The sequence below is a fragment of the Vigna angularis genome, chromosome 4, assembly GCF_016808095.1.
Source record: "Vigna angularis cultivar LongXiaoDou No.4 chromosome 4, ASM1680809v1, whole genome shotgun sequence".
Taxonomy (NCBI): domain Eukaryota; kingdom Viridiplantae; phylum Streptophyta; class Magnoliopsida; order Fabales; family Fabaceae; genus Vigna; species Vigna angularis.
The window spans coordinates 12,070,244-12,142,332 of NC_068973.1; the positions used below are offsets into that span (position 1 = coordinate 12,070,244).

The 72,089-nt window shown below is 34.0% G+C and overlaps 3 protein-coding genes across 15 annotated transcripts in view; 2 read left to right on the forward strand and 1 right to left on the reverse strand.

Moving 5' to 3' along the window:
• Nucleotides 1-3,215: 3,215 nt before the first annotated feature.
• Nucleotides 3,216-15,329, reverse strand: LOC108330235 (uncharacterized). Its single transcript, XM_017564733.1, has 2 exons — nt 14,923-15,329; nt 3,216-4,005 (listed from the first exon to the last, which is right to left on the reverse strand). Exons 1-2 carry the CDS (start codon nt 15,327-15,329, stop codon nt 3,216-3,218), a joined length of 1,197 nt encoding a protein of 398 aa, XP_017420222.1.
• Nucleotides 15,330-29,203: 13,874 nt separating this feature from the next.
• On the forward strand, nt 29,204-45,846 carry LOC108331674 (serine/threonine protein phosphatase 2A 55 kDa regulatory subunit B beta isoform). Of its 11 annotated transcripts, none has more exons than XR_008248323.1 (17): nt 29,207-29,473; nt 29,557-29,663; nt 29,758-29,853; nt 30,726-30,845; nt 31,002-31,187; nt 31,305-31,396; nt 31,541-31,659; nt 33,223-33,346; nt 33,459-33,582; nt 34,030-34,098; nt 35,970-36,061; nt 36,179-36,256; nt 38,837-38,916; nt 40,207-40,257; nt 40,673-41,057; nt 41,167-41,256; nt 45,519-45,846. XR_008248323.1 is itself a non-coding variant. In XM_052876136.1 (15 exons), the coding sequence occupies exons 1-15, from the start codon at nt 29,380-29,382 to the stop codon at nt 45,617-45,619; spliced, it is 1,533 nt and encodes a 510-aa protein (XP_052732096.1). In that variant the 5' UTR covers nt 29,209-29,379; the 3' UTR covers nt 45,620-45,846. The 11 variants fall into 11 exon arrangements, 5 of the variants coding, with proteins under 5 accessions (XP_052732096.1, XP_052732097.1, XP_017422029.1 ...); XR_008248324.1 differs by having other exon boundaries at nt 45,528-45,846; XR_001832414.2 differs by lacking the exon at nt 45,519-45,846 and adding an exon at nt 42,934-43,247.
• Nucleotides 45,847-56,403: 10,557 nt separating this feature from the next.
• Nucleotides 56,404-72,089, forward strand: part of LOC108331624 (protein MICRORCHIDIA 6) — a 21,517-nt gene continuing 5,831 nt past the window's right edge. Inside the window, exons 1-17 of one of the 3 annotated variants that reach the window (XM_017566434.1) lie at nt 56,404-56,509; nt 57,406-57,735; nt 57,920-57,994; nt 58,103-58,137; nt 58,396-58,474; nt 58,621-58,710; nt 58,787-58,862; nt 59,338-59,416; nt 59,549-59,677; nt 60,563-60,661; nt 60,758-60,859; nt 60,941-61,087; nt 68,881-68,979; nt 70,916-70,967; nt 71,077-71,188; nt 71,750-71,937; nt 72,015-72,089. The exon at nt 72,015-72,089 is cut by the window's right edge and continues 35 nt beyond it. In XM_017566434.1, coding sequence (XP_017421923.1) covers nt 57,414-57,735; nt 57,920-57,994; nt 58,103-58,137; nt 58,396-58,474; nt 58,621-58,710; nt 58,787-58,862; nt 59,338-59,416; nt 59,549-59,677; nt 60,563-60,661; nt 60,758-60,859; nt 60,941-61,087; nt 68,881-68,979; nt 70,916-70,967; nt 71,077-71,188; nt 71,750-71,937; nt 72,015-72,089 — 1,759 coding nt within the window. In that variant the 5' untranslated portion in view covers nt 56,404-56,509; nt 57,406-57,413. Of the gene's footprint in view, nt 56,629-57,405; nt 57,736-57,919; nt 57,995-58,102; nt 58,138-58,395; nt 58,475-58,620; nt 58,711-58,786; nt 58,863-59,337; nt 59,417-59,548; nt 59,678-60,562; nt 60,662-60,757; nt 60,860-60,940; nt 61,088-68,880; nt 68,980-70,915; nt 70,968-71,076; nt 71,189-71,749; nt 71,938-72,014 lie in introns of all 3 variants that reach the window. The other 2 variants (XM_017566435.2, XM_017566433.2) reach the window with 2 other exon arrangements.

Below are 72,089 nucleotides of genomic sequence, written 5' to 3' on the forward strand. Positions count from 1 at the left end.
AGGGAGAATATTCCTTGAAGTTTAGATTTTCAACCGATAGTTGTATTATCTAATGTAAAAATGTAATATGTTGTGGTTTTTCTACCATCCAGATCTCCTCCCAAGTTTGCATCATAAAAACCTTGTAAAGTGAGATTACTTCTTCTAAAAGACAAATGCATCTTTGAAATGCCCTTCAAATATCTTAATATCCACTTCACACCTTCCCAATGCTCATTTCTAGGATTTGATAGAAACCTACTCACAAATCTCACTACATGTGCTATGTCAAGTCTAGTGTAAACCATAACATACATCAAACTCCTTACTATAGATGCATATGAAACTTTAGACATGCATGTAACTTTCTTCTTCATTTATGTTAAAAGATTTCCCTTTTGAAAACTTTAAGAGTTGCCAAAGGTGTATTCCTAGTTTTAGCATTTCCAACATTAAATCTGCTAAGAAATTTTTCTATATATTTCTCTTGAGATAAGTTTAGAATACATTCAGATCTATCCCTAGAGATTCTCATACCAAGAATTTGTTTGGTGGACCAAGGTCCTTTATTTCAAAATTTTATGACAATTATTTTTCAACCTGTTAATTTCTGCCATATTAGCTCTTACAATCAACATGCCATCAACATACAAAGAAAGAATGATATAGTTGTCAACATATTTCTTCACGTAACAATAATGAACTTTTTCACATATGTGAAATCACGAGTTTCTTAGAAACTCATTAAACATCTTATACCATTGTCTTAGTGATTGTTTCAATCCATACAAGCTTTTATGAAGCTTGTATACAAGATTATTTTTACCTTGTGCTTCAAAACCTTTTGGTTGCGCCATAAAGATTTTCTCCTTAAGATCTCTATGTAGGAATGTAGTTTTGACATCTAACCACTCTAGATGAAGATTTTTTGCAGCTACTATACTCAAGATAACTTTGACGGTAGTCATCTTGACAATTGCAAAGAAAATTTTTGTGAAGTCAATTCCCTGTTTTTTTTGGAACCCTTTTACCACGAGTCTAGCCTTATATATTTTATTGCCATCTGGTTATTCTTTTAACCTATCGACCCATCTGTTTTGCAAAACCTTCTTTCTTTCGGATAGTTTGGTTAAAGATCATGTTTTATTCTTTTGAAGAGACTTTATCTCATCTTTCATTGCTAGATCACACTTAATATATTCATCTCCCTGCATAGCCTTAGCAAAATGCTCTAGCTCACCAACATCAATCAACAACAAGTAGTGTAATGAAGAAGAATTCCTTTGTGGTCCTACAATTGTTCTACTAGACCACCTAATCATGACTTTAGGACTTTCTGACTCTATTATGTGTTAAGGTTCTAACTCAGGCGTTACCTCTATATTATGCATTTTGTTGACTAAATCACTTATTGAAATTTCTTCTAATCATACTTGTTTTAGCTATTTATTTTCATTTACGAATTCTATAATCATGTCTTTATTGAACATGTTTTCATTAAAAGTAACATTTCTACTTTTGATAATTTTCTTGTTTGGTCATCCCAAAACCTATAGTCATACATGTTAGATTAATAAGCAATGAAATAACGTTGTTTTGCCTTAGGGTCTAGTTTATCTCAACCATTATTAGAGTCTAATAAAATATATGAAGCACAATCAAATATTTTCAAGTGTGAAAGATTTACCTCATTTTTAGACCATATTTCTTCAAGAAATTGATAATATAAAGGGACTAATGGTCCTATATTTATAAGATAGGCTATTGTGTTTGTTGCATCTGCCTAAAATACCTTAGGTAGTCCTGACTAGATTCTCATACATCTTGCTTTCTCATTTAAGTTTTTATTCATTCTTTCTGTCTGGATTCTTTAAGAGTAGGTGACTTTGGCACTATGTAAAAAAAGTTTTTTATACTTGTTTAAAAGGCTTTTTATACCAAATCTCGAGTAGGTGTAGAAGTGGAGGTATAGAAAGTTTACGTTATTTACACCGATTCTAAAATAGGTATAAAAAGTTTATCCTTTTACACTTGTTCCGTCTTTAACAGGTATAAAAGAATAAAATTTATACCTGATAGTATAGCATCAGGTATAAAAAAGGCGTTTATCTTATTTAAAAAACTCATTTTTTAATACCTATTGCCACCAGAACATGTATAAAAAAAGCTCACTTTTATACCCGATGTTGTTATAACCGATGTGAAAAAACAAGACCTTTTATACCTGATCTGGTTTTAACCGGTGTAAAAAGTGACATTTTTTTTTGAAAATATTGGATTTGTATGTGCTATTATCCATATCCATACTTGCATAAAATTCAATCCCAGAATACAGTTTAAATAATCAATAACATGTAAAATAATCAATATTATTTCTATTAACACATCAAAATGTAATATTTACCTAACAAAGTTTCTAAATATATTTACCTAACATAGTTACTTAACATAGTTACACATAAAATAGTTCCTAAACTCAAAATGTAATATTGAAACATCTAATCATTTACAAATGTTTAAAAAAAATGCAGCCCACTACTCCCGAAAATCCTTTATGATATGTTGCTCCATTGGAGATGTGTCATCAAATATCTACATAATGAATAGTTTGAGTCAAGTTATAATATTAATGACTTAAGATCTTAGTTATAAAATGTTCACGTTACCAAATTCCATGAGTCAATTACATTTGCGGATATAATTTTCTGCATGTGCCTCATGACATAATATTCGCACTCAAAGCTTCCCAGTTGATGTGAGCACTACAAGTTAAATTTATAAAGTATCATAAAATTTATAATTGTATTTATAGTTTGAAAGATTAACTACTTACAATTGGTGCAATGAACTGCAACTTCTTTCTAGAGACGATATGTGTTCCCTACAATCTTGAATATGTCTCAACAACTCTATAAAGTTAAATGTACATTGAAATGAGTCCTAAGGAACTTACTAAAATTAGTTATGTGTACACAACAAATAAATTATTAAAAAACTTACGATATTAGTGTACTTTTAATTGCCAAAGTGTGAGGTTTTTTGTGCAATGAACATAAGAGAACTACAAGAAACTGTTGAGGAAGAATTAGTAACAATTACCAGTGACCCTTGCAGATTCAAACAATAATAGTGTTAAATAAAATTTACATAAATAGAATTTTATTAATAAAAATTATATACTTACTATTGCAAATAAGGTGCTAAGTACACTTGCTTTTTTCCATTTACAAAAACCTCTAAGAGGTACTTTTGGACCTCTTCGCCTTTATTCCCAACTCAAACATATCAACACCTTCCTCCCATAACATTTTCAAATCTTCAACTAATGGGGCTAAATAAACATCAATATTGTTTCCTGGTTGTCTTGAACCCGAGATCATCAAGAATAACATCACATATTTGTGTTTCATGCACAACCACGAAGGTAAATTGTAAATCACTAACATCACAGGCCACGAGCTATGTTTACTGCTCAAGTTGCCATATGGATTCATTCCATATGTAGCAAGTCCAAACCTAATGTTCCTTGAATCTTTACAGAAATTAGGGAACATGGAATCAATATGCTTCCACTGTATTGCATCTACTGGATGCCTTAAATTTCTGTCTCTTATACGTCCATCTGCATGCCATCTCATGAGTTTTGCATCGTTTGGGTTACTGAATAAGCATTTCAACCGTGGAACAATAGGAAGATACCATAAGACTTTTGTAGGAGGACTCTTACTGTCACATTCAGACTCACCCTCTTTTTGTTTGTATCGTGATACTCCACATTGTGGACATTGGTGTAACTTGGCAAACTCGCTCTTGTACAATATACAATCGTTTGGGCATGCATGAATTTTTTTATACTCCATACCCATGGGACACAATATCTTCTTCGCATCATAATTACGTGTTGGCAATGTGTTACCTTCTAGAAGCATATCACTCAACAACTCAAGCAACTCTGTGAAGCTTTTATCAGTCCACCTATTTCTTGCCTTCACATTGAAGAATTTTAACACAACTGACAATTGTTGGCTGCAAAACCAACGGCAAGTGCACTGGTCGCAACGTAGCAAATGATAAATATCGTTCTCTCCCAAGGGACTTGTGCAACACATGACAATTCTACCTTTTATAACTCAATTAGACATCAAAGTGTACAAAAAAACACAAGAAACTCTTTTTGGTATTTTATCAAACAGTTGGTATGCAAGAAATTTAACATAGAGTATTTACAATTTGTTAAGACTAGAATTCATCCATTTCATTCTCATGCATTCACAAACATCTCAATTCCATCCAATAGGTGTTCAATTTCAGTTCTAGGTTCAATTCATATTTCTCAATACATCAAGAACCAAAATTCATGCATGGGTGATCAATCCAAAGCAAGCATTAAGCATAGAAATTGAATACTAACATGAATTGGAACAACATATATCATTAACATCACAAAATACATAAGAATTCCATCATAATTACGTGTTGGCAATGTGTTACCTTCTAGAAGCATATCACTCAACAACTCAAGCAACTCTGTGAAGCTTTTATCAGTCCACCTATTTCTTGCCTTCACATTGAAGAATTTTAACACAACTGACAATTGTTGGCTGCAAAACCAACGGCAAGTGCACTGGTCGCAACGTAGCAAATGATAAATATCATTCTCTCCCAAGGGACTTGTCCAACACATGACAATTCTTCCTTTTATAACTCAATTAGACATCAAAGTGTACAAAAAAACACAAGAAACTTTTTTTGGTATTTTATCAAACAGTTGGTATGCAAGAAATTTAACATAGAGTATTTACAATTTGTTAAGACTAGAATTCATCCATTTCATTCTCATGCATTCACAAACATCTCAATTCCATCCAATAGGTGTTCAATTTCAGTTCTAGGTTCAATTCATATTTCTCAATACATCAAGAACCAAAATTCATGCATGGGTGATCAATCCAAAGCAAGCATTAAGCATAGAAATTGAATACTAACATGAATTGGAACAACATATATCATTAACATCACAAAATACATAAGAATTCCATGTTTTACAACTAATCTCAACAAATAGGAAAAGCCCTCCATGGTGGAGAACTTAGGGTTCTACAAAATTGAAGAGATAAGGAAGAAATTGAAACCATAGAAGTGTGCATAGCCTTTCCCAAGGTTCTTTGCAGCTGCTCCATGTTCCAATTGCGCTTTCCCTTCGCATCTCCATCTCCAATTCGTGACTCATCTTCTTCCTCAACCCAAAAGGGGCAAAATCACCATTGATGAAGCTTGAAGACCCAAGGAGGAGTGGGAGAGCTTCCCAACACCCCAAACACCCTCCAAGGGCCTCTCCCAATCTCTCTAGGTGAAGAATGAAGTATAGGAGGAGAATAATACCTCAAAATCGCGAGACCCATGTTTAAATAACCTCAAAATCTCTCTAGATACATCTTTCACTTAATTGATACTTGGTTTGAAATTCTTGTTTTTCTTTGTGTGGGAAAACGATTATGATGTTTGACAGGCTGAATCAATTGTGACAAAAATACCCTGTGTGAGAATTGAGCCACTTTATGATTTTTTCTTGTGTGATATGACTCTTGATCGCTTGTACATATGGTTTGTCTTGACTCTTAATAATTCTTGATTAATATGCATGTTTGAAAATGATAAGGCATTTTTTTTTTCTTAAGCCTCTTTAGCCATATAAGCCTACCTTGTTTTTAATCCTTTGATACCCACTTTTGAGCCTACACTTTCCTAATTTCTTCATTTTTAAGCCATACACTGTCCCTAAGTGAAAAACCATAATTACCTTAACCTTGGGGAATTTTGGAGCTAAAGAAATGTTTTCGAACAAGTGTGGTCTTCCTAGGGTTTCTGAAAATTGGCTAAAAAGAAGGTTTTACAATTTATATCTTGTCTCTTACACTTGTGTACTGAAAAGAAAGAAAAGAAAAGAGACACGATGAAAAAAAAATGAAAAAAAAATTTTAAATAAAAAATGGAGTCAAGAAGAGGACTGAAATAGAAGTTTGGGTGTAATCTGACTGTGTTTTCACTTGTTCCTTGCTCCTCTATTTCTTTTGAACTACTTATCCATATTTATCCTCCCCTGTCCTTGGCCCCATTACAACCCTAAAAAGACCTTCTGATTTAAACATGCATATTTCTGAGAATTAATTTTAGAGGCTTGCCAAGTCTAATTGTATTTGTTTTCTTGAGATCATCGAGATGACATTTCTTACCCCATACACTTGAGAGAAACACTGACAAGTGCATCTGTGAGGTTCTGTCATTTTTCGATTCACCTCTTTAATCTGATTAATCATTTTACCATGTTTTGAATTACTGGAATAATTTTGTGAGTATCAGTTTTCTTTGATTCTGTGTTAGATAGTGTCTACTACTTTTATTTGTCCAGATTTCTTGTGAACTGTATAATTTGGTTTGTTTCTTTGTGAGATTTTGTTTTCTGCGTGTTGAGTTTGTGTCATTTCCTTGGTGTCCTTTGAACTATTTCTTGATCAATGTCTTGATTTTGCCCAGGAGTGCAAAAGACTAAGTGTGGTCTATTTTGATGAGTCAATGTTTTATTGATTTCACTTAGTTTATTGTACCGGATTTAATCAAGGAATTGTGCTTGAATGTACAATATTATCCTATTTTTCCTAATTGTGCTAAATTTGATTGGAAATTCATATTTTAACTAATTTGAATTATCTGAGCTAATTATTTTACAAGGAAAATTTGGAGATACAATTTGGGACATTTGAAGGTTAAATGAGAAATGGCAATTAAGCCCAATGCATCTCAGTCATTTCAATTTTCGCACAGTGCTGCGTGAATTTTGTGTCAACTTGTTTGTTTTCGTTCGAGTTCAATTCTTATCTGTTTTCCATGCAATTTTTTTTCATAGTTTCGTCTGGATGTCTATTTTTACGTATAGTTTTTACTTTGTTCAAATTCATTATGGGTTGTTCCCAGTATTTTGTTTACTCTCCTATGTCAGTCTAGTGTTTACTGTTTGAGTAATTTCTAATCTTTTTGCATTGTTTGATTGTTGTTTGGTATTTGTGGTGGCTGGAATTTATCATTGGACAATGCATCTCATGGCCACAAAATTAATTGGGATTTAATCCTTTTCATTCGTTGCAAGGAGGTGTATTTTTCGGTAAAGGCAACATTCCTTCACATGAAAGAAGAATCAAATCATTTCTTTGTTGAAATTTTAGAGAAGCACATATTGGCTTGGCATCTTACGGCCATAATGTTACATCCAAGACTACAAAGAAAGGAAGCATCACCTCATGGAAAAGGGTGAGTACGTGAATGAGTGGAAGAATTAAGTGAAAGTCTATGAGTAGTAGACATGTGGGCAACCTTGTCTCCTTTACTTTAATGTTGGTGCATGATGACATGGACCACACAATTGTGAAATTGCTCTGGAAATTCACGTGGCTGAAATGAAAGTGGGGAACAAGTCTTTTCATTCAATTTTAAGAAGCACAATTTGACTTGGAAACAATGCATACGGCCATGACAAGAAAATAAGTGTGCACATGATGATCAGTGGACAACACTTTGTTTGGTATGACATGACTTTCACCAAGCAAAAATACAATGCTCTCTCTCATGTCTGAAACAAGAAAAGTGGAGGGCCCCAAACATCTCACACAACTCACGGCAACCAGCACACACAGGGAGTAATCTCATTTCAACTTGGAAGTGGAGACAATAAAAGAAATAGCACCTCACGGTTTTCTTTTCCAGCTGCACCGAAAATAATTTTCTTTCTTTCCAAGCTTCAAGTAAAGACACTAAGTACAGCCATGAAAGACCAAGACAAGGAGCTCACGGCTGCTGCCAAAATCAAGTTCAGCAGTAGAGGATTCATACATTCCAATAGCTGTACCACTCTTCACACACACGGTCCAGCAAGGAAGCTTCATCCAGCAACAACTTCTTCAGGGCTTGAACCACCAAGAGGACAACAATCATCATCACCTTTCAAGTAGGTGGACAGAAAAAAAAAAAGAAAAAAAAAAGGGGACGGCCAGAGAGTTTGAAGGGAGGAGTTCAGTTTTTGGGAGTTTGAAATTTTAAGTTTCGGTTTTTGGGTTCCTTGGGGGTTTCTCTTTTTGGTTTTTGTGATTTTCTTTGTACTGAGTTTGTATGTGAGGAAGAGAGGAGAGTTTGGAGAGGGGTGAGGCCGAGAGTTCCTATCTTGTAGGGAGGAGGCCGTGAGCAACTTTAAGGAAGGAAGAAACTGCCACTGCTCGAAGGAATGGAGGATGATCTAGCTTGAGTTTTTGCTGACTTCCAATCTGGTTTTGTTCATCTTTTTCTTAAGTTTTTGTTACTGTTTTTACACTCTTGAATGTATTTTATAAATTGTAATTTGGACTTTGTTTGTTTAAGTAATCTCATTATGGAAATAATTTCTTTGTTTTGATTTGTGTTGTGAAAACTCACGGTCGTTTAAAGTCTAGTTTACTTTCTTTCATTTAGTTTTGTTTGTTGAAGCTTTTAAATTTTGTTTGTGTTTTACTTGTCACGGTTATTTAAGGTAAGGAATAATTGTTCCATAAGTTTGTTTTCATAATTTTAAGATTAAAAGGAAGTAAGAAAAGGATGATTAAAATTTGGTGGGAGGAGAAGAAATTGAACATGTTTTGGATGTGTAACAAGTGAAGTTTCGGTTGAATCATTTCATTTCCAACATCAATGTTTTTAATTTTTCTTGTTCCTTAGATGACCATTAATTGTTGAAAACAGTAGGTGTGTCACGTGAAAAACCTTTTTCTTGTAAGAAATTCAAACATCTTTCTTCTTAATTTTCATTAGCATTTAGTCCATCATGTTGGTCATCTTCTGGTATTAATTTGGTCTTTCAAAGATTGGGTTAAGAAAGAGTACCGTGGCTGGAATTGTGTTCATGTGTGAATTTATTTTACTTTTCTAATGGGTAGGAGTACGTAGGAGTGCAAGCATGATTTTTTCATTGTAAAACAAAGTTGGTGTGTTTTTCATTGTAAACACTATGAAGATTTGGTTGGATGATGGATGCTCACAGTTTTGATGTCTCGGTTTTTATTTTTCTTTTCAATCAAAGCAAAGTAAAAAAGTCATGGCACATGAGATGATTTTTAGAAGCAATTTCACTTTCAAATTTAATTTTTGTGATTCTATGTTTTCTGTGCGTATATTGTTTTTGTATTTTAATTCAAATCTTGGTAAAGTTATATTGTTTTTTTTTATTTTAATTCAAATCTTGGTAAAGTGTGTATTCTGTAGTGTTTTGCTGTTGTTAAAATTTTACCGTGTAACTCTGTATGAATTTTTATCTATCACAGTAATCAGTTTACCACGGTATGATATTTACTGTTTTGTATTTAATTTTCACTGTGATTTTGGTTGTTACTGTTTAATTTCGTTTTTACTATTCACTATGTCATTTTTACTGTTTGTGAATTTACGGCTTATATCATTTAATCTTTCTGCATATAAAAAAAAACAATCAAACCCCCCCCCCCCCCCCCCCCCCCCCAATTCGTAATTGACTGAAAACCCGAACCAACAGTTTGGTCCTTGAGAGACGACCTAGGAGTCAAATCCTAGTCTATACTGCATTCTTATCTGCAATCGAATTTGTACGCGGTGCGACCCGCGTAACAATATGCTTGCTCCAAAGGCGTCCAACATGGGTATTTGCTTCAAATTGATCTTTTATTGTCCTAAAACATGTTCCTTGATTTATTGATTGTCTTCCTCCACTAGAATTGCTTCCTATTCATTTATTTCACACACTCAAACAAAGAGATTAGAGGTAAAAACAAACATATACTAAATAAAACATAAGAAACTAGAAAACACACTAAACTTGAGGATAACACAAGATAAAAGCTATGAAGGGGTTGATTTATTCACAAAATATATACATAAAAATACATAAAATGAACCGTTATCACTCCCTCACACTTAAAACCTTGCTTGTCCTCAAGCAAAAGGTAACTTGACCTAGCAAACAATTCAACTTCAAGGATCTAGCAATCCAAGAAACAATTTAAATCAAATAAACAAAATCAATCATGCTTGCTCAACTTGAAAATTACATTCAAGAGATAGTATGGCCTTAGCAAGCTAAACTTCAACCATGGTGCTCACAAATTAAAAGTCACAAGATAGATGCAAATGATAGATCAACAAACATGGCAAGTTGTTTTCATTGAGTGCATGGAACCAATCCTCACCAAAGAAAGTGTTTCACTCAAGCACAATGGTGTATAAGGATGTGTGTCTAACTCTCAAGTATCACAATGTTGCACAAATCAACTTTGCCTTTCGTTTCAACAATATCAAACACATTAACAAGCAAGTTACATCACAAGGACTTTTTGAAGCTTGTATTGTGGCTGGGCTAAGAAAAATTGTTTTTTCTAGACAACAAAGCACCTTGAGATAAGAGACCAAACAATTTAATTCATGATGTAGCATAGTCTCTCTTTTGCTCCAAAATTGAATAAACCACTTCTCAACCTATTTCCCAACTCTTTTTCATTGAATTCATGTTTTTGTTTTTCTTCTTCTTTCTTCTTTTTCTTTCTTTTTACTCAACTTATTGTTTTTCTCAATGCTCCCTTATGACAAGAACTCCCCCAAACTTAAACCATTCTCCTCATTCTAACATATATGTTCATCTCAACTCAAGGTAAGAAGGTTAATGATTTTTCAATAAGCTTAAGGTTTTGGGAATGAGAAAGTTTTCTTTTTAAGGTTCAAAGGTTTAGCATTGGCTTTTAGGCTCAAAAATGTAGAAGAGGTTGAAAAACAAGATGACCTTGATCATTTGTAACATGCAAGTAACTAGTTCAAATAGAGAAACGTAGGCAAAATCAACTGTGATTCCAAAGTAATAGCATTCAACAATAAACTTTGAGGCACAACATCTCACAGGTTTACTCAGGGTTCTAGAATTTGATAAACATCATGCCAAGAATATTGATCACAATTAAAACCAAGCATCTATCTAAACAGATACAAGCAACCACAATCTCTGTTCAACAAGCTCAACCACATAATCTCAATCAGATTTTCAAAACAATTCACTTGGATAAAGAGCAAGCACAAGAGATTTGCATTCAATTCAAGCTCAACATATGATTCACTCAAATCACCAGACCAATTGCGCAAGAACTATCCACTAGGCAAGTCAAAAAGAAATCCAAATTTAAAAACTAAAAGCAAATAAAACTTGAAATTAAAACTGAAAAACCGATTTAGGTGGACTCTTTGCAGTTTCACAACTATAGAACACTAGCTTCACTTCCATCTGAAACATCTTCTTCCTCCCAGTATTTTATGCTCTGCAACTGCTCCACCTCTCCCTTTAGTAGGGGCCTGGCCCCAGGACATGCTACACGAGCAACAAAATCTTTAAGTCATATAATGCTCTGCTCAAGCCTGGCTCAAAGGTTGGCCAGTGGTGGTTTCGAACTTGTTAAGTCCTAAGGAAGATCTTATACTGTAAAAAGAAAGCTCAAAGTAAAATTAATATCTCATAGTCAACAATTGAAGAGAAAGGTCCAAAAACATACTAAAAGAAATGTGCAAAAGAAAGCAAAGAAACAAAACAATGAAAGCCAAAACAAACAAAGACAAAAGTACATGAACATAGAGGGAAGTCTTAGAATTAAACTTCCCAAAGGTACAACAATACAAAAAGGTTTAAAAACACATCAAAAGGAGTGTGTGAAAGAGTGCAAAAGAATGGAAAACTCATAATCAATAAAGAAAAACACATGTGCAGAACCAGTATTGTGGTGCTGGGCGCCCCTTGTGCAGAGGCGTTGAGCGCCACTCAGTCAATTTTGTGTAGGAGGGCCACTGGTCAACTCGCGTCGGGCGCCCCTCAATAGAGGACGCCGGGCGCCAGATCAGTTTTCAGCATAATGCAGATTTCTACGAAATTGGCCACTCATCATGTGATTTTTGGTTCCAGACCTTCATTCAATGCACTCACACACCAAACAAGCTACAACTAACCTAATACACTTATACAAACCATAAAAAAAATATTACAACTCAAACATCACAAAAATGCAACAAAACACAAACATGCAAAACATAAGTTACTAATGCACATGACACAAAAATCATACAAACACAAGTAAAACGGGTAATGAAAATGGGTTGCCTCCTAAAACTTCTTGCTTAACGTCATTAGCTTGACGGATTACTCAATGAAGTGCGAATGTTGTTGTTGGTGTGCTCCTTTCACCAACTCTTGAATCACTTTCTAGCCACCAAATCAACTCTCATAGCTTAAATTCTTCATTTTAGCCCTTCCACTACCTTGACATCTTCAAACACTCAATCCTCTTGATCAACTTTGGCTTGTTAGGCTTGAGTTCCTTATCTCTCATCAAAGGGTGGTGGTGATTAGTCTTTCTCTTTTCCTTCTTCCTTTCTTCTTCATCTTTCACTTAGCACTTGGAGCATCTTCAAGGGAGGAAGAATTTGGGGCAGCTTGTGATGCTCAACATAGTTGTCTCCTTGTGTCCTATAATTCCTTCAATCTCAGGGTCTTCATGATGCTTTTGAGGCTGCAGTCCTCCTTGTATGAACATCCCCTGCATACACTTAGACACAACTAGGCTAAAGCCATAAATTAGCCCAAGTAAAACTGAAAATCTATATACAAGAATAGAGTTAGTCCTATATACAAAAATCAAGTATACACAAGTTAGAAACCTAAAAAAAAACTAAAATTGCATAACAGAAGCACACCAACAAAACAACAGTTCCAATATGTAGAATGATTGAAATGAATTTCCTAAAGAACCTCACTCAGATCCCTCTTGTTGCAAGATCCCTTAGTACTATCCTAAGGTGATGAATACTACTTTCCCTGTTCTCTAAGGTAAAAACACTCAGATCCCTCTTACTGCGCTTATCTAAGTCTGACACACCTAACCCAATCCCTTGGCCTAAGAATGTATCAAAACTTGCATTAAGAATCAGAACAGTGGGGTCCAAATACACAATCACGTCGTCTGTCACTCAGGTGACTAGTAATATCTGGGTTGATTTAGCTAGTTCGACTGCTGAAATCCCATCTCTAGGATCTTCCAACGACTAGATCATGCTTTAAGGCGTATCCCGAAACAAGCATTAAGTACAAACCAAATCAGTGGAAAGTAAAAAAATCTGTAGGCAAACTGCATATAAGAAACAAGGACAACACAGACATACAATTGGCAAAGAATTTCACTTTCCATGTTTTCTAAAGTTAGAACACTCAGATCCCTCTTGTTGTGCCTACCTAAGTATGACAAACCCTCACCCAATCCCTTGGTGTAAGAAGTCCATCAAACTTGACTTAAGTTCCAAAATAGTGAATCCAAACACACAACCCCATCCTTGGTGATTTGCACATCTGGTTTCATTTAGTTAGTTCTACTAATGAAATCTCATCCCTAAGAACTTTCAATAACTGCATCAAGCTCAAAGGCGTACCCCGAGGTAGGCATTAAGTTCAGACTAAATCAATGGAAAATCTTATAAACTAAAGCCAACTGCAGACAAAACAAATAACAAAGTCTAAAAGATCCAAAAATGTTCAAATTGTCTTGTGTTTGAACACAAGTCCCCAGCAACGGTGCCAAAAACTTGTTAGTTGCAAAACCAACGACAAGTGCACCGGTCGCAGCATAGCAAATGATAAATATCGTTCTCTCCCAAGGGACTTCTGTAACACATGACAATTCTTCCTTTTATAACTCAATTAGACATCAAAGTGTACAAAAAAACACAAGAAACTCTTTTTGGTATTTTATCAAACAGTTGGTGTGCAAGGAATTTAACATAGAGTATTTATAATTTGTTAAGACTAGAATTCATCCATTTCATTCTCATGCATTCACTAACATCTCAATTCCATCCAATAGGTGTTCAATTTCAGTTTTAGGTTCAATTCATATTTCTCAATAAATCAAGAACCAAAATTCATGCATGGGTGATCAATCCAAAGCAAGCATTAAGCATAGAAATTGAATACTAATATGAATTGGAACAACATATATCATTAACATCACAAAATACATAAAAATTCTATGTTTTACAACTAATCTCAACAAATAGGAAAAGCCCTTCATGGTGGAGAACTTAGGGTTCTACAAAATTGAAGAAATAAGGAAGAAATTGAAACAATAGAAGTGTGCATAGCCTTTCCCAAGGTTCTTTGCAGTTGTTCCATGTTCCAATTGCGCTTCCCCTTTGCATCTCCATCTCTAATTCGTGACCCATCTTCTTCCTCAACCCAAAAGGGGCAAAATCACCATTGATGAAGCTTGAAGACCCAAGGAGGAGTGGGAGAGCTTCCCAACACCCCAAACACCCTCCAAGGGCCTCTCCCAATCTCTCTAGGTGAAGAATGAAGTATAGGAGGAGAATAATACCTCAAAATCGCGAGACCCATGTTTAAATAACCCATTTTGACACATCAGCACCGTCCGCGCTCAGCCCCCTTCCTGGGGCGCCCGGCTCGAGCACACCAGAAATCAGCTTCTGTGCAGGTGGCGCTCAGCCCCCTGAACCAGGGGGACCCGGCCTGATTTTTCAGCACTGCATCGTTTTCACTTTTTCTGCAGATATGCTTGCTCCAAAGGCGTCCAACATGGGTATTTGCTTCAAATTGATCTTTTATTGTCCTAAAACATGTTCCTTGATTTATTGATTGTCTTCCTCCACTAGAATTGCTTCCTATTCATTTATTTCACACACTCAAACAAAGATATTAGAGGTAAAAACAAACATATACTAAATAAAACATAAGAAACTAGAAAACACACTAAACTTAAGGATAACACAAGGTAAAAGCTATGAAGGGGTTGATTTATTCACAAAAAATATACACAAAAACACGTAAAATCAACCGTTATCAACAATCGAGTATACTTAGTGCATTCTGGATATAAAGATTTTTCTGCATCAGTACACAAGTTGTCATATAGATGAGCATGTTGGAAGGAATCAGGTCTGACATCAAGTATCATGTCCTCTAATCGATCACCCATCTCTAAATCAACTTGTTCTGCTTCTACATGAGAGTCACTTACACTTGGCATGTCTATTAATTCACCATGCCATGTCCACATTGTGTAGCTCTTTAGGAATCCAGCACATAGAACATGCTCTCGAATAACTTCAGCTGGTAGTTTTCGCTCATTCAAACAATTAACACATGGACAATAGAATCTTCCACTATTGTCTGGAACATTCATCTTTACAAATTCAAGAAATTGTTCTACTCCATTCTCATATTCATTTGTTGTGCTTATCAAATTTATCCAACTCCGATCCATTGTTATATGGAAAAGCAACCACCTCTACAATAGTCAAAAGTAGAAATGAAATTTTTTTCTTTTCCCTTTTTTTCAAACAAAAAAGGTAAAGAGCAAGACGAATGAAAGTTTTTGATTGGGAAGAGTTATCCCATATAATAAGAGGGTGTTAATTATAATAACACACTTGGAGCCTAATAATTATTATATAATTTAAAAAGAAAAAACAAACCATACCTGATAGCTTGGGCAAAGAATGCTTATTGGTGTCAAGAATCCTTACAGTTTAAAAATGTCTTCAAAAAGAAGAAAAAGTTAGAAAAAAAAATCAACCCCTTCGTGGTTGTTATTCTAATAGTTGGCATGAAAAATTATACCTACTTGAATGACGGAATAAAAATAGATGTATATGTAAAATTCTCGCATTATTATAATATATGATAAACTTCTACTTGTAATAATACTTAGCGTAACTAAGCTAGAACCAAAAGTACACTTAAAAAGAATATAACATTTTTCAACAAAATGTTAAAGTAAGAAATATTATTAATTATGCTTTAACTAAATTGGAATACTCAAACAATGGAAGTACAAATTTGCCAACAAAGATCACGGATGTTATTAACATTAACTAAAGATGAACTAAATGAAAACTATTGCGTAAGAATGCAAAACTCCTATTATAATCACACAAAATGTTCCAAACAAAAGGAACATGTAGCTGAAGTGTTCGAAAGATTATTTGTTTTATCTTAATGTACTTGTATCATCAATTTGATGATTCTGTTACACATCAACTAATCAAATAGAGGACTTTTTGTACTGCATTTTATTTTTTAGCTTTAGTTTTTTCATATACGTTAATTCAATTATTATTTTTTTAGCATTTTTGGTCCATTAGTTCTTGTTCATTGAAGAATGGATGTATATCACAACAAATTGCATGTACAAATCAATTCTTACTCATGGTACATGATTATTGGTCATGTGGCTGTTACTAAGGACTTTGCTTCTTGACATCAAAATCTGTAAGTAAAACAAATGAATCTTATTCTTATTTAACTTAATTAATTCACATTTTATAATATTTTAACCTCTAGAAATTGATTCACTGTCAGGCCTTCGTTGTTATGATATTTTATACATTAGAATTATTTTTTCCTCTGTGTTAAAACTTGACTAATTGTACAAGTTAATGATCCATTGAAAATTCAGTCAAAGATGATGGAGCTTTTTTCTTATCAAAGGGGAGAATTAAAAAAAATGTAAATTGACAATATATGTTTGTCCTACAAGTTGATTATTATTATCCCTGTTTTGGAAAGCTCTTTTCTAGAAATTCCAGAATTGAGAACTTGTCAATGATTATTTAATGATAAAGTTTTAGAAGTATAGTAATTAACAAGGGATAAAACGTTTGAAAATAAATTTTCAATAATGATATAAAAGGGAAAATAGAGTGATTGCCCCTTTAACTGGTTGTAGCAAAACTTAACAATTAGGAAAAGAGGTCATGAAATGCTTCCTTTTCTAGAGCATTGGTTGACACTTGGAATGCAGCAGATAGAAAAAAGAAAATAAAATAAATGCATCTCATTAAATTGCAATACTGATTTTATAAGAGTCATGGATGACGAGTGAAGAAAGAAAATAAAATAGAGGGTGTGAAATACCTGTCTATGGCAATTCAAAGTTGGTTTTGTTTTAAAAAAAATATTTTCCAACTCATGCTTACGGGCTTCACTTCCTAGTCTGTATCTGGTTTGTGAATAAAATTACGTGGACAGAGATTTTGATATATTGTATTGAAGTAAAATAACTGCATAGGAAGAGTGGTTGTAAAATAAAATCAATGGCTTGAATTAGTTGTGTGCTTTTGTGATTTCTTAACATAGTTCAATGCAGAGAAAAATTCAACTAAGTGGTTGTGTAGACGATAACTATTGTTTCAGTAAGAAAGATTTGAGAACTGTTAGAAGAATCTGACCTGGATGATGTTTGTTATGGCTCTTCTGATAGAAGGATCATTATATTTTTTGGTGAAAGAAAGATTGTGATACTATGAAAGACTTCCTGTAATTGACTTTCCTTGAAAGGTTTTATGTTTAGAAACCTGTCATGAGAATGGTGTATAAAATCACCAAATACATTCAATAGTTAAAGTATGGAAATTAATCAGGAGATGAACCTTAAACATATGATATTATCTTAATTTTGAGTGTGAAAGCATAAGTAGTGAGGGTAGGGATCATTACGGCAATATCAATTAAAATAGTGAAGACCATGTCCAAGATAGGGTGGTGCATGTAGAATTTAGAAGCAATTGCTTCCTTTAATGGCTCCGATTCTGGTTCCAATAGTCTTGGCAAATAGCATGTTCAAGCTCTTGAAATGTAACACAGGGAAACTGAAATGAGTCATCATGCTTCTCTCCAAAAAAGATATTAAACTTTTACCAGGGAAAATAGACTTCGATGATTTAATTAGTTAATAATGCATATAAAGCTCTATCTGATACAAAAATCAAAGCACCTTCATATGATTTGGGTTTATTTTCTTATCATCTAACACATCTAATATATGCTTTAAAACTTAATGGTAACATCCCATTCTCTATGTTTACTGCTCATTATTTTGTATACCAGAGTCAATAATATTTATGTCGCTGACTTGCAACTGAGACGTATAAAGAAAAGAAAACAAGGGTTACCTATGCATGTTTATATGTGAAAAGATCTAAAGGATACAAAAAAATTTGGCTAGTTTTCCATCCAAACTTTGTTATAAATACTTGTTTGTGTGTGAAAAAATATAAGGAAAGATCTTTGTAACCATCTTACTGGTAAATAAATATTGATAGTCAAATTAAATGGTTGGTAGTGTTGACTGAACTAGGAATTACATATTGCATATTGTATTGTAAATGATTGTTCTATATTTTTTAAAGCATTGAATAGAGGGAGGCACCTAATTAAATGAAAAGGTTGTGAACAGGTTAAAGTCAATTAAAAAAGATCTGATATAATGTGTGAACTAATATGTGTGTGATACTCTGTTGTGAGGAAATTTTTTGGCATAATTATACTTTGTTGGATTTGCAACAATTATCATGCAGTGGCTATGTCCTTATAAAGAACCAAATTGAAAAAAAAAGGTCAATTAAACTTTGTAAACTTACCGTATTAAAGGACACCAATCTACTAAGCAGGTCAAGTGTAAAAGCAACTTCATCCTTGTTATCCAAAGACATTTCTTAGGCCAAATGTAAGAGTAATACGAATATTCCAAATCATGTATACTACAAAGAACAAGATTTTGTCAGTGTGAAGTCAGAAATAGAGAAAATACAGATAAGATAAATATCCCACTCCAAGTAATAACATAACTTCCAAATTACAACAAAAATTATTACGAGTGTAAAGCACAAGTAACATTTAAAATTCCCAACTAAACAACAATTGAAGATGCCGATAAAAGGAAAAATAAGGAAGAATTAAAGACAGGAAACTGGAATATCATCATTTATTTGATTATCATTGTTGATTTGTACAAGTACACATGGACCCTATGTGCAGATAACAAGCTAACCACAATGAACTCGTCGGGCTTCAGGCCCTCCACACAATGTAAAAGTGAGTTAAGAGATGAGCTTTGGTATTGAGTTTTGATGAAAGACCCTTCCAAAACACATTTCATCCTCTTAATCCCGCACAATCACCAACATAGTATCATATTAATCATGCACCTTCTTCATTCTTGTGTTGTCGTGGAACCCTAATTGCCCAAACATAGCAAAAGAGAGGATCTAACCCTTCTAGAGGAGTCACGACCAAGAGCACGAGGGCTTTGACAATAGGAACATTGCCTTCAATGCAAAGGAGAAGAAGACGTGCCAGAGAGAACTAAGAAAAGGCGTGAAGAAAAGGAGAAAAAGTGAGAGAAGACGAGCAGAGAAAGTGAGAAACGAAAGTGAGAAACAAAAGTGAGAAACAAAAGTGAGAAACGAAAGTGAGAAATGATGTTGGGCAGAATCCACACCGATTTTTAGTATAATCGGTGTAAAAATTATTTTTTATACCTGCTCTGAGTGTAACTGGTGTAGAATTATTTATCATTTATATTTTATACCTTTTTTTTTTACTGTAACTGGTGTAAAAATGTTTCCCTTATTTATCATTTTGTCACCGCATCATTTTCTATACCTGATAAATTTCAATAGGTTTAAACAAAAGCTATAAAAAGTCTATTTTCCACTAGTGTGGGTATGAAGATTTGTACCATTTTTCATTTTGGGAAGAGCAACATTGCTTTAGCAGTGAGAGCATGTACGACTATAGACATAGCATAAAGCTTTAAGAAAACATTCCCAGAACGTCTTACTATCTATTAACATCATTTTGATCCATGTGTAGAGCTTTTGAATAAAGTTTGTTATTGTCATTATCTGCACAGATGAAGAGAACAAAAGTAAAGTAGACATAGAAGTATAATACGTTCATACATTTAATGCTCTTACGTTTAGAGAGCGTTTAGGCATGATTCGTACTACAAGCGTTTAGCATGAGTCTGTTCTTTTAAAGTAGTATGTCATTTGATAAATATTCGGAGTTTACTACTACTTATTCTAGATGCGTTTTTTTGTCATATACCGTTTAACTTTGTTAACAAACACGTCATTGTTTACCTTGCATTTATAAAAGATGTTTTAGTATTCATTTCTTTTAGACGCTTTACTCACTAAATAATATTTCATTAAGTGTTCTATGTTAAACTTCAAAACTCGAGTTACTAGAAAGTCTAATATCTCTAAACGATCTTATCTTAACAATCTTCCATTTTTTTATGTTTAACAAATACACATCCTAAACGAAATATATTTTAAGGATTTCAAAAAATTGGACATTGTTGTTCAAAGCATAATTATATCTCTTATATAATTTAAAGCGTTTAATCATTTCATAATCTAAACGATATATATCTTAGATAGTTTATATATTATAGCTATCAAAGTAGTAATTTGAGTGATGTTCCCTTAAACATTCAACAAGATCAAATATGACTTAAAGCAAATTTGATAGTGGCGATTTGATCATGTTAGTCATATCAATAATATCAAAACAAATTATTCAAGATCAAATATGAATGATATATGACTCCTACAAGTCATAAACCCTTTATGCAATGCATATGTATATTAGAGCAAATGCATAAAAAATATTATGAATATCAGAGTGAACAAAATAATATCAGAGGAGATGATATGATGAATATCAGATGAAATGAAATTGTTGATCTATCAGAGTAAATGGTCATAAAATTGTTTTTCAATGTTTGACAAAATAAAAAGGGTATACTCCCCTGACACCCCCTAAATTGGAGAACCTAATAGTGTTTACCATTTTTATTTTCCCCCCTTATTTGATAAATATAAAAAAGGTACTTAAAAGAACATTACTACCCTTGAGGGGGTGGAAGTGGTGGTGGTTGTGTGGTTGGTTCAGACAAAAGAAACAACTTATGGGTTAGGGCCTTGAGGGTGTTGACCACTTCCATGAACTTATCATTTTGTTCACCCTAATAGTGGCAAGCTCTGCAGTAGTATTTGCAAAGTGTTGCACCATAAGATCATGCATGTGTTACAATAGGGCAAGAGAAGTTAGGTCGAAAGGTAGGTTAGGGTTTGGTGGTAAAGTGGTTATGGGTTGAGGATGAGATGTGACTATCTAAAGGAATGGGTTGGATGGGGCACATGTGTGATTTGTTGTGTTGGTTCGACGGTAGGTGAAGGAGATGAAGGTGTTTTAAGGATTGGTCTGGGTAAAGGTTGGGCGATGTCTTCAGCTATTTCTTGAAGAAGAACTTCATCAAGCTCGACCATTATAAATGATGTAACCAAGAGCGCTTGGGCGCGATTTGTGGCCTCTTTAAGAGAGACAAGTTCCCTAAGAACCAACGGTTGGGTCTTGTGGGTTCCAACAGGTAGCATGGGGAGAAGTTGCCTTCCTACAGTAGCATTGTCTACCAAAAAGGTAGCGTTTGAATCATCAAAGTGAAGAATTTGTCAAGGCTGAACAATGCTCATACTAGAGGGCTGATAGCCTTTGCCAAATTCTTCAATTGAGTATTGACTAATGGATGTGTGGTCTACTCTAGATGCATCAGTATGATGATATATCGACTACTACTAGCACAAATAGGCGTCAAACTCATTGTAGAGCGTTGAGGGATCAACATTCCACTATTTTCATGGGTTGCGAGCGTTGGGAGTGTTGGAGCAGGACAAGGACCCTTTATTGGTCAACTTTCTTCATCTTTAATGGCTTCCTGTTTACAACGATTAGAGGAGGGGTTATGATATCAAGTACCACAATAATCTTTTTGTGGCGTCTGAGGTTGGACTGATTGTGGGAAAGCAACATCAGGAACATTTGCTTATAAAATTCCTTGGAAGATCTAGTGTGGATAGATCGACCTGTATATGGTAGACTTTGGACATCTTCCAAAGATCGTTGAATAGCCAGACGAAGATCTTCATCCTAAACTACATTAAAGGTTGGTGGAGGTGAGGATGTGGAGGGTACAAGTTGACTAAGAGGTTGGTTAAGGATTTTGGCTTCTTTGGGAGTGAGCTTGGTGGTTTTGGCCTTTTAAACGAGTCTAATGAAGATGATGGTTCCTATGGGAAGATGGTATAGGTTATTCAGTGAAGGTTGGGATAAGACTCTCAAGCCTATGTGGGTGGAGGTAAGGCGATGATGATTTTTAGGAGCAGCTTTTGGTAGGTTGGGAATGGTTCACGATAATAGTGGGGTACGTTTGGTGTGGTTATGGTAGTGCACTATTCAACCTGTCATTGAATAGGTGGAAATATAGGTAAGTTTGGGTGAGTGTCAAGGAGGGCTTTTGTGGTGTGAGAAGGTAGAGAAAGAAGGGGGTAGGTTAAGGACATAGATGGTGTGTATCTTTGTTTTTCTAAGCAAAAGGCAAGAGTGGTTAAGGTTAATGTGGGAGGAGTAGATGTAGTGGCTGCATGGTGCGGGATGATTATAGGAGCATCTAGGAGTATGGGTTTTTAAATGATTTGTTTTGGAGGGGTGATGAGTGTAGGAATGGTCAGTTGTGTGGATTGTTTAGGGGTTAACTTACTCTGATCTTCATCAGATTTAAGGTGTATGGTGGGTGGTACTGATGAATCGTTTGAGGCAGCCTTAGATGATTGTCATGAAGACTTTCGAATGGTGAGCTTAGGCCTCCTTGGAGCTGGCACTACAATGGTATAATCAGTAGGTTTTGTAGGCCTTTTTTTAACTCTTTTAAAAACGAGTCCATCATCAAATTGATCAGACTCTTCAGGTCGCACAACAATAGGCAACAACGCCAAATTTGATCGAGGTCGTACCCGAATCAAATTAATACACAATTAAGTGCAATATAGTATTAGGAAGTGACCCCTAGGTCGTCTCTCAAGGACCAAATGTGGTTCAAGAATTAGATAGAACACTTGGTGGGAGAGTTTTTGTGGACAGTTTTGTGGATACAAAAGAAACAACTAAAACATGAATTCAACACATATTAGAAAGCGGTTGGCAATTAACTCAAATGCAATGTTCCAATCACAGATTATTATCAATCAATCACTACTTTAACCCCTAATCCAACATAAGCTAATCAACTAAGTGAAGACTAACAATGTTTTCATAATTGCAAACTAAACGAATGCAATGCATAAGTTCAATCAATTTTGCACCATACAGTCCAATCAACTAAGCGAAGATTAAACACCAATTAGGAAATTAAGCATATACCCAATCGCAAGCACAAAATAGATTGAATGTTGAGCCAAATCAGAGCAGCAAAATCACAATTCCAACTTAGAAATCTCCAGGAAACTATGCAATTTCGTTAATTACCAACCAAGAACACTTAAGCTACCATTAAAGCCCAATTAAACAACAAAACAGAATGTGAAACATTGAAGGAAATGCGAAATTAAATTCTGGAACGAAACAACAATGCACAAAACGTAATTGAAACTAAAACGCAATGCAGAATCAAAACGCAAAACCATAAACGAAATGAGATTGCATATGCGAAATTGAAAAGGGTAAAACAAAATTGAAATTGGAGAATCAAAGTGCAACAGAGAAAGGAACATCAAGAAAAATTGAAATTACCAATAGCAATAAAATTAAAAAACGATTCAATACATAGAAGAGGAAGGAAATGAATATCAAACGTAAACACCCAAAGGGGGGAGTGGAAAACGCCTAAGAACCCTAAAACCTAAGAAGAAAAACGTGAATGAGGGAGAGGAGAGAGCTTCACAAATCTGATTTGGGGTTTTTAAAAGGACAAAAGACGAAAATGCCCTCTATATGGGCTTCTTACAAAATATTGACCAAACAAAAGTCAAATATGGTCAAAACTAAAATAATTAAAATTACAAAACGAAATTAAATGATGTTGGCAACCCTCTTAAAGTACTAATTATAATTCCAAAATTGTCCTACAATTAATAATGACAATAATTAGATTCAGATAATCCAAATTAATTAAAAATATGAATTATTAATTGAATTAAGCCCAATTAGTGAAAATAAGACAATAATGGAGAATTAAACACAATTCACTAATATAATTTGGTGTGAAAAGCTAAGTGAATAGTATAAAATAATGATTGATCAGTCTTCACTTTCGTCATCTTTTGTTCTTTCGACACTGTTGGTCGAGATCGTTTACTCTTGGAAAATGTGAAAAATACTTGTTATTCATGCTTATTAAGAGTCTCAAAGTTGTAATTATTCATGACTTATGTGTTTTCCTAATAGAAAAATGTAATAGTTATTAGGAAAGTTAGTGTTAGCTCATTGTACAGGAACTTAATACATCATTGACTATCTATCAACACTTTCTCGCTAAGTTAATCATCATTAGCAAAGGATTAGTGTAATTTTTGCTCAACGAATGTATACCTTCTCGTTGAGGGAATTATATATTTCTGGAGTGGTTATTAAGTCGAGAAAGAAAGGAAGTAAAGGGGGGTTCTAGTTAGAAAAGAACGAAAAAATTCCAAAAACTAGACAGATGCTACTTCAAGACATCAAGACGTCGTTCTTCACCGAATTTCGTCAAACGTGTATGTTTTAGATGACTAGGAGTAGAGTTGTCAAAATGGGTAACCCGGCCCGACCCGACCCGACCCACCACGGGTTGACCACTTAGTGAGTCAACCAAACCCGGCTCATTTATTAGCGAGCCAAAAAAAATCGAACCCGACCCAACCCACCACGGGTTGGTGGGTTAAACGGGTTGGCTCATTGGCTCACTTAATTAACTTTTTTTTTCACCTTCTTCTTCTCAGATTCTTATAACATGTTACTTTGATCGATCAAATTGAAACAGTAATAATTGAATCAATTGATATAAAAGAAAATGAAACAAAAGAAATATATTGTTATATATATTCTAAGCTATCAAGCGTAAAATTTTGCCAATTTAATTTAGTGAGACATACAAGAAACTACATATAGAGGTTAACAAAAATATATAGCATAAGATAAAATTGTCATGGTTGTAGATAGGACTAAAAACAAGATAAAACAAATGATATATTCCCGAATTATCCAATCTATAATATTATCCATCTATTAAATTGAAGTCCTTAATGGATAAATCCACAGTATTATGCTCTCTTGAAACATCTTCTTCTTTATCTCCATCTATAATATTATCCAATCTATAATCTTAGGGTTTTATTTGTGAAGGAGAACTTTTGGAAAGACAACAACGCGAAATGCTCTATTGCTAAGTAAAGGTTGTGCATTTTGAATAATTAATTTAATTAATTTGATTTCAATAAAAAAATAGGATTTGAATAATTAATTTAATTTAATTAAAAAAATAGGTGGGTTGGTGAGCCAACCCGACCCACCACGGGTTCAACCCGTGTAAGCCGAATTCTTAGTGAGCCGGGTCAAAATTGGCTCGCATAAAAAAATTTGCATTTTTTTCCAACCCAACCCGGCTCAAACCCGTGGTGAGCCGGGTTGGCTCACGGGTTTCAACCCATTTTGACGGCACTAACTAGGAGTAGCTAATTTTATCTTTCGTTGGAATTGGATGTAATATACTCACTGTGATGTAATTTTCTTGTGCGATATATCTATGCGTTCATGTGCTCTTCTTATTTTGATTGTCATTTATATGGAAATATAATGTAATTTGAATGTTTATGAGTATTGAAAAGTAACCTTAAACGTGGACATAAGATAGAGCAATCAAAAAGAGTGATACTAGGAATGGTGTCAATTATTCTGGTCATTCTTAAACATATGATTTTAATGCAAATTATATATTAAATGGATTAAGGAATTAATAATTTAACATATTAATTTAGAACTTGATCTTACGGAATTGAAACAAGTATACCTTGATGTGTATATGTGAATGACAATATGATACGTTGTACAAATTTTCATTCTTATGTGATTCATGAAACCCAGTTCAAATGAAGCTTTTTTCAATCGTAATCTTTAAATTCTTGTTATTACAATTCAATTTCATCGTTATGAATTCAATCATCATCGTATCTAAGTTGAATTTGGTAAATAATTAATATTAGACAAACAAAAACACAAGCCCTTTTAGAGAGCGATACTTGGAACTTACATTTACTACTTGATATGATTTGGTTCACTTGTCAAAAAGTTACCACTTGGTTGGAGGGGCAATAGATACGAGAGTAGCTTGCTCTATGCTAGATGCTTTAGTGGTAGACGCTTCAGCTCAAGCAATAAGTTTCTTTGTTGCGTAATCTCTTCTCCCTCGACGAACATGAAGCTCGGTGTATATCTCATTCATGGTTTTCGTGAATCCTTTGACATTCAGTGATTCCTTTAAGGATTCAACAATGTGAGTAGGAGCGAGATTATTCTTCCTTTCCCTTTCAATTTTCTTCACATGAAGGGGAGAGACTTATCCACTTGTGTCACCTCTAGATGCATTTGTTTCAGATTGACTACACTAAACTTCATTCATCTTCATGCTCTAGACACAAGAATGTTGGTCTTGACAAAGTTAGCAATATCACCAAAAACCAAATGATCAACAACCTTGGCTCATCAATAGTCTGGTACACCCAATAGTCTCACATCTCTTAGGAGTTGAGACCAATATTAGTTTAAATACACCTTCCTCCTTTAACCCTCTAAGACACCTTTTAAGGATAAAATTATGATGAAACTTCAAATTTCAAAGCTGACAATACTTCGAATGTGATAAATGACTTTAGCAATGCTATCTCATTGGACTGGGATTGAAACAATGATGTCATATGTAAAAATGAAATATCTTATCGAACTTAGGATCAAAATAATTATTATTTTCATTAATCATTATATTTAGAAGATATACTATTTTCCTAAATAGACATATTTAATGGCTACATTTTAATTGATTATATGCAAGTTTAATGGTGACTAGTGAACTATGATATGTATTTATATTATTGTTTGGTGAATGAAAAAGCAGGATGTTCTCTTACGATATCTTATCAGATTATAATATTTTATATTATATAATTTTAAATTGTATTTTGGATAGTAGGATTTAGAACGGTATTTTACATTATGTAACATGAAAATGTATTATAAATTGCATAATTTAGAAGAAATGATATTTTCAATTTTTGAGTTATGTAATCTGAAATTCATTTTTATGAATTTTCAAATTACATAACCTAAAATACATTTCCAAATTCAAAAATGGTTTAATCCCTCTTTTGGTCCTCATATTTGTTGGTGAATCTCAAGTGGGTCATCGCTTTTTAAACTGTCAAAATTGCGTCCATATACTTGTACAATTGAGCCAATTTTGTCCCCTCCATTAAGTTTTGACAAACGGCGTTAAGAGATGCTGAGCTGTATTTTTTTTTAAAATGCATTGGTATTATGTATTAAATTAATGGGTTATGTGTTTTATCTTTATTTGTCTCTAGCTTCTTCTCTGTCTCCGGCGCCAATTTCTTCTTCTTCTCAATTCTTTCTTCTCAGTTCAATCTTTATTTCTCACAATCAAATTTTCCACTATGACTTCAACCCCTTCTTCCAAACAAAACTACCCCACCCAAATGAAGACTCCATAGTCCAAGCACCGTCTCAATTTCCATGGTCCCAAATCAGCACTGCAAATGCACCATTTTCCTAACCCAAATTGTGCTACAAACAAGGAACCCATTTTCCCTCGTTGAAAGTCGCTAATGGAGTTTATTTTGCTTCTGCTATTGTTCAGGTCGTTGGGTGAAGATGAAGCGAGGTTGAACACGCCTATTGTGATTTTGTTTAACGAAGGTAGAAGAGAGGTTTTGGTTGTGCAGAATATAGCCAACAAACAGATCACATCTTATTGTTTGGATGTGGATTACTCTGGATTTTACGAATTCTTCATCTTGGTGAAAGTATTTATATTCTTGAACTTAATATGGAATGATGGAATACACAATGGAAGGAGGTGCAAGAAAAAAGGTAATCTTTTTTTCTGGTTGGGTCAAAAGAAGATGGTGGATCCGACGAGGTTGACAGTGGAAGGTTGTGGCTTAACGGTGTTGATGGTTATGTAGCACGGTGGTGGTTTGGGCGAGGATGGTGGCGAGCATGGCTAATGACGGCTAGGGTTTCTATGAAGAAGACGAAGTTAATGGGTGGGAGAATTTTTTTTTTTGTGAATGGAAATTTCTGATGTGGAATTAACACATAATTCATTCAATTTAATACGCAATGCCACGCCATTTTAGAAAAATGACAGCTCAACATCTCTTAACGCTGTTTATCAAAACTTAACGGAAGGGACAAAATTGGCTCAATTTTACAAATATATGGACCCAATTTGACAGTTTAAAAAGCGATGACCCACTTGAGATTTACCAACAAATATAAGGACCAAAAGAGGGTTTAAACCTTCAAAAATTTAGAAATATATTTTGAATTATATTATTTAAAAATGTATTTAAGATTGAAAATTTTAAAATATATGTTTAGATTATATAATTAAAAAAGTATATTTAAATTTCTAAACTACGCCATTCAAAATACATTTCTCATTCCAAAATATTTTGGATCTATAAATAATTTAATCCTTTTCTAAGACTATAGATAGGGATGACAACGGGTTGGGTCGGGCACGGATAGTGCCTATCCGCAACCCGACCCGACAAAAAAAATTCACCCGCTACCCGACCCGACAAAAAAAATCCACCCGCTACCCGACCCGCTATCTGCACAGATATCCGCTTAAAAAATATCCGCGGATATTTTAAAACCCGCGGATATCCGTGGATACCTGGGAATACCCTGCAAATATTTAAAAATATATATTTTTATAAAATAATATAATAAAATTTAAATAAAATTATAAAAAATATAAAAAATATAATATATATTAAATTAAATATAAATTAAAATTTAATTTTAATTATATTTAACTTTATAAAATATAAATTAATGTTAATTTTAATTAAATTTAACTTAATAAAATATAAATTAAATTTTTATTTTTATGTTTTGCGGGTAGCGGATATTCGCGGATACAGATAGTATAATACTTGCACCCGACTCGTTTATAAGCAGGTATTAAAAAACCCGCTACCCGCAACCCGCGGATAATAAATATCCGCGGATACCAACTATCTGTCGCGGATTTTATCTGCGGATATCCGCGAACACAGATTTTTTTGTGATCCTTAACTATAGAAGTGCAAGAAGAAACTATTAGGTGGTGTAAAGAGCGTGGCGGTATTGTCAAGTCACAACATGGTCCGTTTAAGTAGTTAAGTGGACCCGGGCCTTATCCTCTCGTGCGAGCCCACAAATACCGCTGTGTGGCGCGCGCATTTTCTCCTGTATAACGAACTTGCAATTGCAATTGCAATTGCAAGTGGATGAATCATCACAGCGACAACAAAACACCCAAAACCCAACTTTTGCTTTCTTCTGCAAGTTTCCAAAACCAAGTGGACTCTTCAGTTCTTTGAGATCAGAATGAGATTGCGCGCGACGTTGTCGTTTTAGCACCATTCATGGCTTACTACGATTCTGCGCCTTCTGTCCCTCTCCTATGGAACTTCTCTCAAGTACTCGGCCAACAACTTCCCAACGAGCCTCTCCAGAACGGTTAGTCGTAACTCGCAACTCCTAACTCTGCGTTTTCTCTCGTTCGATTGCTGTTCACTGTTCGTTTCGTTTATCATGTTCAGACGACATCATAACAACCATTGCTTTCGATAAGCTCGGCGATCATCTCGCCGTTGGCGATCGAGGTGGACGCGTTGTAATATTCGGAAGAGACGATCGGAAAAAGAATGTGAGTATCACGCGATTCTCGCCACCATACACTGTCTTCGCTTCCGTATTCGAAAAGCCGTTTGTCTGAAATCTGTTATGTGTTTCTTCGTTAGGTTTCGAGTAACCGAAGGGATCTGGAGCAGCGGGGTTTCGTCTCGCAGCATCCCGAATTTCGTTACAAGACAGAATTTCAGAGCCACGAACCCGAGGTACGTTTGTCGTTACTGTATTCTATTTGTTGATGATATTTTGAGTTTATTGTAAGAGCTTAACTTCTACCACTTTCATCCCAATAAATTTTAGGCCGACGAAAACGTATTCAGCGAATATTTAGATAATTTTAGTTAATTTTTATACATTAAAAATTGAGTAAAGTTAACTAAAATTTTGTGAATTTTTCTGAAAGAAAAAAGTCTCTTAATCTGTTCTCATGAATCAACCTATATGAATTTTAAATTATTTATTGTAAAAGCTAGCCAACATAACCTACATGGCAATACAGGATTCAATGACTTTGCATCACCAAGGCATAAATTATTAATTCTGAGATATGCTACCTCACCTTTTATTATGAAAACAAAAATACATGTATACTTCGAATGTAATGGCACTCAAATAATATCACAAAAAGATATAGATATTATAAATGACTAGCAGTATTAAAATATTATACTTTTTAAAAATATAAAAAAGTTAAAATTATGTGGTTATTTTTTGGTCTATAGATTGTGAAATTGTATATCTTATTGAATAATAGAAAAAATAATATGATTTAGTTAAATAAAGGATAAAATAGTGTAATTAAAAGTGACACTAAAATTAGTTAAAAAAAACACTATCTATAACGATATATATGATTTGATAGAAAGAAAGAGAGAGAAAGAGAGAGCGGGAAATTATAGATGTTTAAAAAAAATGATTATGTATATTTTTCTTTTTGAAGTTTGTTAAATAAATTATCAAAGTTTTATCCTCTTTCCTAAGTAATCTCTAAAGTAATGTATCATGAATAATTTCTGAAAAATTATGCAAAGATTGATAATTTCGATCATCAATTATTTGATTATTGGTATATTTGCAGTTTGATTACCTAAAGAGTGTAGAAATTGAAGAGAAGATTAACAAAGTAAGGTGGTGGATGACCCACGACAGTTTGCAATTCATTCTTTCAACCAACGATAAAACAATTAAATTGTGGAAGGTTTGAACATGCCTTGAAATTTCTAATTCTACTTATTTCGTCATACTGCTTTCTAACCTGTACAATTGCCGATTTGAATAAGGTGATTCTGTATGTTCCAAATTTGAATAATATCTTACAGCTTTCATTTTCTGTTCTGTGGTGTTTCTGGGGCAGGTTAAGGAGCATAAGGTGAAACAAGTTAAAGAAATGGCCCCTCCTTTGTGCTCAGAAAATATGCTTTTGGCGGAAAGTAGTTTCGTACCAGGGCTGGAAACCAAGTCTGCTGCTAATGGCTATCGTTTGGAATGGATAGAGAAGATGCCTCAGAATCATTTGCCGCCTCAGGACGTTGATAGCGAGGTTGGTTCTTGTGTCTTGTGTAAATACCAATGCTTAAGTTTTATCGCCACTATCTCCGGTTTGAAAGAAAATCTGGGTACACGTACATGACCGTTGGTTGATATTTTTTGTTATCAGATTGGTGGAATGGAAGACCCTTTTCGCGCAAAGCGCCAAAAGGTGTATGGTTATGCTCACAGTTTCAATATTAACTCCATCTCAAATAATAGGTGCATTCGGCTTGCCTTTTACTATGGATGCTTAATATCCTGTTTCTGTCAATAGTGTAAACATAATAGGAATACGTCTTTATTTTATCTGCATTGTTAGTTACAAAATTAAAAACAAAAAGTGGCGTCATGATACCTCTACAGTGATTATGAGACCTTTGTGTCGGCAGACGACCTTAGAATCAATTTGTGGAATCTTGAGGTCAGTGATCAGTGTTTCAACATTATTGACATGAAGCCATCAAACATGGAGGACCTTACCGGTAGCTCTATTTATCCATGACTCCTTGCACATTCTAATTCTTGTATGCTCTCATTCATATTTCATCACTACTTCCTAATTCTGTCCAATTATTCCAACCAAGTAGAATTAAATATTTTAGATTCTATAGAAATTAAAAAATTAGAATATACCATCACAGGAAGCAAGGTTGCCTCATTTGATTATTTTATTCCTGTTCCTAAACTTAGTTTTACTCTTTTCATGCTTCTTCTCACTACTATTATTGAAAGGCCTAGAATCTGGGAAAGAAGTTTTTATACTTGAAATTCTTTGTTCACCCATGTTTAGTCCAACCCTTGAAAATCAAGTGCCTCATCAAGTGGGTTTGAAGAGTAAATTGATTTAAATTGATGATAAGTTAATAATTTTAATTAATTAATTGAAGTTACAGAAGATTATATAAATTGGTGGACTTGGTTACAGATTCTCTAATCAATCTGATTACAATTTAAACCAGCAGATAAGGGGAAAGTAAATCATGAGATAAGGCCTAGATCAGATCTGATGTTATTCTATGTTTCTGGAAGAATTATTTTAAGGAAATAATTCTAACAACTTTGACGGAAATGTCATTTAACAAAGCGTATGAAAAATCATATAATCCAACTAGATAGTTGCGTGAACATATTGGATAAGAACCCTACCAACATTAGCCCTTTGTTTTTATTTTGTAATTAAAACTTGTATTCTAAATCAGTTCTACGGTTTTCACCTGTTGCCATTCAATTTTTCTGAACACTTACTGACTTTTTTATATATTACATAGGCACCTGTTGTTATCCTTTATCCCTTCTAGTTTTTGTCATCTCCAATAAGACTTTACCTATTTCACTTTCCAAAACTGAATATAGATATTATTGGGAAGTTTCATATTGCCTACCTCAATTCTTGTGGTAAGACTATATTTGTTGGACAATTTTATTTAATGTCAATTGGTTTTGAGATTAAATCTAACATTCTATGAAAGCCTATAGCCTATCTTGGTAAATCACCAATTCTCGTAGGCTAACCTATTTTGGTAGACATATTTGGAGATCGGTTTTGAGATGAAAATCTGACATAGTATTAAAGTCTATTTACTCATGTTGGTAACAGAGGGATTCTGCGAAGCCCCACATTGCCTACTTCTGTTCTTAGAGTGTGGATAGGGCATTTTTTGTTTTTTTTTTTTAATTATTTTGTCCATTAAAGCAACAATATTTGTTTGCTGCATTCTTCATGTTTTTCTTTCTGGTTATTTGCCAATGAATATTACTCTTTTGGTCTTCTCTGACTCTCAATTTTGGAGGATCTCTTCTTCTATCCAGAAGCACTTTTTCTAAAGATGAAAGCCAAGCCTATCTAGTTCTATACATAAGCTACATCTTGAATCCATCAGAATAATCCATTATACTGCTTTGCATCTGTAACTTGTCGACCTAAGCCAGTTTTGAAGTCATTATTAAATGAGATCTATGTCATGTGCAATATGCATCATATGTGCATGTCATGTTATTTCTGCCCTCATTTTGACCTTTTAACTGATTTACCCTATTTTTTCTAGAGGTCATAACATCAGCTGAATTTCATCCTTTACATTGTAACCTCCTTGCATATAGCAGCTCACAAGGTTTAATTCGTCTATCTGATTTGCGACATTCAGCAATATGTGACCATGCTTCTAGAATGTAAAATACAACTCAATTCCCTCAAATTTAGGCATAGTTAATTTTCTTGAATTTTACTGTTGTCTCAGCTATTCATATGTTCTGATACTTCTCATTCAGCTTAATTATACAGATTTCAACATGGAGAGAGTTATGGATCAAAGTCATTTTTCACAGAAATCACTTCTTCCATCTCAGACATAAAGTTTTTAAATGATGGCCAGCATCTTCTAAGTCGCAATTACATGAATATGAAGGTTTTCCTTTTATTACTGCAGTCATTTAAATTATGATTTCAAAATTGTATTCAGGAGCCTATCTTGTGTCATAGATTTTTTCTTCAAACAGTGGTGATTTGGAAGGGTACTCAGTTGGTCTAATAATTTTTTCAATAGTTAAACATGCTCTTTCATTGGCCTTTGAAATTTGGATATTCTTTGGGTAGAAAATGTTTCCTTTTGAATGAAGCCAACATTGTTTTCAACAAAACGGAAAACTAACAAATGTCCCGGCATTTAGTATTGTGATTTTGTGGACTAAGCTGACTCGGATATGTTAAGTTGCAATGAACCGACAGATGAGACAATCAATTTTAGTTACACAAAAACTCAAAATGTAATGAAAAATGTACTAAATACTTCGATTTCTTTTAGCATTAGAAGTATGCTCTTAAGGCATTTATATAGTTTCATTTTTTATTTTAGCTTTGGGACATGCGTAAGGAGTCATCTCCAGTCGCAATATTCAAAATTCACGAGCATCTGCGTCCTAAGGTTTGTTGTAAAAATTTGAATTTTGAGGATTTTGTTCACTTAATAGTGAAAAGCATAATTGTTATGGGTAACTTTCTTCTATTATCAGTTTTGCATTTATCAATTCCAATCTTGACTATAGGGGCAACAGAACTTTTTAGGCATTCTTTGTCCTCCTTCATAAAATGCTGTGATTCAATAATCAACAGTCATCCCTCTGCGGTGAGTGAGAGAGTAAACTCTCTAAGCTTTGTGCCACTGTAGAATACCTGCAAATTTGTGAAGTGGAATAGATTTGAAACATCCTGTGCCCCCTCCCTTTTCTTTTTTCCTAATTGGAAACGGCTTTTGTTTTTGTGAAATTAGTTTTGCCCAGTTTTCTATTACATAGGTAACAGAAATATGGATTATGTTCCCTCGTAATTGTGTACCCAGTTTTACTTGAAAACTTTAGAGACTACGAAATTTTTGGCTGTGCTGCCCATATTTCTAGGATTTAATTACTTGAATTTAGAGGGAAATATATCAAAGAGTGCTTTAATAGTTATTTATATTCTAAACATAAAACATCAAAAAGCCTTTTCCAATTAAATGGATTGTTGGCGCCTCTATATTTGTAAACCAAACTTTCAAAAGGATCAGTGAGATGTTTATCGTTTAAATTATCTAATATAGTTTTTCTTTGTTTCGCTCTCCCTCTAACTCTCTTATCCTTTTAATCATCTCTTTCATTGAGGCTCGTAATTTTCTCACAACCTGACCAAATCATCTTTGGCAAGACTAAACCGTCCTTCCTTCAATAGCTTCTAATCTTAGTATCTCTATTGCGTTTATTCCTGATCTAACATTATCTTTTATGTTCACTCATACACTGTAGAACATCTTCATCCATGCAAAACTCTGCTTATGCACTTTTTGGCACTCTATGAACCCAACAATTGGTTATATAAAGCATTATGGATCTTAGAGAAGTATAATAAATACTTAATGCTTGAGAGGCAACTTTTTTTATCACAAATGTTTCATTTTAATACTCCATTTTACTTCTACTTCTACAACTTTAGCTTTTACCATTTAATCCTTCTATTGTAACTACCATTATCATCTGCAAAGAGAATGCATTGTGGAACTAGCTTGAGGATGTGCCTTTGAACATATAGAAGTGATGGGTCTATTTTTGAGAGGGGTTTCATTAGGGAGAGATTATATATATGTGACACAAGTTCAACCCACATAAAAGATTAACACCACTTTTAACCCAAAACTTCGAGACATTGGGTTTATGGATCTTTTTTCTTATATGATGTTTAATTTTGTCATTTCTATCCAATATAGGATTTAGACTCATATTAGGATTATTCCCAACAAGGAGGATTCAGGAACCAAGGTAAAGAAGACATCAGCGCAAAATTGACCCCTTTAGTCATGCGGAAAGAGGCTCCATAACGTGTTTGTGGTTTCCTATAACTTCACGTATACAAAGGAAATTTGCCTATAACTATAATCCTATAAGTTCGAGCATTTTTCCATCAATCTTCATTGTAGGTATTTTACTTCCATTGTTTGCCGGCATAGCATAAAACTGAATAGGTTCTCTATAACATATGTTATTCTTTATTCTTCATACAATCAACCTTTCCCATAGTTTCCTGCCATGAATTATTCCCTCTATAGTTACAGTTATTCCAAAGATCGTACTTGTTCTTGTAAATTTGATATAAAGCATTTAAACATAATTTTCTCTAGCAATCTTGATTGAACTTTCCGCTTTACATATAAATTTCTCTGAAGATCCTCTAACTTTTTCCTTTCGGGTGGGGAGAAGCACCAGAGTTTGCTAGATTTTGTTTCTTCACATGGTTGATTGCTTCTGCTCCTATTTTTTTATGCAGTTGCCAGAGCTATATAATAACGACTGCATATTTGATAAATTTGAGTGCTGCTTTAGTGGTGATGGACTCCATTTTGCAACTGGTTCTTATAGGTTTGTCTCGTTTAAACCAAATGAAATATATTTTATGAGTTATGTTATTGTGGATAAGTTTTTGTGTTTTCCTAACCTCAAACATTATCACTAAAACATTGCCTATTCTTGTCATAGCAATATCTTGCGAATATTCTCCCCAGGTTCTGGAAGAGAGGAAGGGATTAAACTAGAAATTAGAGGAAATTCTAATAGGTAAATCCCTCATACTATTCAAACTTAATCTTTATTAAATTTGACTGCATATTTCTCATCAAGAGAATCCATTTAATGAGAATCTTAACATTAGACAAGGAATTTTCCAAAAACTATGCAAAAAAAAAAATGCATACTACATGATTAATTACACTTATTCAAATATGTCAATTAATGAAATAAAATCAATTGTTCAAATTTGTCCAAATTAATATGTTCAAGTAAATATTGTAAAAAATTATAGGGAAATCAATACGGAAGAAATAAATCAACAAGTGACCTAATCTTGTTGACGTCCCCTCGATATTGGTAGATGAAGCATCAATTTGCCAAAAAAAAAATCATGCCATATTGAGAAAGATCTTGGTAAAGACATCAACAATATGAAGGTAAAGGAAGCGTGAGAAAGATGAATGAGTGGTCATCATAACTCATCATAGACTTTACGAATATAGTGACAACAATCAACTTCAGTGTGCTTTCTGTGTTCATGGAATAGTGTTAGAAATTTTCCTCAGATTTTGTTATTTTGATGAAGTGTTAAAACATGATTATGTCCTAACATGAGATCATGACATATGCAATGCTTCATCTAATGACGATAGGCACAATGTTTCAACTAAAAACAATAGACGCAAAGCACTTGTGTACATTCTTTGTCTGATAAGCTTACACTTAGACAGACAATCAAGATATGTGGTCTTAAGGATTTGATGGTACAATTCAAATATTATAAAAGTTTATTCTACACTATAGAAAACATTCATTCTAATCGGTCTTATAAGAGGATGTCATGAAGACTTATCTACATCCAAGAACTCTTGAAGAATAAAGTTTTTCCACATCAACAATCCTACTGAAAAGATTGTAGGCCAACTTTGCATAGACCATTGCAGTCATACTTTTTACTCTAGTTTGGACAAAAGCTATTTGAAATAGGTCGGATAACTTATGTCAAGTATTAGGTTGTTCTCTAACTATCTAAAAGAGTGAGCCAACTCTTGTATATGTTGTAAGATGCAACACATATTTTAGCGAGCGAACCTGTGATCTTTTAGATCACTTTGTAAATTAATTTTTAGACAAAATTGACTGCATTGCAAAGAATACTCAATGTTAACAAGGAGTGGTTGGGTTATAAAGAACACTCGATTTTAGCTATGTGTGGTTATATTTCAAATAATACTTAGAGCTATGAGTGGTTGCATTCCAAAAAATACTTAGTTTTAACCATATTAATTGACTATGGCCATCAATAAATGTCACAAAATAGTTATAATTACCATGAGAAGCAACTTACAAAATACTCAATATGAGTATGAACTGTGTTAAAACATTTGGTAGCACAATTACCATGTAAAAGGAAGGGTAAAATCTTGCTTTTGCCAAGTTTGCATGAAACACAATTAATGGGTAATTCAAGGTGACAAGTCTGATCTTTATTTCCAAGAAAGTTATGTTGAAACAAATATTCTAAAATTTGAGAGTTTGGCTGACATAATCTTGTATGTCACCTCATTCTGATTATTAACAATGCTACGACCCAAAGACAAGGTTCTAGAAATAGAAAATTGTAAAGGAAATATACTTCACATTTTAGGTACCTTCGTGATCACATTCCTAACACTTGATCCTACTATAAAATACAACCATTGTGCATTAGAGAGAAAGAAATGTTATAGTTATTATCTACTAGTTGTGCAACTTAAATCAAATTAATAGACAATCCGGTTGCCACAAATATATTACAAGACCCAATATCCCCAACAATAATAATACGCAGATGACTCCCATTAGTAATTTGAATATACTGAGGATCACTATAACTAGATATTCAGTAACAATTCAGATTTGTCAGTCATATGATTCGAAGTTTATGAATCAAAAATCCAAGAAGAACAAATGTTATGATCATCATCTGTTAGACCATCTCATGAATGAGACCTAGATTGACTCATATTGGTCGATTGGATCAGGCAACTTGCACAACATCTTGCATAGGTGTGGCATGGATGAATATGTTGTTCAATTCTATGCAAATTTTTGGTTAAGTAAATATTGTAGAGAAATCATATATGAATCAGCAAGGAAGAAATATATCCACGATTTAGCTAATCGCATAGACAAACTTGAACAACCTTCCATATATAAAAGAAAAAAGAAAAAAGACAAAAAAAAACTCATTGACCCTTTTCTGTGTTTTAGTTTTTGCAGTTGTTTGTTATCTTTTAACTCCATTGTCACTGATTTTTGTTTGATATTTGAGAGTCTCCTCTCCCCCACCCCAATACTAATTTTGGCACCTTCTACCTACAGCTGCGTCACACTTCTATTGTATCCATATTGTTTTTCTTCTAATTTTGAGGTTGCAAAGTGCAAACATTCTCATCCCTAAAAGATGTAACATAAAAAGTTCTGCTCCTTTCAACGAGACCAACAAACATAATTCAGTTCCTGTGTTTTGCGAACTCATGTCTGCATAACTTGATGAATGCCAAACTAAATCCGCATTGCATATTTTGAATTACCTATTCAAATACAGTTTTTCTTTTTTTGTTATTGGTATTTTATCATTTTCAGGAAGGCTATTCGCCAATCTAAGTCAAGGGCTAGAAGGTCTTCTCTAAGCAGCATAATGCCTCGTGGAATTTACCATCACGGTTAGTGTTTCCTATACATATGTTTTCACTATTTTTTCTTCATCTCATTTTGGCCTTTATCTTTTTGTTTCACTCTTAATTATGTCAACCTTTTGGCCCTTTCTGTTTGCAGCCCACGTTGATTCAGAGTCTAGCAGCATTGACTCTCTTTGTAATTTAAGATCCAAGCTGCTACAAGTAGCTTGGCATCCCACATGCAATCTAGTTGCATGTGCTGTTGAAAGTAGCCTAGTCTTGTACTATGCTTAAGTTGTGCCTTGTACATTTTATTTGTAAAATCAAGTCCATACTCCATATGTGCTCCACAATAGAGAATTCTTTAAAAGACCTCGTTTCCCAACTAATTTCAAATAATACATTCAAGCGGGTATTTGAGGATGTATTGCTAACATTCTTAAATATAAAAATATATATTGCAATGTCAAATTCATTAGTATAAAAAAAAATTAATTAAGTCTTAAGGCTCTCATAAATTTAATATTTTTAATTGAGTTTATATTAATTTCTTTTGTCTATTAATTGAGTAGTCAAATTTTATATTTTTTTATTGAATGTCCTTAATTTTCCTATTAAATGAGTGTGGCTGTTAGCTTGATGTCTGAGTTATTTTATTTGTTTCGTGATTATATAAAATGATATTATGATTAATGTAAAATGATAAATAGTTTTTATTATTTTTACAGAAAATGTATTGGATAACAAGTGACTATTGTTGTCATCTATGTTCATGTTAATAATATTGACAGTGTCTTGATCAGAATAAGTAATGGTATAAAAATTGTTATTACCTATAGTAATGGTAACAATGACAATATTTTGGTCATGACATGAAAATCATATGACGTGTTATATAATTTATTTTTAATTTAAGTAATAAAAGATACTTAACCTTTATTAATATGTAGAAACAAATAAGCAAGTATAAAACAACGGTCAATAAAACTTAATAAAAAGTCAATTAAAAATATTTAAATTTATAAAAAAAAAATTGAAATGTAGTTAAATAAAAAAAATTAAGAATAACAAAGAATCTAATATAAAAGCTAATATGATATAACAAAGTGGTAGGAAATATACCTAAATGCCCCTAGGTTGCTGACATTTGTCCCATTTTCTGGTATTTTCTTCCTTGCGAGAAGCTGGTAGTGCTTTATTGTGTAAGGACCACCGTAACCTTCCTTCTCTCTTGGAGAAGGCCATTTGTAATGGCAAATTTGTCTTTGCATCCCCTTTTGCAATGCGCGAATACTGTAAGAGATGTGACTGGTTTTTTTTTTTCAAATGTCTCAGATTCAAAGCGGCCTACAAGAGAAGAGAGAGTTGTGATTAAAGCTTTCAAAGGTTAATATTTTCTCATTTCCCTGCGCCTCTTAAGCTTTGATCAGGTGATATATTTTTGTGTTTGGTTTTCTTCTCCACTACCCTACACCATTGTTTGTGTTGAAAATGTGATTGCTGTTCAGCTTTGTTTTGTCTTGAATTAATTAAATTTATATCTTATTAATATACTATCATTAGTATTACTATTTTGTATATTAGTATTTTGATTTGTTATTATATTTATTAAAACTTTATGTTATATAAAATGTATTAATATTTTATATGTTTATTTAATTATAAATCCTCGTGATATTATTGCTGACTTTTCTATTATGTAATATTTCTCATTATTATCAGTATTATTATTATTTGGGTTATTATTATTATTAGTATTATTTGTATTACTATTATTATTATTATTATTATTTTATGTCAGAACTAGTAAAATTCACGCACGTCTCACTTAGTGGAATCCACGTGTCAAGAGGGAGGCGCGACACTCAGATGACGAACGCCAGGTGTCAAGCGAAGAGGGTCAGAAAGTCAGTTAGTGGAAAACAGGTGTCGACTGAAGAGGGGACGTTCGTTCTGACGCGCGGAGCAAAACTTGAATTTTCAGAAAAATCTACCCCACTCTCTGCATGCACCCCTTTCCAGATTTCTGAAGAATCCCTTTCTCTCCTCCTTCTCTCTGCGTCTTCTTCATCTTCTCTCTGAGAAAACACTCACCTTCTCTCCTCCGATCACTATTCTGGCACCGTAGGATCACTTTCGGCGTCCCAAGCTTTAGTTTGATCCGATTGGTTTCAAAATCTGAACGGGTAAGTTTTCTTGTCTTAACCGTTCGTTCTTATAAACATGCAAACCAAGCTTTGGTTGCATGCGGTCACCTTATCTGAACAAATCTTGGTTTTCTGTAATTTGATTTAGTTTGAAGAGTTTGGTTGAACGTTGAGGGTAGAAGAAATCTTATTTCCGCAAACTGAGTTTTAGTCTGAAGGACGTACGTTCACAATAGAGGTAAGGGAAGCTTATTTAATTTAATTTGTATGTTGTTGAAATGTTTGAACGTTCGTTTAGTTGATTGAATGATTTTGATGCATGATGACTGATGTGATGGGATTGCATGAACGTTCGTCGAGGTACTAAATTAAAATGAAGTATGATTATTGTGATATTTGACTATATGATATATGATGGTTGCCATGTTCTGATGCTTGAAATACCTGAAACTTATATGAGATGGATTGTATGAAGTATGAAAGTTGATTATGATATGAATGTAATAAGTGGTGAAACTATATGTTAATAAATGAGTGTAAATATAAATGATCCTGATATGAGTTCCCCTAAGAAATTGTACGTTCGTACTGAACGGTCCTCGACCGTTCGGTTTTCTAGTGAAGTTGGTTGGGGGTGGATTCTTTCATTTGGAAAGAATCCTATTTGAGAACGAGCGTTTGTATCTCAAACCACTATGCTTGAGCGATCGGCCAAGTATAGCTGTGTATTGTTGTCCTGTTATAAATTTAAATATCTATATATGTAGTTATTCGAAAATACGATCCCAGTAATATATAAGTATAATTATCAAGCCTTTTATTATAAGTTGAGTAGTGCTCGGTCTTACACCTAGCGCTCGTACTGAGTAGTGTTCGGTCTTACACCAAGCGCTCGTACTCGTTTCCTTATATAATCTATCTTGATGAAAAATAACGTTCGTCTAACTTCAATAGAATTTTCTTATCTACCGTGCTCGGTCATTTACTGGCATTCGGATTTCTTGATGTAAGATCAAATAAGTTAAATATTCATAAACGTTCGGTTTCTTCATGAGAATTCTTCTAAGTATCCTTATTGGAATATCTTGAAGTGTCTGTATCGATTGGTTTCAGCATAGAGTCGTAGCCTTTGGCGAAGCCTTTTCAGCGTTCGGTCCGAGTTATCAAGAGTCAGTTTATATAATTGAATCACTTTGTAATGAACGTTCGGTTCATCCGTTCCTTGCTATATTTAGTACTCTCGGTGTCTCTCTCAAACTGACAGTAACCCTCTCGGTCTTATTCTATTATGGAACTGGAGACCTCTTTGTCTCGTTCCAAGTGTTTGTCCTCGTTTTGAAGGAGGATTGAACGTTCGGTACCTGATGCCCTTAATAATCTTTGAACAAAGAGGAAATTGAAATGATTGGTAATGAAAGACAAACTTGAGATGATTGATAATGATTGATGAAGAAATATGAGATGAATGGAATGTTGTGGATTTGAACGAGCGTTCCAGGGAGGAACGACTAAGGTTTGAGAATTTGAGATTTGTAAAGTATGACTGTGGTTATGCTAATGCTGGCAGTTCATCCTGATGTTTCGTGGGTACTCGTCCTCACGTAGAGGTCCCATCCTTAGGGGTACTTTGGATGAATAGGACTAACCTCGGGTGACAGCTGATGAGAGTATTCCAGTTACTACATCCCGGGTGCACGAACGCCTGTAGCTACGCAGATTTCATACAGTCCGGACAGTCAGTCTAGTGATAGGCTTTGTATGATACGTACGTTGAAATTTATTTGGTGTTGGATTATTTGAAATGTATGTTTATGCCTGAATAAATTACATAAGCTTACCATGCGTTTTCCTGTCGTGTCTGGTTTTGTACGTCCGTCCTTGTCATTGCAATGATCATCCGTGTGGATGTGAGCAGAAGGAGACGAGCGGCTGGAGGAGGCGCTGGAAGAAGAAAATTTGGTAGAAGTGGAAGTGAAGAACGAGCAGTAGGAACGTTCGGCTAGTAGATGATAGTGTTATCGTGAGGTGATCGTTCGGTCACCCCTCTTTTGTTTTTATCTAACCGTTCGGTATTTTCTTTTGTAAACCGTTCGGTCAGGTTTGCTTATCTAGTATGGTTTAACTTTGTAATCCTTTTTGTAAGGTCGTTCGGCCATGAGTGTACGCTCAACTCTAGTGTAAGACTGATTCTGGATTATTATTAATGTGATTATTCTAATATATAGTTTAGTGCTGTATTTTTGGGATGTTACATTTTAACATCAAATTCATGTTATTTTAATTTTTTTAATAAGGATTACATTTCATTGTATTTTATGGTTAATACCTTTTTAATATATTTATGTGTTTTAAGCGGTTTATATCAAACATATACTTCTATTTAAAAATGAATGTTAAATCAATTTTGTATTGTATTCTTTTTTAATGGAATGATATTGAATAATATGCAACAAGGATATACATTTCATTTTAATATAATATATAATTCAAAAGTTTTACTACAAATTTTAACCATATAAAAATATTATTTTATTATACATTACTAATCAATTTTTATGTTAATTTTATAATTTAAAACAATGAAATTCATATCTAAATATTATGTTTTAATCTTATTATTATTTTTGCTGATTTTATTATTAGAATTGGCATTATTATTATTATTATTATTATTATTAATATTATCATTATTATTTTTATTATATATTACCTTAACAAAAAATATATTAAAATAATATTATTTATTTTTAATTAATTTATTATAAAAGAAAAAGTATCCATAATTAATTGTTTAATTATTTTTATATTATCAAACTCTTTATTTAAAATTATATTTATAACTATACATAATTATAATACTTAAATATAATTAAATACTTAAATTTTTCCAACAACATACACCGTAACTCACCTTACTGAGTAAAGTCGTAATATTAACAAGAAGGATTTCGGGCAGTGATGATTTATTTTTAATATATTACTTTAGCTTTGAGGTTAGAAAGTGGGAATGATGGCGCTTGCACATCACATGGTTGAGAACAAGTGTCGATGCAATAGCTATCCATTAAGGTCACTCTCATAGCTATCAAGGTCTTTTGTCCATTAAAGTAATCTAAGAGTTGTATTCCTCAACACCAATTCTTCCTTCTAAAGTCCTACCACTTACTTGCATTTATAATATTTTTCCTTTTACGTAATGTATAATCAATTTTCATTATTCTTAATCATATGAAAAGTTTTATAAGATTTTTCAATATATTTTTTATTTTATTATATCTTTAATTATTTATATTTGTTTTTTATACAATTCCGTTTAATGGTGTACTAAATCACTTATAATACGTATATTTACTTATTTTTATTTTTCTAATATACTTAATATCTTTATTTTTCTAAAATAATTAAATGAGGTTTTAAAAGTATAAGTACTTGTATGATTGTTTACGTTTTCCTAGTGCTTAAAATGCCAAAACTACCAAACAAATACAAAATCTTCAAAAACTAAAACATCAACATTTTCAACGACCAATCTTTTCACAAAGAACTATGTGATCCCTAATTCTCCATTTTGAGTTGTGATACGTAGAACCAAGGTCAATCATTGTTGGGTTCACTTCCAAAAAATCCAAAATAATCCATAATCATTTTCAAACAATTTTCAAATACTTTTTCCAAAATAAGAACTATGTCAAATAATCCATACGAGCAAAGCTAGTCATTGTTAGATTTGTTGATAGGGCAACAATGTGATAGTTAAACCCAATCTTTGTTATGTTGCTTTGATGATGACAACACATTAATAAGCAACAACACATGAATGTTGTCATGTCACAACAGAAAATAGTTTCTGTGTTGTTTTATACATATGTGGAATACGTACATGCTTACTGAGTTATATGTACATATTGTGATAAATGCATATGTTGCACATACTTTGTTGGTTATGCATACTATTGTGATTATGATGTGATTAAATTTGTGTATGCACACTGTATGTTTTTGTGTAATGAAAACCACAAGCACTGTTATGAACTGTCCCAAAACAGCTAGTTTGAATCGATTACATTAGTTGTTAAATCGATTGAAACTCGTGTGTTTGCATGTACCTTTTTCAAATGTGCTATGATGAGTTTTTGAGAAAAAAAGTTTTCAAATGTGTTTAAGGGTTAAGCTTAATCAATTACATGAGTTGTGTATTCAATTAAGTCTGTTAAGTTTTGAAAACTAATTTCATGCTAGTCATAACTGCTTTAACGATCATATTTTTAAATATGTTTGACCAACATTAATTGCAAATCGATTACATTAATTGAGCATTCAATTAAAGAGTTGAGTTTGTTGTAATACTGTTACATCTGGTTTAATGTAACCGATGACATAAATAATGTAATCGATTGTTTTGCATCTGAACTGAGAAAAACTATATATTGATGCATTGCTTGCAATAGTGTAACTTTTGATCATTTTGTAAAGTCATATCTGATATTCTCTTGAGAAAAGATTTTACAGGTTGCACACACGCTCTAAAAATCAAGAACACGAAGAATTTGAAGAATCTTGAAGCATTTTTTAGAGGCATTTTCGTGGACTATATTGGTTGATCACATTAGCACTACTACAGGTGTATCCTACAGTATGTGCAGGTGTATTCTGTTTCTATATTTGATTGAGAGTTTGGAAGGTGCTTACATTTGAGAGAATTCTATAAAACCTTTGCTATAATACTTTGATCATTATAGTGAAATACTCTCCAATCTAAGGTTGATTGGGAGAGTGACTAGATATAGGCATTGAGGTCGAACCAGGATAAAAATCTTGAGTTTGATTATCTTTCCTTATCTCTTTACTTTCTTTGCATGCGCATTTACTTACAACACAAGAAAGTTTGAAGATCATTCTAATTTCTCAAAAAGATTTGAAAAGTTTAAGTTTTTTTATAAAACACTAATTCATACCCCCCTCCCTCTTGGTGTTGAGAAACAAGCCTCCTTATTTCTAACAATATTCACTTATAAAAAAATCAAATAATTTTCAAACAACAATAGGAGTATGGTCAATCATTGTTGGGCTTAAAAAGCCAAAAAAATTTCTTTATATCTTTAGTTTTAGGAAAAAATTAAACATTTTTTTAAAACCATCTCAACTTCGTAAGTTTAATTAAAGGTACTGCCTTCAAGAAGACACAATAGAGTGCTAATACATTTTCTACGCTTAACCGACTCTCATACCCAAAATTCGATTTTTGTAGACCATGTCTTATTTAGTGGTTTTCCATAGTTTTTCTAGAAAAAACTATGGTGGCGACTTTAAAACCTCTTTTTAACTAGTTTAATTTTCGATTCGTCATCCCATCGCGATTTAGATTGTGACAAAACTGAGCAGAGGTTTCAGATAGGGTCGAATTAAGTCGATCAAGATGTCCAACTTTTTTAAGGCGTCCCAAAGTGGGATGTCAGCCAAGCTTCCCTGGTTGATGAGAATCTTGTGAACTCACTAATTGGAGATGGTTGTTATGAAGACTATTAGATTGTCCTGATCTGGATCGTCTATACAAAAATCTTTATCTGTGGAGGTTATAGAAGGTAAGTGTCGTGGTAAGAAGTGGCTCACCGAGTTGATACTCCTTTGGTATCTTTTATGTACTACTTGGGAGCTTCTCCCTCTTGCAATGGTATGAATGTTTCCCCTTGCTTGAGTAGGGTTGGGTTGTGCCTAAATGATATGGCTTTTAATCCCAAGTTTGTCAAGTAGCAACGTTAGGACCAATCACCCCTAATCTGAGGTATTTCTCGTTTTAGAGTTTATGCTCCGTTATCGTTTTGTACTTAAAAGGAACCTTGAAGGGTGAAAGGAAAAAGAAATATTTAAATTGCATTTTGACCTCGATTCCTGATGGCAAATCCCCTAACCATGGTAAAACACTTTTAAAAGAGTAGAAGTCATCCATGAAGATGACATCAACACTATCTTGTGGGCCACCTTTCGAGCCATCATGGAGCATGAATTGAAGAGTAATGTAGGATACCTAGGCCATTGTATTCGGCCATGTAGTGTAGGCTTGTTTAAGGCTTGTATTAAGGCCTAAGTGGCATAGGATTTTCATTAAGTTAGACATCTAAACCAAGTGGAAAGTGTGTGCCATGTGTCATGCTTCCATTGGAGATGATTTACTTTTTAGAAGTGGACACATGGCACCCTAGGTGTGGAGAGGATTTTTTTTATAGTGGCTACATAACCCTCCACCATTGGAGAGGGTTTGCTTTTAGTAGTGGTCACATGATATTCTAGAAATGAAGAGGATTGTGTTTTATGAGTGGACACATGTCCTCCCATCATTGGAGAGGATTTGTGGCCACTTGTCCACTCCTTAAAGGGCCTCATATTTGACCTATAAATAGAGGTGTATCCACCTTTGTATTTCATCTTGTGTTGAGTAATGTTATGCTGCCCATTTTTGGTCATACTACTCATCTTAGATCAAGACTATAGCAACTCATGAGGCCTCTTTAGTTACCTTCCTCCTTGAGTTGACCTAACTTCTCTTGGAGCTACCAAACACTACACCACCACCACCATATCTCATAGAAGCCATGAACTTTTACATCATCCACACCTTAGCTCATCATCCTTGGACCATTTTCCACCACTTTTTCGCACCCTCCATCTAAGGAAACATCCCTCTATGCACATCTCCTAGTTTTGGCCCAACCTAGCTAAGGAGGTTGTCATCATTTGGTATCCTTGGTTCTTCAAGACCTAAGTTTCTTTGGTTTCCGTATCTATCTTTATTGTTTTTATGTTTTTATATGTTGTTCTTACTTGTCATAATCTTGTTTCCATTTTTTTTGTTTTTATGGTTCTACTTTGCTCTACTTTTGGAACCATTCATCATTTCTACTAGGTGTTCTTGTGTTTTTTATATTTTGTGTCTTTTCTGTTTTTGAATCCTTCCTCACTTTGAGTTTTATGAAATTGCACCTTTTGGGAACCTTTGAGTGCTTTTTCTTTGCATATTTGAGTTCATATTTGTTGTTAGTTCATCAGCAAATTCATAGAGTTAGGTTTCATACATGTCATTTTTTAGTTTCTTGCAAAAAATTTGATTCTAGTAGGATTTCTCTACCATTTTGTGTGTGTGTGTGTGACCTTATACACCTTTAAAGGCATCTTTAAAATCTGATTTGGGATGTTTGTTTGTGTGCTTTATGTTCTGGAAAGTTACAAGAAAAACAAGAGACAAAATAGCAAAAAGAAAAAGTAACAAAAAAATAGTACAAAAAGCAAACGTGAAAAGAAAAAAAGCAAGATACATTTCACACTACCACCACTACTTTTTGGTATGCATTTGAATGATGATTTAGTAGTTGTTTTGCACTTGAAATTCACATCCCAAACCTCTGTTCTAGCAACTGGTCCATGCCATTTGATGCTACAAAGTTGGTCTAGTGCCACATATGCTCAAAAATTGGCTAAAGGACAAAAGACACCCTTTCTACTATAGTAATTTTTTAGTTTTTATGATCTTTTCTAATGTTTTTCCTTAGGAATTTCTTTTGAGTGCTAAACCTTTATTCTTAACCATTTATTTTCTTTCTTGTCTCCTTGCTAATCTTGGTTTTGTCACTTAAAAACTTCATTTGAGATAGCTTTGTTTATTTTGACTTTTTCTTGCTTTTCTCCTTTGCCCTTTTTCGATTTTTGGAAGTGTTGATCTCTTTTGGTGTAGGTTTTTCGTCCTAGAGGTGATCCAACATCTTGGAGGTAGCATCTTACGTGAAGGAGGCCTTGTGCAGAGCTTGAAGTCTTGGTTGAAAACAAGAAGACAATAGAGTATACACTTGAGGAAGAGAGATTTCATTGTATTTTCTTTGCATTGTAAAATTTTCTTTGCTTTCTCTTTGGTTTGTAATATTTGGCTTGTTAGGGGATTGTCCTAACAAGAACATTGCACACTTATTATTTAAGCGTTATTTGCAGTTAGTGGGTAGGAGGAAACACTACAAGAAAAATTCCAATTACTTATAGCCAAAATCTGTATATAATGTCCAAAATCCGTATATAAGATGATATTACATACTAATTATATACGATCAAAAATCCGTATATAAAAGAGGTGTAGCTAAATTTACATACGGAAAAATCCGTATATAAAACTCGTATGTAATTATATACAGAAAAATCCGTATATAATTACATACAAAAAAATCTATATGTAATTATATACGGAAAAATCCATATGTAATTTTTTATTTTACAAAAAAAAACTGTGATTTCTCGTATGCACTCAATAATTAAAAGTTCTATATAGTTGATAAATATCAAATACAGTTAAATAGTAAGAATTATCTTTTATAAATAGAATTCAAAGAAACAAATACAACTCTTTTTCTTTAACAAACTCTTAAACAATTACATTAATAAATCTATTATAATGTGTTACCTATTCAACAACCACAATTTTAATATATACTCATAATAAACAAACTTATCAATCTAAATCTAAGTTGGCACTATGTCAAAACCATTTACAATGATAAATACCATACTAGACAGTATTAGATTTATTTAGTACATACCTATAAAATATAATCCTTAAAGGCTTTTGTTCTGTTACTTTTTCTAAAGGAAATCAACAAATCTCTGCAAAAAAAAGGACACAAAAAATATTTGGATACAGGGGAAATTAAAACTTCATTGTCAAAATTCCATCATTCCAAAAGAAAAAAAAACAACATTGAGAATTATAAAAGAGGATGTCAAATCCTAGTATTATTGCTATAATTATCCTCTTAAAGAAGCAAAAACTGTAACAATTCGTTTTGCTATCACATTCAAACATGCAACACCGCTATAATTATCCTCTTCATCCATAAATGGCTCCTCTAATGCCTTTCATTATTTGTGATCAAACCCTGTATTAACATGACAAAAAGAAACCTCCATTACAAAGAAAAATGAAAAAGATTGATCAACGGCGAGAAGACATTTCCCAAGTATAGGTGCAAATCCATTCATCATGTACTTAATCTAATGGCATTAAGAAATAATCTCAATATAAGAGTCTGATAATAGCTGAATGGTTCACCTGAGCAAGATGATTATGGGCATGGTCAAAGATGATCGTTTTGAGCACGGTAGTGTTTGAGATATTGGGTTTGGACCTACTTGGGACATCCTTTTACGAGGGAAACAAATTGTGTTCCAATTGCTCTAGAACTCTCTCCAAGTTATAAGCCCCATTGACACATGCCAAAAATAATGTTGGGCAAAGATATTATACAGGATTCATGACAACCATAGGCACTAGAAATATTTAACGAAGCACAGGAAATATCTTGACCATAGTCCTGCCCATCAACATCTTAACACATATGACACCTCATGCACACGCATCACAAAGAATCAAACTGAGTAATTAACGGATCCCCATCAACAGCGAACTACACAAACCATTGCATGCCAAAGCATATAATTTTTATTATAAAAAAAATTTAATACACTCATTAATTACAAACGCATTGCGTCATAAACATTAGAAAAGCATTCAATTTCTCTATACATGCAAATTACCAAAGGCGGTTACATCACCACGATGGATCTAAATCTGGCAGAAGAAGCAAAACCCATAACAACATATTATTAAGCAAATGAAGCAAAAGAACATAGTACAAACAATTTTTTTTGCATCTAAGAAACTTCAAAAGGCAAAGGAACTCACTCACCTTTGGTTCCTTCACTAAGGGCCTTCATAATCAAATGATATATGTCTCAGTCCTACATACCATTGAAAATCTTCTTAAACCGCCAAACATTAGCCTCAATCGATGCTTCCTAACACTCCAACCACGGCTTGCGAGACCAACCACAAATGTGTCAAATAAAACAAAAAACGAAAAACATTAGGGTTCGCGATTAACGATTTCATCGATTACTAAGCATTAGGATTAGGGTTTACTTACCAGATGAAGATACTCCTTCAGCGTCCAACTACGACACCCGACAAACAAGGAGATTGCTTGGTGAACGCCGGAACACGACGGACAGTTCGATAGAGAGAGAGGACACAGAAGCAGAGCACGACGGACAGGGACTGTGAAGAGGGCTAGAGAGAGGGACAGGGAGAGCAAAGACGGCTCGAGAGAGGGACGGCGAGAGCTCCAAGGTTCGAGAGAGAAAGGACTCGAGGGTTCGAGGAGAGAGATAGCTCGAGGTTTTCAGAGAGAGTAGCTCGAGGGTTCGAGAGGGATAGCAAAGAGTGAATGATAGGTTTCAGCTTCTAATTAATCAAAAATACATTTTTTTAAAAATTATTTTTGAAATCCGTATATAATATACTTCATTCTACTTCCATACGGTTAATGGAAATTACATAGGAATATATCCTTAGGAAATTTCCCCGCCACCACGCGCCAACTTTATATATGAAATTTATATACGAAAAATCCGTATATAATATCTGTATGTAATTCTTTTTTTTAGAATCTGTATATAATATCCGTATAAAATATTTTAATTATATACTAATTTATATCCGTATATAATAGTCCATATATAATTCCAATATTTCTTGTAGTGGAATCAAAGTTCCTTCTAATTCATCATTAAGCTGCATAGTGTAGATTTAATTGCTTTCTTTAATTGTGATAATCTAGTGTGTGTCAACTAGTATTTCAAGTTTAAATCCCTTTGAGAAGTTTGGTACACGAGAACTTGAGGTAAGCTTTGGCTAGGAAAGACTTGGTTTCTAAGCAATCCATAGTGATTCACCTATCTTTCTTAGAAGTGAACTTAAGCTTCTCTTGTCTCCTTAAATCTCCTAAGGAATTTTATTTGAAATACTAAGTTTGTTTGCATAATCCAATTTTTGAAAATTTTAAAAATGTCCAGGATTATTTGAGAAAATCATTTTTCAAAATTCTTTTGAAACAAATGAGTTTTTATAGTAGCTTGCATTTAAGTCACGGTGAGGATGTTAAGAGTGACCTTCCATTTTTTGGTGAGAATACTAGTGCATTATCATACCTAGCCTGGGAGAAAAGAATAGAAGAATTTCATCCATTCCTAGTTAGGCATGGTAAATATCATATACTTAGTTTATGCATCTCTAGGCTTGTAGGACATGCAAGTGAATGGTGGAATCAAAGACAATCTAAGGTTGAGAAAGGTAGAAAATCTCCAATTAAAGATTGATGTGACTTGAGAGCATGGATGAGAAGAAAATTTGTTCATTCTTACCTTGTAATAAACCAAGAGAAAATATATGAGATGAGAGAGATAAAAAATAAAGAAAGAGTTGGAAGAAAACAATATCTTGCTACCTTAGAAGAAGAACTTAGAATTCTTAATGAAAAACAATAAAAAGTCCAAAAGGATTTAAGGAAGATTAACAGAAGAAGAGAGGAAGACAAAAGAAGGAAGAAAGAACAAAGAGAGAAAGAGGATGATGAGAAAAAAGAGAAAGAACAAAGAGAGAAAGAGAAGCAAGTAAAAAGAGAGAAAAAGGAGGAGAAAAGAAGAAGAGAGTATGAAGAGAAAAAGATAAAAGAAAGGAATGAGAAAGAAAAGAGAGAAAAAGAAGAGATGGAGAAAATAGAAGAAGAATAAGAGTTATTAAAGCCCCTGCCACTCCCACAATTAAGGTTGAGACTATGATGATGAAGGGAGTTTTCCAATCCTTGAACATTTCTCAATACATCCAACCATCTTTCATAACTCCAACTTTTACTTTTGAAAAATTTTCAACTTCTTTTTCACATCCCACTATGTTTAACTCCTCAAATTTTTCCAAACCAAACTTTGAGTTGATGTTACCTTTTAGGATACAATTAACTTAAAGTAAACACAAACAATTTTGTGTAGTAGACCTTCAAAGTTTTCAAGTAAATTATTTTGAAATTAGCATAAGGTCTTCTATAAATCTTTCATCTAGATACATGTTGTTTGTGGCTCATAAAATTATTGGTTTTTGTGTTTGATGACACTTGCATATGGATCTTTGATCCTGGTGGAAAGATACATAAATTAACCATTAATAAGAAAAGGGTTTTTGTCATAAAAGAACATGAAGATTTGAGGACAAATCCTTTTCGAAAAAGGAGGGTATGATGACATATCCCTAAAAATTAACTCTTGTGTTGGAATGGATAGTCTTTCAAACATATACATCCAACTCAAGACAAATAAAAGCTTCAAAGATGCTCCTACTCTTCAAGACCATTCATTTGATTTAAGGTGTATCATTGTTGGGAGCTATATTCTTCATTTACTCACTATTATAACATTTGTCCTAACTTGTGTTATAAAATGGGTATTTGACCCTGGTGGAGAAGTGCACAAAACTCCAAAGAAGATAAGGAAGTTTGCTTTGTTCCGTGTTGAAGATTTGAGGGCAAATCCTTTTCAAAAGGGAGGGAATGATAGCAAATCCCCTAGCCATGGTCAAGCACTTTCAAGAGAGTAGAAGCCATCCATGAAGATAACATCAATTATACTTTGTGGGCCACATTTGGAGCCATCATGGAGCATGGATTGAAGAGTAGTGTAGGATATCTAGGCCATCATATTCGGTCATGTAGTGTACGTTTGTTTAAGGCTTGTATTAAGGCCTAAATAGCATATGATTTTCCTTAAGTTAGATATCCATACCAACTGGAAAGTGTGTGCCACGTGTCATGCTTCCATTGGAGATGATTTATTTTTTAGAAGTGGTCACATGATACCCTAGGAGTGGAGAGGATTTATTTTTGGTAGTGGCCACATATCCCTCACCATTAGAGATTATTTGCTTTTAGTAGTGGTCACATGACACTCTAGGAATGGAGAAGATTGTGTTTTGTGAGTGGACACATGTCTTCCCATCATTGGAGAGGACTTGTGGACACTTGTCCACTCCTTAAAAGGTCTTATTTTTTGCCAATGAGAGCAAAGGTAGGAGATCATGCTTTTAGGGTTAATAGGAGACACCCTTGACCTATAAATAAAGGTGTCTCCACCTTTGTATTTCATCTTTGATGTTGAGTAATGTTATGCTGCCCATTTTTGTCCATACTACTCATCTTATATCAAGACTAGAGCAACCCATGAGGCCCCTCTAGTTACTTTTCCTCCTTGAGTTGGCCTAACTTCTCTTGGAGCCACCAAACACTACACCCTCACCACTATATCTCCTAGAGGCCATGAACTTCTACATCATCCACACCTTAGCTCATCATCCTTGGACCATTTACCACCACTTTTCCACACCCTTCATCCAAGGAAACACCCCTCCATGCACATATTCTAGTTTTGGCCCAAGCTAGCTAAGGAGGTTACCATCAAATCCTAAGCAATGTGAGATTATTGGATGTATTAGAACAAATCCCCCAGTCGAGGGAAAATGAAGTTTTTGTCCCCACAAACAATGCCAATGTTTTGACTGTGAGTCTGTGAACATCATTATGATCGATCATTGCGTTCCTGAGGTATTGTCCACTTTTGAGACTAGAACTCCGTCACTTTTTTGTCCTTAAAATGCGCCTTAGAGGGTGGAAGGAGGAAATAATATTTGAACTACCTTTGGCTTCGACTCTTAAATTATGTAAGACTATAAGACATACTGAAACATAAGTCATCTAGTCGAAGTCTAAGGTAAATGAGAATTTATTCCTAATAAAGGACTTAAAGGACCAATGATTCGTCTTAGAACATTGTTATCGATCCCATAGCAGACGTCAATGTTCTGATTCTAAGTTTAACAAGTAACATCGTTATGATCAATCACCCTTCATATGACGTGTTGTCTTGGAGTTTGTACTCCATCAATATTTTATCCTTAAAAGACATCTCAAATGATGAAAGTAGATAGGAATTTAAACTATGGTTGACCTTGACTTCTAAACTATGTAAAATTATTGGATATACCGATATAATATTCATTATGAATTATATTTTTATTAATATAAATAACTTTATTTTATTAATTTACTCTTTTATTTTTTTTAACTTTACTAATTATCTACAAAAATAAACTAATGCTTATAATAAACATTATTTATTTTATATTTTTATAAATTTAACAAGTTTTACTTTTCTATTATGGTGAGATAAAATTAAACATCCATCCACTTGAGGAATTCTTTATAAAATTTCACTTGAGCCAGTTAAAGATTCCGAATAGATATTCATTGAAATTTACTTTTAAAATGCATTGAAAATTCCAAAATAAAGATAGTGCAAACATGTAAAAATATCAAATATTTAACCATCACATGAAAAATAAAATCAAAGGTTTATCCATACACAACACAACTTAAAAAAGTTATATGTATATATATTTTACAATTCACATGATTTACACACACACACACACACACACATATATATATATATATATATATATATATATATATATATATATATATTCTAAAAATCACATAATTTAAACATATACGTTTTCTTAAAATTCATACTATACTATTCCATTGTATGAAGGAGATTCTTTAGTTTACACACACACACACACACACATATATATATATATATATATATATATATATATAATCCTTTAAATAACTTTTCTTTATAAATTTAATAATTATTTTACCAAATTTATCCCTAAAATAATTATTTTTTTAAATTTACTGATTTATTTAATATTTGACCTTTTTATAATTTAATCATTTTTAAACTAAAATAATTACATAAATACAACTGTTAAAATTATTTTAATTATTTTTATAGTTTTGATAGTAATATTATTAAAAAATTGATACATGTTTGCTATTTATAAATAAAAAGAGTAATTGTACTTACACTTATATGAATTATTTTAAATAACGGCTTGATAATTATATTTATTTTACATATTTTACTACCAATTTTATTCTTGTCAATACTAATTATTTTATAAATTATATTAATTTTAAAATTTTATATTTATGTTTTATAATTAACTTTTAAGAATATATTTTTATAAATTTAATAACATTTTTATTTTAACCAGTGAAAACATGCGTGTAGATTTATATTTTTTATATAATAAAAAATAATAAAATTAAATATAAATAATTTTATAATTTTATTTTAAATAATTTTTATTTATCTTATTGCTAATTTTATAATTAAAAATAATTAAATTTAAGAAACGATCAAATTGAAAAGAAATTATATTCAAAGAAGCTGTTACTTAAAATTAAAAAACAAATATGACATTACTCTCTCTCTCTCTATCTATCTATATATATATATATATATATATATATATATATATATGAATATATAAAAAATATAAATAATAATTAGAATAATAATTTTTCTACCTTTTTTACAATCACATCTTGAGGTAGTATTTTTCTCTAGTGTAAATTAAAAATTGAACACGATCACAAACAGTTAAGTGTTTGTTAATGATGACCTATTAAAAAGACATGGAATCAGATGCAGCTGTGAACGCGGGAGAGACTTAAGAGAAAAACAAAATCACAAAAAAGGAAATCGGAATCGGAGAGAGAGAGGTTGGTTACTGAATCTCGCGGCGGCGTCGAACACCGCCACTTCTTTTTCCCTCTCTCTTCTTTTTCCCTCTCTCTTCTTCTCACACTATTCCTTTCGCATTCCACTTTTTCTATTTCTGGTAAGCATTTCTGTGCCTTCTTCCATCAAAACGAAAAACCCTAGCTCCTAACCACTATCTTCTCTTTGTCTTCTATACTTTATTCCTGCAACGAAATTGCCCTAGTTCATTTTTCCGTTTCGTTCCATTTTCCGATAATGTGTTTCAGTTTGTTACTGTTGTTGTCTACTCATTTTCCTTTTGGGAAGTAATTTTCTGTTTTCATAGTTTGATTTCTTTGACTACACTTTCTCTCCTTGAAGTTCAAGTTACAACTGAAGCTAAACCTCCAATGAAAATACGTTGTAGGTTTTATAAACATATTGTCATGCTATGCCTAGAGATATGAGATGGTCATGATTGGTATAATGAGTTTAATTCTTCACGGTTTTTTGGGGCTAAACGAATGATGTTAAATTTTGCTTCTACTAATCATGCGGGTTAATCAATATTTTAGGTCCAGTCAACTGATGTGCATTCCATTCCTGTATAAAATTTTAATGAATGCAAGTGTTGTAATTTGATTTCCATGTAAACGTTTTCCCTCATGCTTGTTTTTGAGAGATATATGCCTCCCTACCCTGCTATTTGTGGATTATGCCTTAGGTTCAAAATTTAGCTCATTGACATTATTCCTTTTCAACTTTAAGCTGTGTCTAAAGTTGTATTGAATGTAATGTAAGCATGTTAATAATTTATGTATTACATATTGAATCTGCCGGCTCATTTTAGTTACTTTACGTTACATTGTTATTTTGTCATCTTAACCTGCTTTCTTATAATTTACTGTGATTATAGGGATAAATATGGGCCCTGCAGAAATTGTGGATTTATCCAGTGATGATGAAAGTGAAACAGTTTGTTTGAAAGCTGTTAAGTTGGAGGGAGATTTTGTTACGGATAAGAGATATCAAAGTCATACTACTCGACAAGATTCTGAAGAAAATCTAAGTTCTACTGGTCCAAGTACAGGTCATAGTAACTCCAGTGTATTGGAGCAGGGACCATCGCCAGTTGATGACACAGGCATTTCTTATGTGTCACCCATTGGTGCAGCACCCTTGTGCAGGCAGTTTTGGAAAGCTGGAAACTATGATGATAGGATTGGTTCTAAAGTCACAGTCCAAAGTAATCCAATATATTTTTTTGGTCAGATTAGTATATGTTTCTAATTTGGTTCTATGGATGCAACTCCTCTACTCATTGTTCTGTGTACAAGTCCATAAAAATACATCTTTAATTGTTGATAATTTTTCTTCCTGCCTGACTTACATGGGGTTCTTATTCCTTTGTTATGCTTTTTGGGTTGCAGATGCTAAAAGTTATCTACACGTGCACCCCATGTTCCTTCACTCAAATGCAACTTCCCATAAGTGGGCATTTGGTGGTATGTTCTTACCATCTTTATAGACTCTTATTATGACCATTTTAATTGACCACCTTTGGTGATATTTTTCCAGGATCTGATCTTTTTTTTTTTTTTTTCTGTTTGCAGCCATAGCGGAGCTTCTTGATAATGCAGTTGATGAGGTTATTATTCTTGATGTTTAAACTATTGAACTGCATGATATTTTAAATGTCATTACCTGTCATTTTCTTTTGTCATCTGCAGCGTACTAAGCTATTGTCTATGCCTGGTGATATAGTACATTGTATCTACTTGTAAACATAAATGTTTGTTGCTGTTATTGTTTTATGCCTTTTCCATCTTTTAAGCCACCAATACATATTTTTATTTGATTTTTGTTGCTATTTGTTTTGCATTGTGAACATTTGTTCTTAGGATAGATCCAAAGTGGGGCTACCTTTGTCATTGTAGATAAAACTTCAAATCCAAGGGATGGGAGTCCAGCGTTGTTGATTCAAGGTATATTGCTTTTGGAATTCTTTATATAGGAACATATTTTTTTGAATCTTTATTGTGGCTTTAAACTTGTAGCCTGAATATTTCATATTTGCACTCGATACAGTGATTCTAATTGTTTTTATTTGATCCTAACACTTGGAAATTAGATGATGGTGGTGGAATGGATCCAGAGGCAATGCGTCGTTGCATGAGTTTTGGATTTTCAGATAAGAAGTCACAGTTTGCTATTGGACAGTGTATGGATTTGGACTTATTTTTCTGCTATTGTTTTCATATTCCCTTTCATATTTATTTTTCAATTGCGTCTTATAGATGGAAATGGCGTCAAGACCAGTACTATGAGGCTTGGTGCAGATGCCATAGTCTTCAGTTGCCATCTAAATAATAGGTATGCATCTACTAGTGAATGTAACATTACCCTAAAGATGGTTAAGGCAATGTGTTGCCTGCTGTATTTTCTGTCACTTTATTATGTTGAAGAAAGGACAGGTATTATTATTGATTATTTATTTTTTGAAGTCCATACCCACTCAGATGTATTTGTTCATGTATTGTTTAACTAATTCTTGTTTATAAAAAAAATGAATAAATTCGCCTTTATTTTCCATTTCTTTTTATAACCTCGGAGAAATGTGAAGATATAAGGTCTTTCAAAAATAGAAATAATCTGCTTTCTAATGTTAATTCATTCTATTTACGCTCATTATTATTGATCTTTAGCGGATTCCCCTTTTCCTTTTTGACTAATTGCTGCACTTAATTTCTTGGCTGGAAGATAGGGAGGCTTTTCAGCAGGCTAACAATGTATGAGGTTAGATGGGGAACAAATTATTATTTTTTCTTACTGTTTCTGTCCTGAACAGGATTTTGACTCAAAGCATTGGACTTCTGTCATATACGTATTTGACACAAACACAGCTTGACAGAATTGTAGTGCCCATGGTAAGTGGTATTTTTCATTTTTAACTAGTTGGAGGTTTTGGTACCTCTACATCCATCTCCTGATAAATTTTCTATGGTAAAAGCTTCTATTAGTTTCAACTTACTCCACTAACTCATTTTTTTCAATTTCAGGTGAATTATGAATTTGATACATTCACTGAATCATTGAAAGTATTAAATGGAAATGAGCATTTTATGTCTAATTTATCCTTGCTGTTGCGCTGGTCACCATATTCATCAGAGGCAGATCTGCTGAAACAAGTCAGTTTCTACATTTTCCCTTTCACCCTGATAATTGTCTAATTTCAGAGTGAGTCGTTTTGTAATTTGTGTTGTTTCTACGAGAATGATCTCTTTGAATGTGGCTCAACTTTATACACCCTTTTGGACATGCAATGTAGATAGTTACAACCATTAGGTTGATAAGAGCCCACCAAATTTAGAAGGTTATTAGGGCTCAACGTGATGATTTTCTCTTCATCCATGAAGAGTACATGTGGACAATGGGTGATGAACAGCACCACATCGACAGTGTGTGATGAATGTAACCACAAAATGAACAATCACAATATATTAAGCAATGAAAATCCAGCTCCCGAGATTGGGTGCTTTAATACTAAGTTGAAAGAAACAAAATTTGTATCTTAGTTGTATATGATGTACAATAATTAATATGGCTTTTTGAAATGTAAAATCAATGAAGAAAAAACGAAAAATAGGAAAAACAAATATCTCATAATATCCTAAAGATAAACTATATGATATCCTAAAGATAAATGACTGTCTTATGATATCCAAAATATTAGTCAAAGTGAAAGAAAATTATTTGAATGTGTTGGAGTATATTTACCACTCAACAAATGGATTTCTTTGTAAAAAGAATGATCACGAAGATGCTAAATACCAATTACTAGTTAGTTTTAACGGAACAGTTAAAACAACACAACTCCCTAAGCTACATTGAAGTATGCTATTCATTAACTGAACTACTGGAAGGATAATAAATATTAAATGTTCCTATTTCCATTTGTTTAACACATCACATGATATTTACGACAATAATGTACTAATTTGTTCCATGATATTGGTTGCTATCTTCATGTATTAGTAGCTTATTTTGACTAGAAAATTTCATCTCTCTTGTAGTTTGATGACATTGGACCTCATGGTACTAAAGTTATTATCTACAATTTGTGGTGCAATGATGATGGGAGTTTGGAGCTAGACTTTGATACAGATTCTAAGGTTGTATTTGTTATTTTATTGGTTTTATTTTTTCTTGCTTTTTTCAGTTTTTATAATCTTGCTTTGTTGCTAATGAGGGGTAATTCTTATACGCAGGATATTCGTATTGCAGGGGATATCAAGCGTATTGATACACTTAAAGCCTGGAAGAGTATAAATGAGAATCACATCGCTAATCAGTTTCGTTACTCATTACGTGTATGCTTGATTTAGCAAATTATGGTATAGTGGAAATTTAAGGTTGAATTTTCTTGAGTCTAATATTCTCATGTTGCCCAGGTATATTTGTCCATATTGTACTTGAAGATCCCAGCACGTTTTCAAATTATGTTGCGAGGGAAAGTTGTGAAGCTGCACAACATTGCTGATGATCTTAAATATCCTCAATTTGTTAAATATGCACCACTTATTGACGGATCTGCAACGGTTATTGCCTAACTTTCATAATATTTTTAATTATACGTATTTGAGTGTATACATTACTTGACTATATCTCCTTTTTTGTTTAGGATCAGTTAAAACTCTTAATTTGTTATTGTTTATTAGCTTACCTAAACTTTGTTAGTTACAATTTGTTATCCTTACTCTAGTTAGTTTCTCTGCTATAGTTAGTTTACTAGCATAGTTTGCTCATCTCTATATAATTATAAATAGTTGAAGCTTTGGTAGTAAAATCAATTTCTTTCCCTGCTATGTAAATTCTATTATGGTATGGAGAGCTTTAAATGATCCATATCTCTAAACCTTGACTAGATTTTTTCTCTTCCTCTACCTCTGCTCCTCCAACATTAATTTTGGCAACTAATTTTTCTCACTCAATCATGAAAAGCTTGATTTCAAAATCCGATAAATAAAGGCTGAATCTATTATTAAGGGATAAAATTTTCGTCATCTCCTTGTTAATCCTTAAATTCCTAAGAACTGTCAATTGAGGATTGTGATCCCAATTGCGTGACTGCTGAGCATTTTGTGTGGAAACATGATTAATTTCTCTTCTTGCTCCAATATCCATGTCACAAGAAATGCTCGCTTGTGCTATAGGAGGCAAGTCAATTTGGCAATGGGTTGCAATTCCATTCACATACTAATTTGAAAGCTTGCCAATGATATAACACGTGATAACTGCTCTGTTTCTGAACATCTTCTCCACATTCAAGTGCTGGTTGATGTGTTAACCACTAACAATGATTGTTGTTTTTGCCAAAGAGTAACTTTATATTATCATTGAAGGATTAATAAATAGCAAATTTCTTCCATTCACAATTGATGAGGGGAGGTTCTCCTTTTACATGAAGGTTGATTTAAAAAGTTTGATCCAGCGAGAGTCTAGATTCTTGGTAAAGATAAAATTCCAAGAATAAATGAAACTGTAAAATAATTCTAGAGGGTTTCATTGATCCCTCTCACAATCTTCTATTTATAAGAATAAATTGATACACAAGTACATGATAAATAAGGTAACCCTAGACACAATATAATCATGATAAATAGGGTAATCCTAGACACAATATAATCATGATAAATAGGGTAACCCTTGATACACTATAATGATGATAAAATAGGATAAATATCCTAACACTCCCCCTCAAGCTGGAGCATACAAATTGTATGTACCAAGCTTGGAACAAATAAACTCAATCCGAGGACCCCTTAATGACTTGGTCAATACATCTGCAAGTTGATCATTTGACCCAATAAACTCAGTACATATTTCTTTGGTCAACAACTTTTCACGAACAAAATGACAATCAATTTCTATAAGTTTAGTCCTCTCGTGAAACAATGGATTTGATGCAATGTGGAGAGCAGCTTGATTGTCGCAATACATCTTCATAGTATGGATGTCACAAAATTTATCCTCTTGAAGGAATTGTTTCACCCATATAAGTTCACATGTTAGTGATGCCATTGCCCTATACTCGGCTTCCGCGGTTAATCGAGCTACTATATTATGTTTCGTACTTTTCCATGAAATAATGTTTCCTCCCAGAAAAACACAATAGCCTGTAGTAGACCGTCTATCAATAGGTGAACCTGCCCAATCTGCATCACAATACCCAGAAACCTGAATGCTTCCTTTATCTTCATATAACAATCCTTGCCTGGGAGCCTTCTTTACATACCTTAGAATGCGAATGAGAGCATTCCAATGGTCAACACATGGAGCTTGCATGAACTGACTAACCACTCCAACTGCAAAGGATAGATCTGGCCTTGTAATAGTGAGATAAATCAGTTTTCCAACCAGCCTCCTATACCTCTCTGGATCGGAGAATAATTCACCTTCTTCTGTCCTTAATTTCTGATTTGGGTCCATGGGACTGTCTACCGATCTACAATCAATCATGCCTGTTTCTTGTAATATATCAAGAGCATACTTCCTTTGGGAGATTACAACTCCATCTTTTGATTGCGCTACTTCAATGCCTAAGAAGTATTTGAGACTTCCAAGATCCTTGGTTTGAAAATGTCTACACAAGTACTCTTTTAGTTGAGATATTCCAACAACATCATTTCCTGTAATGACAATATCATTAACATATACTATTAAGTAAACACATTTCTCGAGAGAAGAATGACAATAAAAAACTGAATGGTCTGCTTCACTGCGTTTTAGCCCAAATTTTTGAACAATGGAGCTAAACTTTCCAAACCAAGCACGTGGGGATTGCTTGAGGCCATTTAGAGATCAATGCAATTTGCATACTATACCAGACTCCCCGTGAGCAACAAACCCAGGAGGTTGCTCCATATAAACTTCTTCCTTAAGATCACCATGTAGGAAGGCATTCTTGATATCCAATTGATGAAGTGGCCAGTGACGAATGGCTGCCATGGCAAAGAAGAGACGAATAGTAGTCATCTTGGCTACAGGAGAGAAATTGTCACAATAATCAAGACCATAAACCTGAGTGTAACCTTTTGCAACAAGCCGAGCTTTGAGCCGATCAATTTCACCATCAGGGCCAACTTTAACTGCATACACCCATCGACAACCAACTGCCTTTTCTCCTGGGGGAAGGGGCACTAGCTCCCAAGTATTATTGTGGTCAAGAGCCTGCATTTCTTCAATCATAGCTTGTCGCCATCCAGGATGATCAAGTGCTTCTTTCACATTCTTGGATATAACAACAGAGGACACTGAGGATAAAAGGGAAAAATAGGAGGGTGACAATCGATGATAGCTTAGAAAATTATAAATGGGATGAGGCTTTTCTGAGAGCAATAGGCCATGCTGAATCATTTGCACCAGGAGGCGTGGGAGGAGGTGATGAGGGAGACGAATCTGAAGTAGGAGATTCACCATTGTCTTGGGGAGGTGGACTATCCATTGGGGCCCTGTGTGGGATGATCTCAGTATGTGGAGAAACAGGTGTAGAAGGATTGTGATCAAGAGTTGGAATGACAGAGACAGTGGAGCTATTTGACTCAGCCATTGGAATAGGAAGGACCTGCTGGAGGATAGAAACATCCTGAACAGATGGAGAGAAGGAAGGAGTCTGTTCAAAGAATGTGACATTGGCAGACATGTAATACTTATTAGTTTCAGGAGAGTAACACCGATATCCTTTTTGAAGTCGAGAATAGCCTAAGAAGACACATTTGAGAGTGCGAGCGGAGAGTTTGTCTAGACCTGGAGACATGTCATGAACAAAACATACATAGCCAAACACTCGAGGAGATGTATGAAAGAGAGGATCATTAGGAAACAAAATGGAGAAATGGACTTTATTATCAAGAGAGGAGGAGGGCATCCTATTAATAAGATAACATGCAGTTAAGATGACATCCCCCAGTGATGGACAGGAATATGGGCACCCAGCAAAAGGGTACGAGCAGTTTCAACCAAGTGTCTATTTTTTCGTTCTGCTATACTATTTTGCTGTGGTGTATGAGGACAAGTAGACGGATGTAAGATACCATGGGAACTCAAGATGGCAGAAAAGGAGGATGAGAAATACTCTTTTGCATTATCACTTCTTAATATTTTGATTACTTGACCAAATTGATTCTTGATTTCATTCAAAAAGGATGTAAAGATAGCTAACAATTCAGAACGATTTTTCATAAGATAAACCCAAGTACATCTTGAATATTCAACAATAAAGGTAACAAAATATCTAAAACCAAAGGAGGAGATACGACTAGGTCCCCATATATCAGAATGGATGATGGAAAAACTAGAATTACATATTGATTGAGACCTTTTAGGAAAGGAAGATCTAACATGTTTTCCTAATTGACATGACTCACATTCTAAGGTTTGGAGACCACTAAGTTCAGGACACATCTTTTTTAATTTGGACAAATGAGGATGGCCAAGTCGATCATGTAGCACTTTAAGATTAGGAGCAGCAACACAGGACACCCTTGGACGAGATCCAAAATGGTATAATCCGCTAGCTTCATATCCTTCTCCAATCTGTCTGCCGAACCATGCTCTTGTATAACAAAAGATTTATGATCAAAGGTTATTGAACAATTTAACATTTTAGTCAACTGGCTTAAGGAAATTAAATTAAAAGGACAATTAGGGACGAAAAGGACTGAGTTGAGATTGAGGGAGGAAGACAAAGAAACATGACCGACTCCTTTGGAAGAAGTTTTAGATCCATTTGCAAGAGTTATGAAATGAGGTTTTTCTCTAAAGGAAATAGATGAGAACAAAGAGGTATTACCAGAAATGTGATCAGAAGCACCTGAGTCAATTACCCATGAATTTTGACTTTCCATAGATTGAGAAACGCAGGCTGTTGATGTATTGGGAGATTGAGATGGTTGTGCCAAGCTGTTAGACTTTAACCTTAAATACTCTTGATATTCATCCTCAGAAAACATAGAAGTGGAAGTTTCAGTCTTCGAAGTGGAAGTTTCAGTCTTCGAAATATTGGCGGTTTTGGAAGGGAAACCATGTAAGGAGTAGCAATTCTCTTGAGTATGACCCATCCTTTTACAGTATGTGCATTGAGGACGTCCCCGACCTCCTCGTCCTCCTCCTCTAGTGCCACGTCCTCCTCTTCCTCGTGTGGCAACCATGACAGATGGTTCCACTAGTTAATGCGCTTCTTGAGTTTGAGGTACCGGGACACGCAGAAGGCGAGTGGTCAATGTTTCCATAGAGGGGACCTCATGACTAGTTAGAAGTTGATCTCTGAGATGATCAAAATCGGGATGTAGGGCACGAAGGATCAACACCATGTAAAATTTGTCTAGTTTCTTTTCGATACCCTCTAATGTATCTACTTCAAAAAACATCCTAAGTTCTTCGACAGCAGATTGGGTTTCAGCCATGAAGGACACCATATCATGGTCTGCCATTTTAAGAGATGCAAGCTTGTTCGTAGTGTCAGAGACGTTGAATATCGTTGGCATAAATGCTTTGGGCTTTCTTCCAAAAGGAGTGACAAGTTTTGAAAGCCCTCAAAGATACAAGAAGTTTGGGTTCCACTAATTGCCATAACAGGGCGCACAACTGGAAATCTGCTTGTTTCCACTGATCAACTTTTTCAGTAGGCACATGGCTTCCATCTCGCTCAAGGTGGTCATAATGCCCTTGGCCAAGGAACCACATTTCAACGGCAACAGACCATGATAGATAATTTTTTCCATTTAGCTTCTCGGAGGTAATTGATGGACTTCCGGAGAAGGAAAGAGTACTGCCAGACGCCATTTTTGAAGAAGACGAATAGTACTAGCGAGGAACAAGAAAACCCTAAAGGTTTAGACGAAGGAAACTGTGACAGTGATGGACGACGGTGGCTGGCAACGGCAGGCGGTGGCCGGCGACGGACGACGGTGGCCGGCAGCGGCGGACGGTGGCGGGCGACGAAGAACTATGGCGCCGGACAGATATATATTACAAGACAGAAACCAGAGCGGGTCCTGCTCTGATACCAACTTAAGATTGAAACTGTAAAATAATTCTAGAGGGCTTCATTGATCCCTCTCACAATCTTCTATTTATAAGAATAAATTGATACACAAGTACAAGATAAATAGGGTAACCCTAGACACAATATAATCATGATAAATAGGGTAATCCTAGACACAATATAATCAGGATAAATAGGGTAACCCTTGACACACTATAATGATGATAAAATAGGATAAATATCCTAACACAACGAGAGTCTAGATTCTTGGTAAAGATAAAATTCCAAGAATAAATGAATTAGTGGCTATGGTCAAAAGTGAAGAAAGCAGAAGGGGAATAATGTCGGAAACCCCAACCACAGAAAAAAGGAGCCACCTAGTATTTATTGGGGATCCCATAATCGTGACAAGGAGTGGGGATAAAAGGAGACAACACTAGAAAGGGAGGACAAGTACACATAGGTTCTGCAACAGATGAAGAAAACAGAAGAGGAGTTATTCAACTTAACCGTATGAAGTACAACAAATGAGGTCATTCCTCAAAAAGATGGATAAGTCACCAGGTAGTTGTTCTCTGGCACACTTAGGTATGCTTGGTGAGTTTTCTTCTTTTGGTCTTAGTGTCTCAGATAAAAACCATAACCCATATTGGATAATAGATTCTGGGGCTATCGACCACATGACACCCTTACCTAGACATTTCTCAACTTCCACCCCTTGCCCTAGCAACAAGAAAATATCCACAACTGATGGCTCTTTGGTGACTGCAATAGATAAAGGAGAAGTCCAAATAAGCCCATCCATAACCTTAAAAATGTCCATCATATTCCTAAATTGTCTGTCAATTTGATTTTCATAAAAAAACTCATACAAGATCTATCAAGTAATGCTATTTTTTGACAATGTTTGTATTCTATAGAACACAGGGAGGATGATTGGACATGTTAAAGAATGGAATAGCTTGTATTACTTGGACCATCCAAATTTGCCTCTAGAATTGGAAAACAACACCTCTTTTTTCTTTGATTCAATAAAGATCAACAAGAATAAGGGCTTTCTACATCACTGTTGCCTTGGACATCCATCCTTTAGGGTCATAAAATCATTATTCCCTTCCCTTTTTAGCAAGATGTTGCAAGTCTCAATTGTGAACGATTGGACATGTTAGAGAATGGAATAGCTTGTATTACTTGGACCATCCAAATTTGCCTCTAGAATTGGAAAACAACACCTCTTTTTTCTTTGATTCAATAAAGATCAACAAGAATAAGGTCTTTCTACATTACTGTTGCCTTGGACATCGTTCCTTTAGGGTCATAAAATCATTATTCCCTTCCCTTTTTAGCAAGTTAGATGTTGCAAGTCTCAATTGTGAAATGTGTGAGCTTTCTAAGCACAAATGTGTTCCTTTTTTAGTTAGCAATAATACAAGCACTTTTTCCTTCGATTTAATTTATACTAACGTGTTGGGTCCCTCAATGGTCCCAAATATTTCTGGTGTCGGTTGGTTTCTTACCTTATAGATAGTGTACTTGTATCCCATGGGTTTTCTTACTAAAACAAAACTCCAAAGTCAGCTATGTGGTTCAACGTTTTTTCTCCATGATAAAAAATCAGTTTGGTGTTAGCATTAAGAGGATCAGATCTGATAATCCAAAAGTTACTTTAATCATGGACTTATTTCCTTTTGTCAAAAAGAAGGTATCATTCATGAGTCCTCCTGTGTCAAAACATCTCAAGGCATTAATCCACAACTAAGGCCATCCCCATCATCTTCCAACACAAACCACTCAAACACACCAATGCAAACACACCCAATGCAAAGTCATTCCAAGTATGGCATAATACTTCTGATAATTCACCCTACTCTTTTCATTAGTATGCAGTCATAATCTATATAAACAAGAACTCTCTCATCCTACTAGGATTGAAACCTTGATGTTTAAGATTAGTGCTCCACTCTATGATACTTGGTCCTTCATTTCTCTTTGATAAGATTACAAATTCATTGGATGCAAATAGTTTTTCAAGTCAAAGAGAATCTATGGGTTTTTGTGGTTAAGGGATTTTATCAACAATTTGGTAATGGCTACAATGCAACTTTTTCTCTAGTCACCAAACATGTTTGTTTAATTTCACCCATGTTACATGTCAATGGTCTCTTAAGAAAAATGAATTATGTAATGCCTTTCTCAATCATGATTTGTTTGACAAATCCTTAGTTAAGCGTCTTCACTAGGATGTATGTGGAAAGCACACCCAACAAGCATAGTTTGACAAAATCTTGTACTAATTGTATTTCTTTATACTTTGTTTAAGTATTGTTATTTGGATTATTTTTGTAGGGAACAGCTTTGACAGTCACAACAATCGGGTTTCTTAAGGAAGCTCCTCAAGTCAATATCCACGGTTTTAATGTATATCACAAAAATCGGCTTATACTGGTAATTTTAACCTAAAATATTCTAATATATATTAAGTGTGTATGCTTATATATGTTTGTGATTGATTAATTGGTAAATTCTTTATAAACTTTAGTATTGATTGGGTAAATTTTTATGTTTCATGTTACAATAATTATTAAATCTATGTATGTTAGAGTAATTATTAACCCTAAAGTAGGGAGTAGTTTGTTGGGTACTACTTCTAACTATACCTATGAGTCTAGTGCAACCTATGAGTTGTACCTAGTTCTGACCTAGGAAGTCTGGTGTAGTCGTTTGATCTTTCATGTTCTCGTTGTATCACTTTCTCATCGTTATAAATAGAAGATCACAAGAGGAGTCTTTTAAGCTCTTCTAAACAAATTCAAGGCATTAAAATAGATCCACTTATCTGTTTTTAATATTTATACAGAGCAAGTTGATTCCACTGTTTGTCGATTAGTCATTGTTTGTTGAGTTCATGGCTAACCATTGTCACCTTATCTCTCTGACAAGCACTTGGATGTGTTTGTCTCAATGAGTGATGAAAAACCATGTATCCATTGTCACTATCAATCATCCACTACAGTTCTCATTTGAGAGCACTAAATTTGCATTGCATCTTCAAGCGTTGGAGAACCTAATCGATATCAAAGGTAGATTCATCATTAGGTGCTGCCACACACAACCCCTGCAGCTAAGCTAGGTTCGTGTAGGTCACATGCTACTGTTGTTGGCCTCTGTAGTTTCTGTTCCAACCATTTTTTTTCTTTTTAGGCTCTCTTGGAGACCTTAAGGGTTTCCCTTTTTACCCTTGCGTTCTTTGTTTCTGATCTAAAATGGCCTCTAGGCATGTCCCCTCCTTTTCTTGGTCTACATTTGTTGAGCTTTGGTTTCTTAGCGAAGGTTTTCATGATCACTTGGAAGGATATGGATTTTCAACTTTTTGGCTTGTGGTGGCAATATGTGGAACGTGGTGTATGAGAGTGTGAATTAGCCATAGTTAAGCTGGAATGAGAGAGAATCAGTGTCAAGAACACTGGCAAGGGAGCTTAAAGGGAAGAAGGGCCAGCAAGTGCTGAGCAAAGAAATCTGTATGTTGGAGGGACACAATGCCTCTGATGGAATAGACTCGTGAACACAAAAGTAAATGGAAGATTGTGCCGTGTCTGTCAAAGCTAAATTTTGCTAGTTAATGTTTGGTTTAAATTTAAAGGCACAAGAGAAAAATGTAGTATTAGCAAATGAATTTGTTAAAAGAATGTGTGGCTATACAAGAAAGGGTAAGGATACAAATACTATGATATAATAATATCTATCGAGAAAAAAGATATCAAAATCAGTTAAGTTAGTTTGGACACATGAAGAAAAGGTTACTAGAGTGTAGGCAGACACTAGTATGGAGATTCTGGAGGCAATATACTTATATAAATGGATAGAGAGCCCATGAAGGATGCCAATCTCACTTAGTGGGAGAAGGCTATTCTTGGCATCGTCATATGTTTTACTTTTCCAAAGGATTCCTGGATCAATTTTGTTAGGAACCCAGAATTGAAAAGAGAAAGAAGAGTAATATTCTTTATTGTATAGACTGAAAAGAACACAAAAATAGGAGAGCACTCTCTTCTCCAAGGGTTTCCCCTTCACAAAGAGCTAAAGCTCAATCTACAAAATTATCCCCCAAAAGTCCCCTGCATACCAGGACCCCCCAACTATATAAAGGAAACCTCACTCACCCTAACAACCTAACTCACAACTACCTCTTAATCTGTTTCCTCACATTATATCCTATCATATTCATAGTTTCCCCTTTTCTCATTTTGAATACATTCTGCTAAAAATATTGTAAAATAATAGTATTAGACATTTTAACTCATTCTGTTTATTTTGCTTTAACATGGATTTATCATTTTGTATTCTGTTTTTACTCTCTAATACTGTTGTTACCCTTTACTAGCCATTTTGGCAGGTTGTAAGCTATTTAGACAGTAGAGGTAGAGGAGTTGTTGGTGAGTAATATTTTACTACTCACTTTCAATTTTATCTAATGTTTAGAGACGTACTGCATCTGCAGTATATGGGTTCCTTACTATGTTAATTAATCTCTGGTAATTTCAGGTATCCTGCAGGCAGATTTTATTGAGCCAACACATAACAAACAAGATTTTGAGAGAACTTCCTTGTTTCAAAAGCTTGAAGTGCGATTGAAGCAGATGACATGGGAATACTGGTATAGTGTTTTGTAGTGATCTCTAGTCTTACTTGTCCTGCTCTACTTTGGAACACTCCAAGCGTTTGGTTTGTGTAATTTAAGTTGTGTGCCAACCAATACACATGCATGTTTAAATATTTTTTAAAGTATTTAAGAATTAATATCTAAGAGGGCGAGTCCTGGTGCAAAAGTAAAGTTGCACCTTGGCACTGGTTGGTTGTTTGAATTTGGAAACTACCTCTTTGCTAGGAGTGACAAAATGGGTTGAAACCATAAAATATGCCATGCAGAGTTATGTTGTTCAACCCACAACCTACCCTGCCAACCCTGGTCTCCCAGGCTTAGGATTCCTGCTTTGTATTTTTTTTTTTAATTGTTTAGTACTTTTAGGAAATCAAAAGCATGTTTGTTATTGTTACTTTGTTTTGTAGACTCAATTTCTCTGGGCTAATAACAAAATTTATATTTAAATAGGAATTAGAGACTGAACAACAAATGAAGAGCCTTCTGTTAGTGTAATTGTAGTTTAGTTTAGCATTAATATCTGACATGTCTAGTATTCTATTTAAAATTCTGCAGGGATACACATTGTACATTGTTTGGATACAAAGAAAAGAGGAAGATTAAACCTGGGATTACATCAATGCAAAAACCAGTGGTTGTAGAAAAACCAGTTGTATTGAACAAACGTTCGTCCTCTCTTTTCAATGCAGAAGCATACGGGAATTCCTTTCAGTGTTCCAAAAATCTGCAAAGATTGGACCAAGGTAACTGCTTTTCTGAGGAATAAAACCTTATAACATTAGCTTAACCAACTTTATCTAGCTAATGTTTCTTCATTCAGGTTCTCAGAATAAGAGGAAGCACACACATGAACTGGTAAACCTTCTGGATACACAAAAGCTTGCGAGGACAGATA

Coding starts and splice junctions, on each gene's coding strand:
- LOC108330235 (XM_017564733.1), bottom strand. CDS start 15,329: ATGGATCGGAGTTGGATAAATTTGATAAGCACAACAAATGAATATGAG. Junction 4,006..14,922: donor TTATATCCAGAATGCACTAA/GTATACTCGATT, acceptor TTGGTTTTGCAG/CCAACAATTGTCAGTTGTGT.
- LOC108331674 (XM_052876136.1), top strand. CDS start 29,380: ATGGCTTACTACGATTCTGCGCCTTCTGTCCCTCTCCTATGGAACTTC. Junction 33,347..33,458: donor TGTGACCATGCTTCTAGAAT/GTAAAATACAAC, acceptor TTAATTATACAG/ATTTCAACATGGAGAGAGTT. Junction 38,917..40,206: donor TCGTGGAATTTACCATCACG/GTTAGTGTTTCC, acceptor CAAATGTCTCAG/ATTCAAAGCGGCCTACAAGA.